Source organism: Artemia sp. Qi Xiang Cuo, chromosome 4 (genome assembly GCF_049724085.1).
Source record: "Artemia sp. Qi Xiang Cuo chromosome 4, ASM4972408v1, whole genome shotgun sequence".
In the NCBI taxonomy this organism is placed as follows: Eukaryota; Metazoa; Arthropoda; class Branchiopoda; order Anostraca; family Artemiidae; genus Artemia; species Artemia sp. Qi Xiang Cuo.
This window is the reverse complement of record NC_142797.1, coordinates 81104119-81166717: the sequence shown is the minus strand read 5'-3', so window position 1 is coordinate 81166717 and position 62599 is coordinate 81104119. Positions and strand designations below refer to the sequence as shown.

The window sequence follows — 62599 nt, the reverse complement described above, 5'->3', positions numbered from 1 at the left end:
CACACACTAGAGAAATAGACAATATAGTGCAATAAATCGACTTGTTTACAAAATTATCATAGATATATTTAGGGACTGGATATTGTACATGGTAAACGATAACCTACCATGTGGGAACTATACCATATCTTGCATTTAATTGAAAGAAATTCACACTGAACGATCACATATCTATTATAATTAACTATTACATTGTATACCGCGCGACAACACTACTGAAATATTCCAACTCTTGCATTTCAATGAAAGAAATTCAAAATGAACTTTGAAAAAATCAGACCTTTGGAGGGGGAGGGGGCGGGGGCAGGGGGTCGTTCTGTGTCTCAATGCACAAAAAAAGTATAAAAAATGGGGAGGGAATGGGGGGGGGGGAGGAGAGGGGGAGGAGGAGGAGGGAGGAGGTGGGAGGAGGAGGAGGAGGAGGGAGGAGGAGGAGGGAGGATGAGGAGGAGGGAGGAGGAGGAGGTGGGAGGAGGAGGGGGGCCGGGAGAGGGCCTTTGGGGCACAGGGAGGGCCTTTGGGGCACAGGGAGGGCCTTTGGGTGTCTGGGTGACATTTGGGGACCGGTGGATGGCCTTTGGGCCCCCGGTGGTCCTTGGGGAGCTCGATGGGCCTGGGGGGGGCCGGGGGAGGGCGGTTGCGGGGCGGGGGGTGGCCTGGGGGGGCGGGGGTACCCTGTGGGGGTCCGGGGGCCCTTTGCGGACTAGAGGAGGGTCGTGGAGGGTATGAGGTTGTTGTTTTGGGGTGTAGTGGCTCTAAGGGAGCTTGGGGGGGCCTGTTGGGCCAAGTGGCTTCCGTCGGGGGTGTGGTGGTGGATCGGAATCCTGTGGGGTTGTGGTAGAGGACCTCACAACACTGTTCAAATGGAACTTGTATATTATAACGACCACACTCAAAACCTCTTCTAAAACCATTTCTAAAATCTTCTTTCAAAATGTCTCTAACGGTTTCGCCGAAATAATCCCATAAAATGGATAAAACCGTTTCGCCCAAATAATCCCTAAACGTAATTTCAGCGTGTTCCTTTTGAATGGCATCTCTGCGCTAACTCATTTCAAATTTCTAGGAAACCCTTTCCTACGTTAATCTCTTCATCTCATAAATTTTCCTAGCTAAACTATTAGGGTTTTTTTAGAATATCAATTTACCTCTCCGACTTAAAGCTCCGTGAAGCCGTATTTAAAAATAGAATTTCTATCTCTTTAGACTCCCGAATAATTCCAAGAGAACAAGTGATGTCAATTATAAGTCCTGACACTAAATATCACTGAAGCCCTATTTGACAATAGACTATCAATGTTTCTCTCTTACCTAAAGAAAGTTTATCACTCAGACCTAAGATTAAATAATCCTGAATGTTTCTTAATTCTCATCTTCGTGAATCAATAATTTCCCCGCCGATTATGTAAATCAATTTCTCAGGTTAAGCTAACCAAACAACAGTGAAGCCATGTTTGTTTCATAATTCTCCCCTTCATGAATCAATAATTTCCCCTAGCGATTATGTAAATCAAAGATTAAAGAAGCCATGTTTGTTTCTTAATTTCCTCTTCATGAATCAACAATTTCCCCTTCGATTACACAATCAATTTCTCGGAAATTCACTTCCCCATCGATTATACAATCAATTTTTCGGAAATCCACTTCCCCCTCGAGTTCTAGATCAATAACATTGTTCCCGTTAGAATTCAATGCGCAGGTGCAACCTTCGTCCCGGAGCTATTACACATAGAAACATCAAATAAATCGACCTTGGAAAAAGAGGTCATTGACCCCATTACGCAATCTTACTCCCTAGGGAGGCTATGCCCGTATTTGGTGTACTGACATTATTCTATTCCCATATATGGTGTGGGTACGGGATCAATATGGTCACCTCTACTAACAGTGAACGATTTGCCTATATTATAGCCCTTAACCTGATGACTGTGGGGAGATTGACATCCACAAAGACGAATAGTTGCTGGACCTTTCAACAATGCTGAACAAAATATTTCTCTTAAAATTTTGATCGGATGTGTTTTGACGAATGATAGGCTTGTGGGGGAGGGGCTAGTTACACTCCATTTACTTTTGACTCTTAAAAAGGGCCTTAGATCTTCCGACTTTCGATCAAATGAGCTACATCCAATCCAAAGTTTATACAACCTTCTGTTACATAAAAATTTTTGCATACCCTGGGGCATAGCTTACAACCCTTGCCCCTTGGGTCTGGGGGTTGTGTTCACCCTGGAGGCATTGTTATATTCTCTTTGGACTATTGTGAACAAACGGCTATCTCACAATTTTGATCGGATGCGTTTGGAGAAAAGAGTTTCCTGATGGGGGGGGGCATAGTTGCCCTTAATCACTTTTGACTCTTAAGAGGGAACTAGAACTTTAAATTTTCAATCAAATAAGCTTCCTCCAAAGTTCGCAATACCACCCCTTCCATAAAAAGCTTATATGCCCCCAGGGCGTAACTTACAGCCCTTGCCCCAAGGCTCTGGGGGGTTGTGTTAACCCCTAAGGCCTTGTTATGTGATCTTTGGAGTGTTTTGAACTAATGACTATTTTAAAATTTCTATCGGATGCATTTGGGGAACATAGACTGCAGGGGGGGGGGTAGTTGCCCTCCGATCACTTTGACTGTCAAAAAGGGCACTAGAGCTTTTGATTTCCAATCCAATGAGCCTCCTCCGAAGTTTATAAAACCACGCTTTCCATAAAAACCTTTTATGCCCCTGGTATAACTTACATCCCTTGCCCTGAGGGATTGGGGGTTGTCTTCTTTAAAGACGTAATTACTGGACTTTTCAACTACCCTGAAAAAATGGCTGTCTCAAAATTTTGATTGGATGTATCTGGGGAAATGATGGGCGTAGGTGGGGGAAAGGGCAATATGTACAGCAAATTTCCAATAAAATGAGCCCCTTTCCAAGTTTTTAAGACAGCTCCTTCTGTACGAAGTGCCCTGGTCGAAAACCAAAAAAAGGAGGGGGCGAGGTAGCTGCCCTCCAATCACTTTGACTCTTAAAAAGGGCACTGGAACTTCTGATTACCAATCCAATAAGCCTCCTCCGAAGTTTATACAACCACCCTTTCTATAAAAACCTTATATGCCCCCAGGGCATAACTTACCCTTGCCCTGCGGGCTTAAGACATAATTTTTGGACCTCTCAACTATGCTGAACAAAATAGCTGTCTAAAAATTTTGTTTGGATGTGTTTGGGGAAATGATGGGTGTGGGGGGGACTGGTTGCCCTCCAGTCACTTGTGACTGTTAAAAGGGGAATTAGCCCTTTGAATTTTCAATTGAATGAACCCCTTTCGAAGTTTCTATAACAACTCCTTCTATACGAAGTGCCCTGGTCTAAAAAAAAAACCTATAAAAAAAAAAAAAAAATAATACATTGTGCCCACATCGCTCTTTTCTTAGGCAGCGCTATTGCGCTGCCTATGGTTCTAATCGAATTTTGAGTCTTACTCATCGAATCACCTTAATGTTATTTTAGTTTCCCTCTCCTGGAAAAATAACATTTTTAAGCATACAAGGTTTCCACTCGCTGACTGGGGTATGCAATATTTGAAGTAAAAGATAGTAAAAAGTACTGGTTTTCTTTTCTTTTGTATGGAATCACATTTTGACTCTCAAAAATTTATATTTCATATTGGAAGTGGATGGGCTCAACAAGTAAATTTCTTGGCATAGAATTGGAAATTATGACGGTTATAAATGTAGTTCTGGCAACTTTCGTAATTGTTATAGAAGTTTAACTTCTTCTTTTTTCTTAATTCTGGATTGACTAGTAGAATTTTTTTTTTTTTTATTTGATCATAGCATAAACGGATGATTTCTTTAAATGAGTATGAAGGGTTTATGTAGGCACTCTGTAAATGATCTTCCCCTTTTCTATGGTGTATCTAGTAGTGCACATAGGTAAAAAAAATACAGGGTCTGGTATATGTTAGAATTTTTTTTAGGAGGGATTAGAAACACGAAAAGTGATTTTTGACCCATAGTTTTCCAGTTATTCAAGGAGGTGAAATGTTTTGTATCAATCTTATAGGGACTTACCTCAGTTTCTCCTTCTATTGAGGTTTTTACAATGGCCATACTTTTGATGGCTGCTGTAAATAGTTTATTTTATTGCAACTCACCTAACTCTCCTTCTCAATTAAAATAAACCTTCGGTTAATCTAATAGTTTGTTCATTTATAGTGCCATGGACGAAACTACCAAATTTCATGACATCTGCCTCGTTTTTGAAGACATCAAAAATTCAGATGGTAAAAGGCGTTATCACAAGCTCAAAAGTTTCATAGAAGAATTACGGCAGAAGCTGATACAACTTGAAAAAGGATTAGAAAAAGAGATATCTTTATTTCCTATTTTGCGATTGATGTTGCCTTTGCTTGACCATAGTAGAGGAGTTTACGGCATTAAAGAGTCCAAGCTTGCTTTGCTTTATTTAAAAGTATTAAGTATTCCCAAAACAGCTCCTGACGCGAAAAAATTGCTTGAATACAGAACGCCAAAAAGCAGCAAAACAGCTGCCAAAGATTTTGCTGATTTTGCTTATCTAGTTCTTAGGGATCGTTTACCTAAAGGTAAAGATGTAACTGTGAAGTATGTCAATGAAGAGTTGGACAAACTTGCCTGTTATAATGCAATCAAACAAGGTGATACAAGTGAAGCAGTTTTAGAGAATCTTCTTCGTAATTTGTCTGCATTGGAGCAAAAGTGGCTTATCAGGATAATTTTGAAGAATTTAAAACTAGGAACTGGACAAAATGGTATTTTAGCAGCCTACCATCCTGATGCCAAGGATATGTACGACAAAGTTAACAGTCTCGAGAAAGTGTGCCAGAAGTTGAAAGATCCTAATGTCAGATTATTTCAGTTTGAAATTTCTCTTTTTACACCATTTAAACCTATGTTAGCAGAACGTGGAAATATAGAAAAAATTGAAACGTTTCTGGCAAAGACAGAGGCAATACTTGAAATGAAACTAGATGGAGAAAGGCAGCAATTGCACAAAAAAGGAAAAGAATATAAATACTTCAGCCGAAATTGTTTTGATTACTGTTCCTCTTTCGGCCCCTCTCCTTCCTCTGGCTCTCTAACACCTTATATACATGAAGCATTTAGTGAAAATGTTGATACTTGTATATTAGATGGTGAAATGATGGTGTATGACAAGAGGCTCGAGATGCCTCTACAGAAAGGCGAAAATTATGACGTAAAATCCTTGAAACCCAACTCTAGTTTAGTGCCTTCTTTCTACGTTTTTGATATACTTTTTTTAAATGGCGAAGTTCTCACAAGTAAACCACTTAAGGAACGTCTGAAATTGCTAGAAACTGTATTTTCGCCAGTTGAAGGAAGGATAATGCCAACTTATAGGAAGGCTTTAAATACTAAACAAATGCTAATCCAAGAGCTTAATTCTGCAATTGACAGGAGAGAAGAAGGGATTATAGTTAAAGATTCAAACTCAGTGTACGCACCGAATTCTCGAAAACAGGGTTGGATAAAAATAAAACCAGAATATAGTGGTGTTCTAGGGGATCACCTAGATCTTCTGATCATTGGTGGGTATTATGGCGAAGGTCGGAAACATGGAATTATAAGCTCATTTCTCCTTGGTGCTGCTGTGCCATCTTCTCAGCCAGGAGGTATCACTTATTTTCATTCTTTTAGTCGTGTAGGATCTGGGTATACTCTTGAAGAACTTCAGCTACTATTAAGTAAGCTGGAGAAATTTTGGAAACCTGTAAAAAAGGATAAACCAATGCCGAGTACAATTGTGTGGAGCCGGGAAAAGCCTGATATATGGATTGCTCCAGAAGATTCTCAAGTCTTAGAGGTAAAAGCATCTGAATTCACTGATAGTGATGCTTACAAGATTGGTTTTACTTTACGGTTCCCGAGGGTAGAACATGTTCGATACGATAAAAGCTATAGAGACTGCACGACCCTGAAAGAGTTGCTTGAAATTAGAGACAGAGGTGGAGGGAAGCTTTTTAGCAGGCCTTATGATGGGATCGATAGAACGCGCGAAAAAAGGAAAAAAAGGGTTTTGGAAAAAGAGGTTAGAGTCGCACCACAGTTTGCTGGTGCTGATCTGACTGATGTTTCTGTTGAGAAAGACATATTTCAAGGGAAAGAGTTTTGTGTGATGAATGGAAGCTCAATGAGTGACAAAGAAAATCTACAAAAATTAATAAGATCTTTAGGGGGCATTGTCGTACAGAACCCAGGCGCCACCACATCTTACGTTATTGCGCAGAACGAAAATATACGGGTGAAAAACCTTATAAAATCTGGAAAGTATGATATTATTAAGCCAGACTGGATTTTGAGGTGTAGTTTTGAAAAGAAGTTCTTACGATTCACACCTTCAGATGCGATATGTTTAACCGTACCATCTCAGAAGTTTTTGTCAGAATCGTTTGATATGTATGGTGACAGTTATACTGAACCCATTGGAAAAGCACAGTTGGAGAAAATATTCGGTAACATGAAAGGTGAATACTTGGCTTCTAAAAGAGAAATTGTTGATGTTGAAAGCGTGGAATTTCCGGTGTTACCCAAGTATAGTTTGTTTAGACCGTGTATGGTCTTTGTTGACAGCGAATCAAATGCATTGCGTCTAAAATTGAAATATTACGGTGCTTGTCTAGCACCAGAGGTTACAGAATATGTCACGCATGCAATTGCAGACAGTGCAAGTGGAATAAAAAGACTTAAAGATGTAAGGCACGAAAGCAGCGGGAAATTTTTTATCGTTAGATCGAATTGGGTATGTGATTCTGTCAGAGACAATAGATTGAAACCTGAAAGTGAATATTTACTGTAAAGCAATTATGTATTTTTATTTGTATTGTTGTTTTTTTTCTGTATTATGATCCATTTTATTTCCTAGGCATTTTGATCTAATAAATCTTGATCCGCATCAACAACCATATTTCGTTGTAGTAAACCCGTTGATTTTGAATTGAAAATCAAGTATTTTGCAGTAGGCAAGTTAGGTTAGTTCCCTAAAATTGATTTTTTTTTTTCTTTTTCTTTCATTCTATCTACCTGACGTCTCTAGTACGTTCGTTTTATTTATATATTGTCTCCAGACTTCTTTTTCTGTGAATTTGGCCTACTGAGCAAAGACACTTACCAACCATTACCCTAACAGACTCAGTTACGCCTACATCTTCTTATCATTTTTATGAGGCATTTTTTTTATGCTCATTCCTTCTACTATTGAACAGAGAGTATGGGGGACGGGTTTTGCACAAATTTAGGTAACCAATGTTCATAATAACTGATTGACACAAAGGAGTAAGTGGATGCTAAACTGATTTGCTCGGGACAACCTTCTACCACTGCTAAAACTGGTCATGTATTTGTTCAACGCGTGACCAGGAAGGTAAACGCTTGCTTTCCAATCCATTTTGTTTAAGCATCTCTTTGTCCAACTTCCAAATATTAATAATTAACATGACTAAATAATGACTAAGAGCATTAGTCAGTTATATGTCTCAGTGTCATAAAGCCTTCTGCTCATCTCTTCTCCATCTTACTTGCTATTGAATAAAACTTGGGTCTTGGTTTCTTGGCGACTAGACAGCATTTTCGAGGTAAGTCAACCATTCTTTAAGTTAAAATGAGCTTCTCAAAGAAGGGTGAATCTTATAGAGCTTAAAGCAAGCAGAAATTAGCTCATATAAGATGCTAAATGAAATAGCGGGCAGAAGTGACTGAAGAAAGAAGTGAAATTTAAAAAGAACACAAATTTTAAGAAACAACACCCCCCCCCCTCCCTTAAGAAGTGATGTCAATTTGGGGTCTGCGCCTCCCCTAGATTCCCTCCTTAGATTTTGAAAAATACCTTTCTGGGGGTACTTTCATTGAAAAACGATTTTTTTGCTGTTCCATTGAATAAATAATCTGTCCCACCGCTAGATATTGAAGTATATTCTCCCCCCCCCCCTAAATTCTCGTGAATTGACGCCACTGCCCTTTAAAGGATGGAGTGTCATTCGTACTTTAAGGAAACGTATTGTTTAAATTTTTTCATTGCAACACTAAAGGGTTAAATAATGTTGAATCTTTTGCAGGAATTCTTTTTTTTAGAATCGGTATTTATACTGAAATCAATTCAGTTTCATTTCTCTAATATAATAAATTTTTATCTACGGCTTGTTCCTTTAAATCCGTTCCTTTGAAACGTGTGGAGGATTTGGTGGCTATATTTGACTATAAGTTTATGCTCTTTGTTTAATTTTTGGCAAAGAGGAAATTGCACTCTAATCTCTTGTGGCTTTTAAGGCGGCGCAACATTCATGTTGCTTGGTGTATGGTTTTATGATAGAAAGTATGTGTGATATTTCATTCAGTTTTACTTTTCCGAAAAAAACTTTATTTTCTTCACTGTTTTCTTCCTTTCCTCTTAAATCCGTTTCTCTTAAATGTGTACACATAATAATTGGCTGACCAAATCTCAAATCAACCAATCTGTTTGATTTATGACACTGTAGCCCTTGGGAGATTTTGAAGGATGCTAACATCATCCTTATTCATAATTCCTGTTGCTTCAGATCTGTTAGTTTATTCATAGCAATTTCGGATCACTTTAGGACTGACATCTTATCTGTACAAGCTATTTTCTGCCCGTTTTAAGTTAAATCTTTACTTACCGTAGATTCAAAAAAAAAAAAAATTTATTAACAGAAAAGGGACATGTTTTAAATTTTTATGTCGTAAAAGGTCATTCAATCTGCATAACTGAAGAATTCAGAGTGAGGCCCTTGAAAATCTGTCCTCAACCCCCTAAAATTCTTTCTCTATCCTGAATTTCTGAATCGAACCATTTTTCATCCCTTTGATTTACGAAGATTTGGAGATCCTTTGATGGATATGGTGCGTATCCTTTGGTCAGCGGTGTTTTCTCCGTGTGAGAATTCCTTTGGTCAACAATTTATGCGCTCCATTTCCAATTCCCGTTGCTTAACAGTGCCTATTTTCCATCGAATACCTCATTTGGTAAACAGCGTGTTAGGTCTATCTGCAGCTCCCATTGGCAAATAGGGCATACACTGTCTCTGACTCTATGTAGCCAACTGTAAATACACTCCACCCCCTATCCCCTTGGTAAGTTGTACGCATGCGCGATCTCCGATGCTGAAAGTTGCACCTCCCTGAATACAACTCCCTTGGGTCAAAAGTGTGTACGCCCCAACTCTGGCCCTCTTTGGTCATAAATGCATGCGCCCCATCAATGACCTTTCTGTTAAACTGTGTATGCTCCGTCTCCGGTCCATACTCAATGTTTGAGCCCTTCTAATCAATAGTATGAACTTTCCATCTTTGACCCCCCTTTGGCCTGGATTGCAGTATGACTGTTTTGTATAAGAAAGAGCTAAGTATATATTTCACAAATGTCGCTTTATTTTACATGGCCGATGTCCAAACGCATTAAATAAAAATGTTGGTAAGTGTTGTGTATTTGGTTGCTGTATAGTAAATAGTTATTACGCTTTCCCCCATTGCACTTCCGGGCTAAAGGGCCATGAAACGGAGTTCAGCACCAGCGGTAGGGCCTATAAAGTCCAATACCACATTTCATTACCTTTTTTTTGTACCTCTTTCATTTCCTTTGATCAATAGTTCATGTGGCCCGCCTCTGATCTTCTGTCAAACAGTGCGCCCAGACTTTAAAGAACCTGACAAATTTCTTACAGATATTATTATTAATGATCGAATTCAGCAAACCGAGTTAAGGCTTAGACCCCAAATGCCCATTGGCTGCACACTAACCAAAGGAAAATTGTTAATAATTATGGTATAGGGACTACTATTTAGTTTCTACATCTTTGCCATATATTTTACCTGGTATCAGACATTACCTTCCATAACCGTGTCCTCCAGCTTAACATCCAAATTAATATCTCCAACCAGTATTTAATCCCGGTTGGACACTCTTCTATCAGTTGTCTTCTTGTTTCCTTGGTCATCTCACATTTTTAGTAGACTGGGAATCCAGAAATAGTTGGAAATTGACGATAGAGAATATGCACACTTTTTCGTGATCGTAAATCCTAGCCGTTTAATAGCTCCTAATCGATTTATTAAGTTTTTCTGAGTCTATTGTCTTGCACCGAAATCAAGTTAAGACAGGTTAGAAGACCATTCTAGTATTCTAGTATTTATAGTATTGTTCAACCAACGCATTACAATCAGTCGAGGCACTCGACGAACGCAAATCCGCCCTAGAATCATTATCATCATCGATTACCAATGCAGTACAGTATATTAACCGATTTTGATAAATTAATAAAAAACGCCCTGTTCATAATTTTTAAGAGAGTACAAACTTGCGACTTTTGGCTATGCTATTGTTTAAGGACATAGAGAGCTAGTCAACTATAGAGAATATCGTGGCCCATCCTGTGAAATTGAAGGTCCGAAGGAACACTTAGAAGACGCTTAGGTGTAGACAGTAGCGTAGGAAGGGGGTGCGGGGGGCCTCCCCGGGTGTCAGCCCTGGAGGGGTGACAAAAATGGGTCTAAAAGGACTAATGATTGATTAGGACCCGCCGTGCAAAAAGTGGGGTCGCAAAGTAGCAATGCTACCTGGCAGTTTTCAAATTTGTTGACAGATTTTGTCTGAGACTGTTAGATGCCACTTTGTTTTTAGCTGGTCAAAATCTCCAATTTCGCGGACACAGGGAAAATTTGCTATCAGAAAACGAGGGGCATTACTTGGAGCTGATTGAACTGTTATCAAAATATGATCCTGTACTCAGAGAATACTTGACCAAATTAGAACTTTCAAAGTAGTCAAACACACAAAAGGTATTGACGAGCTATTTGTCCGCAACTACTCAAAATGAGTTAATTATACTTCTTGGTGGTACGGTAAAGGAAAAGATCTTAACTGATATTAAAAAGGCAAAGTATTTTAGTATAATGTTTGACAGCAAACCCGACGCCTCGCACATTAGTCAGATGAGTGAAGTTAATTCATTACGTGCACATTGAGAGCAAGACAGTTGAAGTAAATGAGTCATTTATAGTCATTATCAGCTTACAGAAAAAGAGCCATGGACATTACTCAGGATATTTTAAATGCATTTGACGAAGATGGTCTGGATATAGGAGTGTGGAAGGCAGGGCTGCGAAAACGCTTCAACAATGACTGGAGTACATTCTGGGGTACAAGCTAGAACTCGTGAGCTTAATCCTAAAGCATTGTTTGTACCTTGTGCCAACCATTCACTAAATCTTTGCGGGTTGCACTCTTTTGCTACAGTTTCTTCTTGTGTGACTTTTTTTGGTACTTTTGGTTGTATGTTTTTTTCTCATGCTCAACACACAGATGGAATGTCCTCTTTACAAAAGATACGGTCAAAAGACTTGCAGAAACCAGGTGGAGTGCTCACTATGAAGCTGTTAAGCCAGTATTTAAATGCTTTAAGAAGATTGTCGATACCATTGATAAGCTTTGTAACGCTTCAGAAACTCTCGACACTCGAGGAACAGCTCAAACTTTGTTGATTTCGATGTGGGATTTCTCATTTTTGTACTTTTTAAGTTTATGGAATAGTGTCCTGGAAGAAGTCAACCACACCCGAAAATACCTGCAAACCTTTGAAATAAGTTTCAAAAAGTGCCTCATCAAAATGAGGAGTTTAAAGGCCTTTTTGAATGATAATAGAGACAGTCTTGTGGAAAAGGCAATGAAATTTGCAAAAGCTATTTGTAATGAGATGGACATTTCCCTAACCAAACGAAGAAATATTAGAAGAAAGAAACTGATGCCCGAAGAAAAAGCTGCCGACAAGCCTCCAAATTTGGAAGAAGAACTAAAAATATCGATGTTAGAGTGCATTGACACGTTTCAGCAAGAAATCAACACGCGTTGCAAAGGCATGGAAGCAATATCACTTCGGTTTGCTATCTTGGAGACCAGGAACTTGCTAAAGAGTTTAGAAATTGAAGTGCTAAAATTAGTAGGCTGTTTAGTTGAGAATTACAAAGAAATATCTCCAGCAGACATTTTAAATGAAATCCCACGTCTGAGGGGGTTTTTACAAGCGGCAAACGTTCCTGAAGAAGTGGATCTGAAGTGGAGTTTTTGTGATTACTGCAGTTTATAGTTCAATATGAGCTTCCAGACTCTATTCCTAATCTAACTTCAGCATTAAGGTTTTACCTGACATTATGTGTCTCTGCTGCTTCTTGCGAGACCAGTTTCTCTAAACTCAAGCTTATTAAAAGTTATTTCAGATCTACTATTAGCCAAGCTTGACTATCGAGCTTAGCCATGCTATCTATTGAAAACAGTGCAGCAAAAAAGATAGATTTCGATGAAGCTATTTCTAAGTTTGCAGGAAACAAAGTCACAAAGAAGAGGTTCTGAATGAAAACATGGGTTTTAAATACAGTACATTTTGTTAAATTCGTGCAGACAAAAAAATATAGCCTATATAGATATCACTCAATGACCTGGGTGTTTGAAGTGAGAGTACAAAAAAACATGGATAGGCCTATAGCAAAATACGAAAGCTAGAGCTATTCTTGTGTTTCTTCTTATAACGTTTATAATAGAGGCCCCTGTCCATTTTAGCCTTATTTAATAGCCGCGAATTAAAATGGTGTTGCTTGATATTATAATAATAATGTTAATATGTATAAAAATATTGTATTTTGCTTTAAGTTATTTACATCAAAATGTTTACATACCAACTTACTTTTTACGCAATTTACTTTTCTTTTCACTCCTTAATTCAAACGCTTCAAATGGCTTTTTTAAATTGTGTGTTTCCACCATAAACAAATATGACTCAACAATGTTTAACTGTTTGATGGGGGGTGATGACAAGTTGAAATTCCACCCCGGGTGTCACAAGACCATGCTACGCCACTGGGTGTAAATTAAATATGTAATATAAATAAGCAAATGGTAATTACGCTTGCTGATGCAGAAAAATTGGCAAATAAAAAATGTGAGAATTCATTAGAGAATAAACCAAAGTCGATAGGAAAATGCACTGTCTTAGACCAAGGTCATTTTACGGGCAGTCTGACGGGTATAGTCTATATCATGTACTGTTCGATTTAAAGAAGTAATTATATTTCATACACTATCGTATGGCACTAATCATATTTTGCTGGACTTTTCAAACCTTTGGATAGAGGAATCAAGTTTTTGCCCATTGCCAAAACTAACGGAAAATCTATGTCGCCAAAAAGTTTCATTGAAAAATGCAAATAATGGAAAATACTCAATTCATTTTTTTTACTCTTTCAATTTCCTGCCAAAATATTAGAAGCATTAGTTCAGACACAAAGAAGTGAAGACTAATAATTTTCCAATTTTAAGACAAAAACTACCTTCAGGTGACCAATTTTCACTATTTACATGGAGAGGGGGTTCCTCCTATTCGAACATAGACTCCTTTCAAATATCCGAGGAAAAAATTTACCAGAAAAGCAAGGTTTTTATAGTGATTTAAATCAAAAATAAAATTCAGATAAGAGCATAAATTTGCACACAATTTTTGACAAAATTTGATTTACAAAATTTATGGGACTATACTTCCTTATACCTTGTCTGAGACATTCTTACACTTGCTTATCAAATGTTCTTTTTTATGGAATTTAGCAGCACTATCCTGGAGTTCTACCAACTAGAGCTAAATTGTTGCTTGAACGTAAACATTGCTTGCTTACAGCATTATGCTCAAAATAATGTCACCACATAGCCATTTATGGAGGTGTTGTTTTTCATAATGCGACCCCAAAGATAATGACAATCCTAGTTACGGCCTTTCCTTTGACGGGTACGTTCGTACTATTGGGATGATTTAGTTTCTTTTCAAACAAATCGGGAGAGATATATAAAATCACGTTATTTGGATACTGATTCGCTTTTTGGAAAAATACAGACCAAAAATCTGGTAGGGGACTCGATCTAACCCTAAATTCGCCCCATAATGGGTTTTTAGACTGGGAGGAAGACAAGCATCCCCATCTAGTGAATAGTCAAAAAATAATCAGTTAGGAAGACTGAACAATAAACTTGGCAGCGACTATTTTACAGAACTTTTAATAGGAGGCCACAAATGCTAGTGGTATTAAAAGCAAGTGGACCTATAAAAAGAGCAGCCAAAAGGGTTAATGGATATTTAATTAAAAAAGATGTGGGGGGCCGAAAGATTTTGGGAGGACCCTAAAGAATATAGAGATGCATTTTCTTAGAATGGATATTATAAAAACAATCACTAATATGATTAAATCATAAATTGGTGTTGCTGATAAAGTCTATTCGATGAATGATGGTTTAAGCACCCTCCCTCTTGGAAACCCCTAAATAAAGGAAAGAAACATCTACATCTTAATCTGCATACTGTTTTTCATGTTTCTTATCCCAGTTCCCTAAAATGGCAATTTTAAGAACGGCAGATAAAAATAAGTTTATTCAGCTGAGCTTCTCCTACAATTTGATTTAAAAAAAAACACCTACATCTTAATATACATAGTTTATACTGTCAAGTTTCGTTTTTATAATTTCTGTCCATGTAATTTCATGCTTTTTCCATTTTCGTTCCAAAGTTTCTTCATTTTCATTTTTTTCCTAAGGTTTCGATATGTATCGAAATTGATTAAGTAATTTCGTGTTTTTTTTTCTATTTTTTTAGTAAAATTTTCGCTACCGTCATTTTCTTTGCTATATTTCTAATTTTGATTAAGTAATATCCTGTTTTTATTGAATTTTTCTTTTAAACTTTCAGCTACTTTCATTTTTTTTGTTCAAGTAATTTGGTGTTTTTTTTTTCCATTTTTGTTGTTAAGTTTTCAAAGTTTTAAAATTTTTGTTGACTTTTTTCGCCATTTTCATATTCTTGTTGTAAAGGTTTTTAAATGTATTCTTTTTAATTGGATTTGTCGGCATTTTCAGTTTTTGTTGAGTGTTTTCACCATTTTCATATTTTTGTTGGAAGATTCCATTATATTTCAAATTTTGTCCATGTGATTTTGCGTTTTTTCTATCTTTCCGGCAAAGTTTTCAAAAACTTTCAATTTTGTTGTAAAGTTTCACTATATTTCAAATTTTGGATTAAGCAATTTCGTATTTTTTTTTTTTTTCTCGCAAAGTTTTCGCTGCCTTCAATGTTTTGCCCATGTAATTTCGTGTTTTTCAAATTTTTGCCATAACGTTATTAGATCCTTTCTTTGTAGATGGGAACTGATCTCGTCATTTTCGATTTTTTTTATACCATTTTCATATTTTTATTGTAAAGTTTCGTTTTTTTCAAATTTCTATCTATGTACTTTCTGATTTTACACTGTTTTTGCACATGTAAGCTGTGTTGAAATTCGACTCGAGAGTGCTGCAATTCGCAAGAAACCGATAAATTTTGTTATAAAATGTTTTGTCTTGTATTTCCTGTTAGTTTGAAATCTGGAAGTGAGAATATTTTTCTTGTAAAGTTTCGTTTTTATCACATTTTATCCATGTAGTTTCTATTCATACTTTTTTCATACATGTAAGTTGTATTGAAATTCGACTCGATTGACTTGAGAGTGTTTAAAACTGCAAGAAACCGATAAATTTTGTTGTAAAATATTTTCTGTCTTGTGTTTCCTGTTAGCTTGGAACCTGGAAGTGAGGAGCGACCATGTTCCACATTTGTCTTCCGTGTTTGTGTACATTGGGAAGTTGGTCGTCTGAAAATTACGCGACCCCTTATAGAGTTGAAAGCAAGTTTTCTTGCGAAATCCATTTAAACCAAGTAAAGCACATCCAATTCAAGTAAAGATATGTAATTCCTGCTTTGATGAAGTTTGCACTCTACATGCTAGAATATTTTTATGCTCAAGTTGCCAGTATGCTGAATTTGAGAAATGGCAAGACGCCTATCCTGCCCTTATTATAAAAAAAAAAACCGCACAAAGTTTCAGTTTGCCCTTAAGAGAGTGGTTTCGGAGAGGGTTCATGTTGATATGGGAAGAACACCATGGTTTTAAGTTTCATTGCCGAAGAATAAAAGAATTTAGTTTCTACACCACCACTACTAAGACAATGGATAACTATATTATAAAGCTACAAGCTTTATTTTGCAGTCACTGAAAGTGAAAACTCATTGGTGTGATAAGGGTGTGACATTGCGTCAAATAATCAGGTTGAAACATGTGAATCCTATAATATGGATGAAAAAGTCTTATAGACAACGCAAAGAGACGTTATAAAAATGAATCAACGCTATACTGTAAGAACTATGAATCTGACTTGTCACTACAAGATGAGTGTGTTATAAACCAAAATTAGAATCCTACCAATTCTAATTCTTTACGATAAATTCTTCTACCTAGAAGACAAGTGACTTATAAAAAATATTATTGTTAAAAAAAAAAAAAATCTGTTTCTAAAAACAAATTAAGCATACACAATGCAATTTTTCTATTTTGTTCAGTTGTTCGGATATATTTGAGCAATAAATTTGGCAACCATACACACGGTGCCTTTTCATTTAGTTTTATATCAAGATTTAGTTTTAAAGCATAATAGGTAAATTACATACACTGTGGAGGGGGGGGGGGGGGATCAGGGATGGGTAGAAAAAATAGGCCCATCCCTGGTTAATGAAAACAGATTGTCCTCTTTATTATTGTTACTCACACGAGCATCACTCATCATCTGTCTTACAATTCTGAAAGACATAGTTTCTGAACCTTTCTGCTATGCTGAACAAAAAGGTTTTCTCAAAACTTTGATTGGATGTTTTTTTCGTTTAATTGAAACTCCCTCTAAACGTTCCCTAGAAGTTTCACCTTAATACCCTTAGTGTTATTAATTAGAGTAACTGTACTGGTAGTATTAATAGTATGCACATAATGCCTTCTGGCTAGTTCAAAATCTGTGACAACTTACCCTTAAAGGTCTAACTTAATAATGTAAGGCGTCTTTGAAATATTACTGTGTCACCTTTTTGAAAATTTACATACTCATAGTTCGTTTTGATTTAGTTTAACATTTGCCTAAATATTCCCTCAAAGCTTTCCCAGAATACCCTTAACTTGCGTAGTAGCAGTATGCGCATCGCGCCTTCGGTTTCTTCAACATCCCCTTCAACACACGCTGAAAGCTTCATTTTAATACCATTAACCGTTTCTGAAGCATTTCTGGTGCGTCCTCTTGACAACCTGTATGGGCATTGTGTGTTCCGATTTAGTTCAATACAGTTTCAATTTTCCCCAAAATTTTACCTTTTTTAGTAGCAGTAATAGTAATAGCAGTAGTAGTAGCTTCAGTAAAATTAATAGTAGTAGCCATAGTGGCAGTAGTAGTAGTAACAGTAGTAATAATAGTAGCAGTAGTATTAGCAGTAGTATGAGCAGAAGCAGTAGTAATAGGATGTAAATATTGTCTTTTGGTTTATTCAACATCCCCGCAACAAGCCAGTAAGTTTTAACTTCCCACACCAAACTTTTCCTAAGACATTGCTGATACGGCCTTTTGACAACTTGCAGACAGACTACCTGTTGTGATTCGGTTCACCTTCCCCGCTAATAATTCCCTGAAAATTTCACCATCATACCCTTAGACGTAGTTGTAATAGTAGTCACAGTAGTAGTAGTAGTATTAATAGCAATAGCACTAGTACTAGTAGCAGAATTAATATTAATGTTTTGCCTTTTGGTCAGTTGAACATCCCTCTCATCATATCCTGGAAGTTTCAACTTAATAGAATTAGCCGTGGCTATGACGTTTCTGATATGTTCCTTTGATAATTTATATATTCAAATAATTCTTGAAATTTTTGTCTTAATGCCCTTAGCCTTACAAGTAGTTGGAATAGTAGTAGCAGTAGACATAGCAGTGGCAGTGGCAATAATATTAGTAGTAGCATGCCCATATTGCTTTTGGGTCATTTGATCTTTGCGCTTTAAGCATTCTTTGAAAGTTCCAACTTAATACCCAAATCCATTCTTGAGATATGCTCTTTTGACATTGTGTATGCAAAAATGTCACTTGATTTAGCTCGAATTTCCCCTCAATATTTCAAATGTAGTAGTGTAGTAGTAGCAGTTGTAAAAGTGGTAGCAGTAGTAGTGGTGGTAGTTGTAGAAGCATTAATAGCATGCAAACATTATCTTTTTGGTCAATTGGTCATCTTCCTTATCATTTCCTGAAAGTTTCAAATTAATATACTCAGTATTTCCTGAATTAAGCCTTTTTGACAACCCGCATACACATAACGAGTTTTTATTTAGTTCAATGTTCCCTTCAACATTCTCTGAAACGCTCTTTGTCTTTTTGAAAAGTAATAATTATCTTTATGGAAAGGTAATAACATGTGCTATATGTAAACAATGAAAAAATTGCCTAATTTAAAGCCCTTCCCCTGAAGGCTCTGGGGGGTTAATATACCCAAAGGCATAATTTCTGGACCTTTCAATAATGCTGAAGAAGATAGATGTCCAAAAATTTTGATTGGATGTTTGTTTTGGGAAATGATGGGTTCAGGGGGGGGGGGACTTGTTGCCCTCAGATCATTTTGACTCTTAAAAAGGGCACTATAAGTTGTAACTTCCAATCAAATGTCCCACTCGAAGTTTATATGACCAGCCATCCAATCAAAACCTTATATGCCCCCAGGACATAACTTACAGCCTTTGCCTCAGGGCTCTGGTGGGTTGTGTCAACCCTGGAGGCATTGTTATATATCCTCACGACCATTTTGAACAAGATGGCCATCTCACAATTTTGATCAGATGCATTTGGCGAAAAGAGGGTGTCGGAGGGGGAAGGCTAATTGCCCCCCCCTCGCTTTTGACTTTTAAAAGTGAACTAGAACTTGTAATTTCCAATTAAAACAGCCTCCTCTAAAGTTTACGAAACCACCCTTCCATAAAAACCTTATATGGCCCAGGGGCATAACTTACAACCCTTGCCCTCAGGTTCTGAGGTTTTTTTTTTCAACCCTGAAGAACTTGTTATATGATTTGGAGACTATTTTGAATAAAATGGCTATCTAAAAATTTCTGTCAGATGCAATTGGGGGAAAGAGGACGTGAGGGGGGGATTAGAGCTGTGGTGGGGGGGGGGTTGTCATCCTCAAAGATATAATTACTGGACCTTTCAACTACGCTAAAAAAATGGCTATTTTCAAAATTTTTATTGGGAGTTTTTCGGAAAATGATAGGCGTGGGGGGGGGGGCTGGTTTCCCTCCGATAACTTTTGACTATTAAAAAGGGTACTAAGACTTTCAATTTCAAATCAAATGACCCCTTTCGAAGTTTATACGACCACCTTTTCTATAAAAAAAAACCTTATATGCCCCAGGGCATAACTTACAACCCTCACCATCAGGGTTATCTTCCTCAAAGACATACTACCTAGATCTTTCAAATACGCTGAACAAAATAGCTATCTTAAAATTTTGATTGGGTGTGTTCGGGGAAAAATGGGCCTGGAGGGGGGGGGGGGCTGATTGCCCTCCAGTCGCTTTCGACTATTAAAAAGGGCACAGTCCCTTCCAATTTCCAAGCGAATAAGCCCCTTTTGAAGTTTTTACAATAGCCCTTCTGTACGATGTGCCTTGGCCTAAAAAAAGAAGTACATTGTGCCCACATGGCTCTTTATTTTGGCAGCGCTAGTGCGCTGCATATGCGCTGCATATGATACCATTGCTATTGCGCTGCATATGATACCATTTTCCATGAGTCATCCAGTATTTGTAGCTTTTTTCGCAAAATACGTCGTCTTCGAGGTTCAGTGGCTGGGTGTTGACCGAAATTAGCAGTGGTAGGCTCCTATTTGTGGATAGGAGTTTTCAAGGCTTACTACCCTCTGGAGCACCACGTGAAGGCTGGCACCATTATCCGTTACAAACATTAAAGGGACGCAATTCTATTTAATTTGTTAGTAAAGCTTCTGTCAACCTTGACATGAGCAAATTTTGTTTCTTTATACATTATTATATTTTCAGGTAGTGGTGGTATATTCCAGGCTCACTGGATTTATGAATACGAATGCTGCGAGGGCTTTGGATACCGACTAAAAGGTAACATGTTAAGGAATTATGTAAACATGAGTTCCCTCAATCAGTGTCTATGGGGAAGATCTGTGGTTTTTCTTAGTGAGGGAGGCTATTGGTGTAAACGCAGAATAGACTTTAACGTTCTATTTCTGTTCTTTTTCCTTAGAAAAATCCTTACAGTGAAAGCATTGGGTGAACATCTTTTGTTCATTGAAAAGTTGGAAGTTCTTTTTGTTCATTTTTTATTATTATTAATTTTAAAAAGTTTTGTAGATTTTTCTTGGACATAAGTTCATTTAAAATTGAGAAATTCGGAGTAAAAAAAGAAATTTTAAGCATTTTGGGAAGTTAGAAAATAGCTCGATAATCTGACAAAGGTTCACCGATGCTTAGCTGGGCCTTCCAAAATAGACACTGCTGCGACCTCTACTGAGTTTCCTTTGTAACTTACATTAAATAGAGTGAGATTCTAGGCTTATTAGGTTTCTCATAGCTCAAAAAATTAAAAATTTCCTATGATCTAAAAATTCTAAAAGAAACGGTACAATAGTTAGAATCACAGTGGGGGCAAGTGGTTGAGTTGTGGCAGCTTTCTCAGTCTTAAATACTGATCCTATAGTGGCCTTTAGTATGGGGGGGGGGCGTATCCTTGATGCTTCCTTGAAAACCAGCAATGTCGGATCATATTTCCCAGTTCTTCTTTATCTGCTAAATATTGTTTAAACAGGTAGACCCCAGTATGTCTGCACTTGTTGTTAACATTTTTACTGCATGAATGTTTTGCGTTTGCGGTTAAAAGAAAATAATTATTAAACTCGCGTTTTTGGCTAATTAATCAAATGATTGGCTCATTAGGCTGTAACGGTGCGGGTTATAAATAACTTTCAATCTGCTTCAATTGGTTGAATTTAAGCGGAAGGGAGAGAATTTTTGCTCCTGTTACAGATTGGGAAAAGTTAGACATTAGCATGTCAATCAGTCACGTTGCATAGTGCATTTATAATACTTTGATTAGTCTTAAGTCAAGTGCTCATAAAAAAACACACACACACAAAAACGTATCCCATCAAAATGCCATGTTCGTATCACATTATCTTTTAATAAGGGTCGTATAACCGTATAAACTTCGATTTTTGCCAACCTCATATAATTGCATGTAATTTAAACCCTTGGTTCCAAATTTTTTGTTTTTAAAAACCAACTTGTGTACTTCAAAATTATGCCATTCACTTTTTGATTAATTTATGTGCCTCTAAATCCCGTCATTATCTCATGATAATTATCCAAAACTTTTCCCAAATGTTTTTGTGACCCATCCTCTCGAAACTAGATAATAAATCATTCACGGAAACCGAAAAGGCCGCTTCGGCGAAAAATTTTTGTAGGAGGAATTTACCAATCACAAGCTATTGTCCTAATTTTACTAGCGAAGCCATTGCCCCTTCCATATCAATAATTCCTAATACTACTTCACCTCCTATGTTGAGATTTTTTAAACGGTGCCATCTAGTCGAATTATGAAGAACATGGACCTAGTTTAGATCCATGAAAATTGTACATTATATGTTTTGATTTATAAACGGCCAGTCTCTCTGTATCTGGTTTATGAAATTTCTAAAAAAAACTAGAAAGAAGCATACCTTTAAAAGCAACAGCATAGTATACTGGCCATGAAATTATCAAAGAAAAAAAAAGCTTTTTTCACAATGAATAAAATACTGGGTATTTTGTGCCTGATGCTAAAGTTGAAGTTTGAATGAAGAATGACAATGCCTGAGCCCACCAAAGTTAGCTAGGCCGCCCAAAGTGTCCGCCGTGATATCCTGTACCTTTTTTTTTCTTATAACTTCTACTACACCGGGTAAGATTCTTGACTTTTTAGGGATTAAATAAAATATAAAACTTTCTAAAAAAGAAATTTATCAAAGAAAGGTAGAGCTACATTAGAGTAAAGACGTGCAGAAAAATGTCAAATAAACACACAAACTTATAACGAATAGAAATCACCATCAATAAATAAACAACACCCGAAACGAACTAAACTTATTGCAAACAGGACGAAGCCTAAGGCCTTCTAAAGACTCCCCCTAAGCCCTCTAAAGACCAGAGTGTTATTTACGCTTTACTTAAAACCATTTTTATTTTATTTCGAACAATGTGTTTTGTTTGTCATAGCGTCAACGAAAAAAGAAAGAAAATCAGCATACTAACCAAGATGAAGGAAAAGAACTAATGAAAGTAGACTGACTCTTTAGTATATATGATATTTATTCCTGGAAGTCTCAATAATTTTGAATTTGGTTATGAATGTGAATACATTTAAAATACATTTTGTTTTCAGTAAAGTGCAAATGACACTGAGGTCCAGCGTTGCCAACGCTTTGAGATAAATTGTACCAGTTTTCCGACCAAAGTAGTACCGCAAGAGATTAATTTGTATCATCTGGACAGTAGGCTAAAAATTTGCCGCTCGCGTCGCTTTGCGACGCTAGCCGGTCCGGTAGTTATGTTTAATTGATTTCGCTGAAAACTGAGAAAAGGTTATAGTGCAAGAGCAGGAAAAATAAATCCAAGGCAGTAGCTTGACATATGAAGAATGCTTCTATAGACTTTCTCAGCTTGACAAAATAGCAGTCCCAAACCGATAAAAGCATTTTAGAAGAAGGTTTCAGTAAAATGTTCTGAAAGCGTTCTCGAAGCTGATTTTTGGGGTTAATCCTTTTTTTTCGAAATTTTGGGCATTAAGGTGAATATTTGATAAAGTAAGAAAACTAATAACGTAGTATCAACAATTTATGATCCACCTTTAGTATGAGTAACGAACGCGCGAAGCTACAAACATAACATATCAGCAGTCAGGCTATGAAAGTGGTTAACACCACAAATTCCCATAGGTCCACAGACTAGGCTGCCCACCGGCGGATTACGCGTTGAAAACATACTTCACTGGTCACCCTACATAAGTTCTTGGTCGATTCTACTAATCAGAACTAAATTAATTTAACAGAAGTATTTCGACTATATTGCACAAGAAATCAGGTTAAACCATAAGAACGTAATAAAACTGTAACATTAAAAAAAAAAGAAGAGGCACATATTTGCTAGTTGGTAATTTTTTCTGCTGTTTCTTCTTGTAGCCCAGCTTTTTTACATCCTTTTACAAATTTTTCCACTTTGGGTGCATAACCATTTTCAAGGGTGGTTTACAATTCTTTGAGACTATCCGTTTTGCACTGAGAAGCCTGTTCAAGGTGGTGAAACCGAGACAATTTTTAATGCTGGTTTTGTTCAGACTGACAGCTGAGAAAGTTCGCTCAGCATCAGCGGAGGCGTGTGGGAGAACAAGCAGGCTTAAAGTGAAACGCCCGAGCAGAGGAAAACACTTTGATCCATTAACATCTTTTTGCCTGTAAACCCAAAAGTCGTGCCGTGTTTTGAGTCCAAAACACGGCTGGATCTGAGTCAATCGAAGTACCAAGCTCAGAGCAAAAGGGTAATCTCTTAGCGTTGCCAGGTTTGGCTGATTTTACTCTACTCCCATAGAATAGCGTGGATGAAGCCAATCGAAGTTTCTTACCAATGAATACCTGGAGTTGAAAAAGCGCTTTCTCATCTCATGACAGAGCACGATCAAAAATTTCCTACACTCTTTTTTTTAACTCAACTGCAGCAGATAGAGATACCTTTTCTTTGGCAAAGTTGGTGTCATGTGGGTTTATGAGGCGGGAATCACTATCTTTGGTATAACTAGGCAACACAAAGTGGGATGCTATTGTCCTGTACACTTCAGAGAAACGATTATAGAGAAGATGAATCTGGGTGTCTTCTGCGTGAAATTGCATGTTTAGATGTTTGATAAACTTCAAAATATACACCAGGAAGGGAAAGTAAGCCTTGAAAACCGCTGACAGCAGATTTTTTAGTATGGCAGAGGCCTTTCCTAGCTTGCTGGCCTCTTTAAGACTTACCGCTCAGAAGAATTATGTCAAGCAATCCCACTGATCCAAATATCAACCTACAACGGCTTGTCTAGACAAACATCGAGTTGCTATATATCTCAAAATTTGATGTTCTTTCAATTCCATTTACTTTTATAATTCTAAAATCTCACTGGCCCGTTTTGGGCTGCAACAAATACAGCCATATACATCCTGAAAAAAATCTTCAATTTCTTCTGGTAATTGTTTGCCGGCAGCACTAGCACATATTTGAATGGAATGGCATGAACAATCAAGCACAAATAAACCTTAGCAGTCTTCTGACAGCTTTGCCTAAACACCACCTTGCTCCCCCGTCATAACCGCCGCATTGTCTGTAGGGCGTTAGCCCTACTCCTGTTGTCGGTAATTTCTTTTTGTTTTAAGTTTGACTTAATTGCACATTGTAATTTCTGATCGTTTCAGGTCTAAACTATTGTTTGGATTTTTTTGTATTGATTTTTTTTCTGATCGTCTTTGGATATATGTAGATCTTTACTTTGAAAAATTCTTTCTGGAAAAAGTTTTTCTAATTAATTTCTGTTCAATTTCAATTAAGATTTCTTTTTGGTTGATATAAAGAATTTTTGCTAAGTTTTCTTTTTTGTTTTAGAATTGTGATTTTGGCTTAATAATTACAGTTTGGATAAAATTTTGCAGCAAATTGTAACAATACTTATACTAAAGAACTCTAGATGGATGGGTAGGGGAAATATTTTTTTTTAATAAATCAATTAAAAATCTGCATAATTTTTGGTCTTCTTTACGGCTGAGGCCATTCTGGCCCCCATAATCTTACAACCTTTAATATTTCAATATTCCTTCAAAATTTCAGGTGCGGCCCTTAAGCTGTCAAATTATACCCGTAGCTATACCTGCAATATCGCAGAGATGCCCTTTTTACAGTCTAGATGCAGGTAGTGTCTTTGGATTCCCTAAGAGTGACAACTTAATACTCTTAGCTGTTCTTGAGATATTACAGATACGACATTTTGATAGCCTGATCGCACACAGTGTCTTTCGATTTAGTTCAACATCCCCTTCAACCTTCCATTAAAGTTCCAACTATTGCCCGTAATCGTTCCTGAGATTTTACGAATGCCCTATTTTGACAACCTGTATGCACATAGTATGTTTTGATACAAAATAAGTTTTTTGCACTGCAAAAAACCTGTAGTGCAACTGTTATTTATACTTTTTATATGCTATTAAAGTGAACCAACTTCGCGAAATTTTTTGCTCAAAGATGAACTTTTACTCAAAGTTGCTTGGCCGGATTAACGTAATAGACATTGTATAATATTATCCATGAAGCCGATATTTTCTCCTTGTGGCGTAAACTGAGCATAGAGGATCAGTTGGTGCTGTTCTATTATCCAGCACTTCATTTCTTTCTTTGGATATTCTGGGATTAATGGGCTTCTGTAAGTTAAAGTATGATTATATGTTTGTCTAGAAAATTCACTACTGGCTGTTATTGTGTGTTTTTGGAACGTAAATCTAGAAAGGGTATATTTTATTTAATGGGTTATTTATTTCTCTGGGGTGAGGTTGAGAATGATTGAGTTCCAAATTAAAATGGGAATAACACTTCACGTTCCTACTAAACTGCAATCAGTATCATAATTTTTCTTTGGCATAAAAATGCTTTAATACGCATTCTTATGATTTTAGTCTGATTACAATTTGAACAATCACCATGTTCATACATAACCATACTGGCTTTTTCATAAGTACATTTAGATATTTTCCTCAATTGACCATCCGCTGTTTTAGAGTGTAGTGTAGCTTAGAGTATGCTGTAACTTCTGATTATATATATATATATATATATATATATATATATATATATATATATATATATATATATATATATATATATATATATATATATATATATATATATATATATATATATATATATATATACATAATTGCAGAACAATAAAAACCAGAGGATATTCAAACATGTTCGTTGCTTCTTATTATTTCAGTTCATTGAACGTCCGGTTGAGAGAATGTTGAAGGTTTTTGGGGTTGTTTGTGTTCTTTACTAAAGTGCGTACAATTGAGTGAATTATACGATGGGCTTAACTAAATTGGCCGTATGAAAACATGTTAAGTGTTTGATGGGAAACATATTCTTTATGGTTGTTTTTGCTGTGTTGATTGCTATATTTAAGAACCTGATAATTGGGAATCTACTAAGCTAAGAGTCAGTCAAATTCTTTGATGATATTTCCTCAGTACACGGAAATAGTTGACTTGGCCAGATTAGTTCTTGAATGCTCTTTCAAAATTAGTCAGCAGTGGACTAGATTGCACAATTCCCTATATCACACATAGATTTTTGGGCTAGGTACAAGAATAATTTGATTATCTTTTGGAATTTCAGAGATTAAGATTTCCATAGTGTTTATTGATTATTTGTTACAAGAGCTTTATGTTTCAGACTATGCAGGCTTTATGTGACTGCGCAACCACAAATAGTAATATCAGAAGATTGCGTTAAGAGGTTGAAAATAGTAGCGCCTGACCACAGATTTTTGAGGATCATCGTAGAGGGAGGAGGATGCTCTGGATTTCAATATAAATTTGAAATTGATGAGAGCTTGAATCCAGATGATAAGTAAGTCATTCTTTTTACAGCAATTCATATATATTAACTATAGCCTGAACCTTCTTAAGTTGATAAAAAATTATCTTTTTGGTGTTCAGTTTTCCTTTGAATTGCTGGAGCTGATAAAAAAAAACATCAAAGCCAATCATAAGTTGGCTCCTCGCATTCAGCCAATCAGAGTGTCAAGCTCCTCAAGCCAGTGCAATTAACGCTATCTGCATTTTTAGCTTATTCCAGATGACTGCTTATATCAATATTATTCAACAGTAATTATTTCATGATCTATGTTTAGTCATATTTATTCTAACTTAGTTTTATCCGCTTTACATTCTTTTGATCGGCATTGACTTTCCTACTATATAATGCGCAAACTTCCATAGAAAATTAGTGGCGGAATAGATGGCAGCTTATCGGTAAAAATCACATTTTAGTTCTAATTTTAAGTTGAAGTTGCGAACTGCCTCTAATTTTGAAGATCTGCCTCGTGGAATCCTTTTTCTTTAATACAAACATTGGCGTCGATTCGCGAAGACTTGGGAAGGGAGTAGGTTTTTTCAATATATAGGGGGACTTCCTTCTATTTGATTTTTTCCTAGTTTTTGGATAACCTGCTTTTCTTTACAAGGAAACGTTGTATCAGCTTTATAAGACATAGTAAATCAAGAACCTTTGGTTATCTTTAGCCTAGCAAAAAATTCATCAGAGAAGTTGCAACAATTGCTGGTGTATCTCTTAGAATTGGAGTATATTAGGGCTTGTTTTTAGGATTCTAATGAATGCTTCGTTTTATAGATGCTCCAAGTTTTGGTCGTAGGAGAAAAAAACTGGCTTTCAGACTTCATAACCGCGTTATTGGAGGTTAATAAGGCGGTTAAATCCCCTCCTCCAGAGGACCAAAATATTCTTTTCTTTTCTGTCATTGTTTGAAGGAGTTAATCTGCTAACAAATAATTATAAAGCATGAAAAAAAAATATCCCGTATTATAGTATAGCTCCTAAGACAAGGGATATATGCTTGATGGAGTTCCTCTATCAAACATCAATCAATATGCAGTATTGTAAAAACAAGGGAGAGAAAACAAAGAAAAAAGAAGGAGAAAATAAGATGCCAGATTTGAATAAGGAAGAAAATGTCACCCTAAATAAGAAAATAAGCAAAAAAAAAAAACCAATAGAATCTCATCAAGATTGTTTTCTTGCTTGGCCGGCTACAATAATTTGGAGTTTATTTCGTAAAAAAGCAGACACATATGGGGGAAATCATTTTCTTATATAATACTTCTGTGACGAAATAGATCAACAATCTAGATTTATCGTTTTGAATAGCTGGGAGTCTATAATAAGTAAATATACTAGGGAGTTTAATACTAGGTAGAATTTATAAAGAAATATATATTATAAAAACTAGCCAAAGAGCCTGTTGGATAACAGGAATAAAACTGGAAAAGAACCATTGTTTATATTCTTTTGTGATGACAGAAGAAAAAACATTTTGACCCATTCTTCTCAACACAAAATTTTAAGTCCCCGTACTCCTCCCTCTAAAAATGAAAACTTTTCCTAAAAATTTAATGTATATCCCCAGCTGCGATATAAAACAGGGTAGACCTTCAAAAATTACGTTGAAAACGCATTATAATTTTATTGAAACCTACTGACTAGAGGGCCGTATCCAGGATTTTCTTTTTTTTGGGGGGGGAGGGGTTACAAAATAGTATTTTTTGGGGGGGGACTACAATTTTTTTTTAAACGTATTAAAAAAATTTTATATTCATTTTTGTTTTTACGAGTCGGACAAACATTTCGGGGGGGGGGGGGGTTACCCCCCCCCCCCCTGGATACGGCCTTGACTGACAGCATAATGAAAAATAACCAATTAGATTCAGGCTGCAGGTGTCAGTTTTATAACGTCACACAATTGCATTTAGAGCTAAAGGCTAGGCATTGGTTGGGAATTACCGAGATAATCAATTCTATAGTTACATATTCCTTTGTCGACTGGTCTGCAGGGTTGTTACCTGCTATTTTAGCACTATTACAGTCAATTTTGTGACTGTAGCACTGAAAATCGCTGTGTAGCACACAAAATTGGGCAATTGTAGCACTTTAGGAACTGACCGTGCTGACAACCTTGCTGGTCTGCAAGATACAATTTTGTAACTTTCACTTCTCTTTCTGAAGCTTTATAAGGGTTATGTAACCTATAAAGATAATTTCAAATAAAGTATTTGACGACAATTTAAAAAAAGCCAATTTGTGACAGGTGTAGGGTTATGATTTTGTAAAATTTGGGAAGTTAATTTGGGCTTCAAATAATTAATACAATCGATATACTATACTAGTATAAGTCGTAATTGATTAATATAATGTCAAAAAGTAAAATGCTCATAAATAATAAAAAGTCGATCAATAGGCCAAAAATCTTTAACTCCGTTTAGCAAAATTTAGAACCAATGTATTAGGAGAAAACAGTCGTTTTCTCCGTTAAGAGAAACGATCGTTAGGAGAATACTCCTACTATTAACTTTCTTTATTGTGTTTATCCTAATTTACTATTTATCATACTATTACTATTAACATTCACTTTTAGATTCTCCAACAATTTGCGAATAATATTATAACACTATTGTCTTGTAAACAACCAGATAGATCATTTATAAACATCAAAAATAACACTAGACCCAGATTGAAGACCCTGTAGGAAATCAATAGTCTCAACATTCAAATTGAAAAAGCTCCGGTTGGGTCAACTATTATCTTTTGATCAAGAAGGTATAACTCCATAATATATAGATGTTCGGTTTCATCGAAAAGAAAAATTTAGCATATCTAAAGTGTTTTCCGTGTAATTAAAAAACTGAAGCAATATTATGATTGTTATGCAATAAATCCATAATATTTACTATTAAAGTTTTTTCTGTTGATTGTCCAAATTGAAATCTATAGAAATAAGATATCGTGGTTGCAGAGATAACTACAATCTAGTAAACAGCGAATCACAGCCCATAGTAACCAATAGTTCAAAAACGTATTTAAAAAAGACTGTTGTGTGAGAAAAAATTGCCTTTGTAGATGATTCAGGAATTGTAACTGTTATTTCGATTAACCTTAATAGTGAAAGTTTTATTTTCGAGAACAAAAGAGCCTGAAAACCCTTGAAAATCGCTTCAAATTGAAATGAAAAATGCACCATTGGAATCACCATAGTTGGATTCCGTATCTTCATACATGGCAACTATTAGACGAACTAGTTTCTCAGGACTCTTCACAGGGTTTGAAGATCGAGTGAATCAACCGCTTTCTGGAAGTCCACGAAAAGAATGTACAAGCGTTGTCTCCATTAATTAGATTCTCCAGCATCATAAACTGAGTAAAGATCAGGTGGGAGCTGGTTTGTTTTGGCCGGAATCCACGTCTGTTTTGCGCAAATAGGGATCAAGGGAAGTATGGAATCTTCCTAGCACTATAGTCGAGAAGAGCTTTGATGGGATCGACGAAGATTGATGCCTCTGTTGCCTCTGGACTTGGACGTGGTTATTTCCGCTGAAATGCAATCTGTACCACGGTCTTCCACTTTTCAGTTTGTTAGATACTGAGAATATCTTGTCGGCTTGTCGTCAGTGGTGCAGAGATTGAACAAAGACGTGTCTGGAATATCAAGCGAAACAACAGATGCATGGTGATTTAATAGAGTATCAAAATACCTAGCCCGTCGCTCCTTTTGTCTTCCACGTCTTTCAGGAGCTTCCCCCCTTCATACTCTACTGGGTACTCGTGCAGGCTTGACTTGCCAAATATTTCTTTGGTAAGAGTGTTTCCACAGCTTGCTGCTTCTTTGGCCTGCCTAGCCTTTTCGTTCATATATTGCCATTTGTTGGGCCTAGCACTTTTCTTTATATTTCTGTCAGCTTCTGTGTACCCCAAGCTTTTGTTTAATATTGATTGCCCATTTACCCCAAGAGAGTTCGGCTTCAGTTTTTTGCGATTTGCTATGAGATCTCAGGTCTTTGTGGATATCCACTGTTGCTGTCATCTCTGAAAATTCTTCTTCGTCGTCTGGAAAGGTCATCTAGGGCTTCAAATTATTGGACAGTTTTATACCAAATGAAGATTGGACGTCTTTGTCACTTAGCTTTTCTATGTCAAAACTTTAAGAGTATGTGCGACTTCTAATTCCGATTGTTTGAGTTCAGTTTCAATTCCAATGTAGTGACTACTACTTCGTGGTCTGAAACCATGTTGGCGCTTTTAAAATTTCGAGCATCTTTTAAGCTCGTCTGTCATCTCTGGCCTATCAGGAAATGGTCGATTTGATTTTTGGTGGTGTCATCCGGTGGTGTCTAAGTGTATTTATGGATGTTTTTATACTGAAAGGACGTGCTGCCGATCGGTATGTCGTTCCCCCTGGTGAAGTCTGCAAATCGATCACGGTCTTCGCTTATACTACTGATTCCGTGGTGTCCCATCGCTTCATGGCAATAGGATCATTCTTGGCCAACTTTTGCATTATGGTCACCTGTAGCATAGTTAACCTTCTGGAGGGGGACCGAGTCGACGACTGATTTAAGGCTATATGGAACTCATCTTTAATAGCGTCATCAGCATTATTTTTGGATGTGTAGGACACGATCAGCGAAAATTTGGCATCATTAGGATCAAATATTGCATACACTGTTCTTTTATTGACCAGTTTCCATGAGCATATGGAGCTTTTGAACCTAATATTGCCAAAACTCCAGCAAAGTGACTTTCAGTTTTTCTGCTGTATAAGACTTTAAACATCTTATGGTCACTGCTGCTTTTTTTTCTCGCCAAAGCCTTTCTGTCTTGCTTTTGAGACGGCGACTATGTCGAATTCAAATTTTTCACATTTCCAGAGGACCTGTTCTGTTTTTGACAGCGTTGAAATGGTTCTAACATCCCATAGGCCGATCTTAAGTTGCTTGTTTGCATTCAAAATTTTATGCAGGGGCTGACATTAGTAGTATCAGATTGGGAGGTTTAGACCCAAGGCTAATCATTGACATGTCTTTAGCTGGCATTATTTTACGGGGATAGCTTGCCAGGCCAACGCCCAACCGGTTTCTGTGGCTCGGCTAGGGGCAGTGACGCCGGTCCCTGACTGATCGGCTGGAACTTGACTGGCCAACCCAACGAAAAGCCGGTTACTTTTGGAATTTTCTGAAGCTAAGAGATCATGTCGTTTTCTTAGGTGTATTTTCTTCTTTTAATGAAGCGCTAGTTTTAGAATTCTACAGGTATTTGAAAATATAAAGAAACAATCTATTAAAACTAGTTTTATAGATATATATTAATCTGCGAAGCAATAATTATGTTCCTCTAAAGTTTCAACTTCGCTTTTTATTTCCGAAAGAAAAATTAGTTTTTTAATTAATCATAGGTAGCGCAATAGCGCTGCCTAAGTAAAGAACGATGTTGGCAAAATATATATTTTTTTCTGGTTTTGGCCAGGGCACTTCGTAGCGAAAGAGATGTCGTAGAAACTTCAAAAAGGGCTCATTCGATTGGACATTGGAATGGCTAGTGCCCTTTTTAATAGTATAAAGTAATTGGAAGGCAACTAACACCCCTTCCACGCCCACCATTTCCCCAAACACATCCAATCAAAATTTAGAGATAGCCATTTTGTTCAACGTTGTTGAAAGTTGTGGAAATTATATCTTTGAGGATGACACTCCCTCCACATCCCCCAGGGCTAGGGTTGTAAGTTATGCCCTGGGGGCATATAACGTTTTTATTGATTTGTCATAGGAACTTGAAAAAAGGCTCATTCGATTGGAAATTCAAAGGGCTAGTGCCTTTTTTAATAGTCAAAAGTGATTGGAGGGCAACTAACCCCCGTCTCACGTCCACCTTTTCCCCAAAGACATCTAATCAAAATTTTTAGATAGCCGTTTTGTTCAACGTAGTTAAAAGTTTTGAAAATTAGGTCTTTGAGGATGATAAATCCCTCAGAGCCCTCAGGGCAAGGGTTTTACATTATGCCCTAGGGGCATATAAGGTTTTTACAGAAAGAGTTGTCGTAGAAACTTCAAAAAGGGCTCACTCGATTGGAAATTGAAACGGCTAGTGCCCTTTTTAAAAGTCTTGGAAATTATGTTCCATTTTGTTCAACGTAGTTGAAAGTTCTGGAAATTTTGTCTTTGAGGATGACAAACCCCCACACCCCTCAGGGCAAGGGTTGTAAGTTATGCCCTGGATCCATATAAAGTTTTTATTGATAGCATTGTCGTAGAAACTTCAAAAAGGGCTCACTCAATTAGAAATTGAAAGGGCTAGTGCCCTTTTTAAAAGTCAAAAGTGATTGGAAGGCAACTAACCCCCCTCTCACACCCACCATTTCCCCAAACACATCCAATCAAAATTTTGAGATAGCCTTTTTTTTCAACGTTGTTGAAAGTTTTGGAAATTAGGTCTTTGAGGATGACACCCCCACAGCCCTCAGGGTAATGGTTGTAAGTTATGACCTGGGAGCATATAAGGTTTTTATAAAATAAATGTTGCTGTAGAAACTTCAAAAAAGGCTCATTTGATTTGAAATTGAAAGGACTAGTACCATTTTTAATAGTCGAAAATAATTGAAGGGCAGCTAACCCCCCTCTCAAACCCACCATTTCCCCAAATGCATTTAATCAAAATTTTGAGATGACCCTTTTGTTTAACGTATTTTAAAGTTCTGGAAATTAGGTCTTTGTGGATGAACCCCCCCCCCCCCCACAACCCTCAGGGTAAGGGTTATAAGTTATGCCGGGAGGGGGGGCATATAAGGTTTTTAAATAGTTGAAAATAATCAGAAACTATTAGGCGGATGATTTAAGACTTATTTGTTCTTTTGTGTTTTTTAAGGAAAAATTTGAAAAGAACGCTAGTAGTCCTATGTCGTAGCCAATGTGTATGCATGGAGGATCCTTCTGTTTTTTTTTTCCTTGAATCTTCTGTTTCTACCTCTATAGCTCTCTTTTCTTCTAAAGGGGATGCTACTGCTGTCATAGCCAATGTGTATGCATGGAGGATCCCTCTGTTTTTTGTTGTTCACGCCCACCATTTCCCCAAACACATGCAATGAAAATTTTGAGATATTCATTTTGTTCAACGTAGTTAAAAGTTCTGGAAATTAGGTCTTTTAGGATGATATCACCCTCAGAGCCCTCAGGGCAAGGGTTATAAGTTATACCCTGGGGGCATTTAAGGTTGTTATAGAAAATGTTGTCGTAGAAACTTCAAAAAAAGCCCATTTGATTGGAAATTGAAAGGGCTAGTGCCCTTTTAATAGTTGAAAGTGATTGGAGAGCAACTAACCCCCCTCTCATGCCCACCATTTCCCCAAACACATCCAATTTAAACTTTGAGATCGGAATTTTCTTTAACGTCGTTGAAAGTTCTGGACATTATGATTTTGAGGAGGACAAACCCCCCAAACCCCTCAGGGCAAGGGTTGTAAGTTATGCCCTGGGAGCATATAAGGTTTTTATAGAAAGCGTTTTCGTAGAGACTTCAAAAAGGGCTCCTTCGATTGGAAATTGAAAGGGCTAGTTTCCTTTTTAATAGTCGAAAGTGATTGGAGGGCAACTAACCCCCCTCTCACGCCCACCACTTCCCCAAAGACATCCAATCAAAATTTTGAGATAGACATTTTGTTCAAAGTAGTTGAAAGTTCTGGGAATTAGGTCTTTGCCAGCAGTAGTATAGATATAAAAGTTCCGAGCAGACAGGTAGCCAGTATAGATATAACAGTTCCGAGCAGACAGGTAGCCAGTATAGATATAACACTTCCGAGCAGACAGGTAGCCAGTATAGCTATAACAGTTTCAGGAGGGCAGGTACCCAGTATAGATATAACAGTTCCGAGCAGACAGGTAGCCAGTATAGATATAACAGTTCCGAGCAGACAGGTAGCCAGTATAGCTATAACAGTTTCAGGAGGGCAGGTAGCCAGTATAGTTATAACAGTTTCAGGATGGCAGGTAGCCAGTGTAGATATAATAGTTTCAGGAGGGCAGGTAGCCAGTATAGCTATAACAGTTTCAGGAGGGCAGGTAGCCAATGTAGCTATAACACTTTCAAGCGCACAGTCCCACCATATATCTATAATGCTTTCAAGCGCACAGTATTAATGATGATACTTTTCTTTTCCAATGATACGATTTTTTACATTCTAAGTATCTTCCCATTGATTTTTATGTAATTTGTGTTTGATGTAGGAATCGAACGTGAGACCCGTGATTTCCTAAGGTAAAAGAACGAGACGTTAATCGACTGAACCAACAAGCCATTGAACATATTTTGATTTTAGAAATACATCCAATGTATTGTTTCTGGGACATTGCCCAACTGATGTTAAGCGTCACAATATCGTAACAAGTTCATTCCATTTAACTGGAACAAGTTAAAGCACATTCGATTTATCAATTGGATTTTTAATAGGTGTTAAAAGTGACCTGTTTCGGGACATTTTTATGGCATCATCGTGAGAATATGCATACCACGATGATTTTGAGATGCAGACAATATCTTCTGATGCTTGGGCCCCAAGTCCTACCCCTATCCCTCAACCCTATCCCTCCATCCTCCCTCCAACCCTTCCCCCTCCCCTCCCACCAACTCCCCCCCCTATTTTTTGTTTGACAGTTTTTTTTACGGTTTTTTTTTAACTTTTTTTTACATCTCTTAGAATGTCATGAAACATACTTAAAACATAATAAAATACCATTTGATATTTTTCAACTTCAAAATGGGAATGATATAGATATGTGTGTCTTGACTTTTACCATTAGAAAAATAATGTTTGTAGTGACCATTTTTTTTTACTTTTTTTCTGAGTTTTTTTTTAAATAAACACAAACACACACACACACACACACACACACAAACAAACACAAACAAACACACCACACACAAACAAAAACACTCACAAACACACACACACACACAAAAAAACACACACACAAACATACACAAACACACACACACAAACACACATACACACAAACAAAATCACACAAACACTCACACACACACAAAAACACACAAACACACACACACACACACAAACGAACATAAACACACACACACAAACACACCACACACAAACACAAACACAAACAAAAAAAAACACAATAAATAAAAAAAAAACAAAAAACCAAAAAAACACAAACACACACACAACCACACACAAAAATAAAAAAATAAACCCACAAACAAACAGAAAAAGAAAAACAAACACAAAAACATACACAAACACACACAAACACACACACACACACACACATACACAAACACACACAAAAACACAAAAAAACAAAAACAAAAACACACACAAACACACAAAAACAAACACAAACAAACACACAAACACACAAACACAAACACACACAAACAAAAAAACACACACAAAAAAACACACAAACACACACACAAAAGCACACACAAACACACACACACACAAGAACACACTCGCACACACACAAACACACACACACAAACACACACACACTAACACACCCAAATATACAGACACATACTCACAAAAATAAAATCAGACACAGACAAAAACACACAAAAACAAAAACAAACACGCACACACAAACACACAAACACACACAAAAACACACACAAACACAAACACAAACACGCACACACAAAAACACACACACACATTCAAACACATACACACAAACAAAAACACACACTCACAAAAACACATACACAAACAAACACACACACGCAAACACACACACACACAAATACACACACAAACACACACACAAACACACACAAACAGAAACACACACACAAACACAAACACAAACACACACATACAATCACACACACACAAGCACAAACACACACACACACACAAACAGACACACAAAAGCGCAAGAACACACACACAAACAAACACAAAAACACACAAAAAAACACAAAAACACAAAAACAGACAAAAACACACCCAAACACACACACACACACACACAAACACCCACACAAACAACAAAAAACAAACACAAACAGACACACACAAGCACACAAACATACACACACAAACACACACACACAAAAACACACACACAAACACAAACAAAAACAAACAAAAACAAACACACACACAAACACACACACACAGGTAAAGAGAGTGAGACTATAGATTCAGACATACAAACCAACAAAGACAGGCACTGGGAGAAGCAAACATCCACCCAGACACATGGGCAAAGAGTGAGATAAAAACACATGCAAATACGTAGATTAAGACATCCAAACGGAAAAAGACATGCATTGTAATAAGAAAACCCCCGCCCAAAAACATAGGCAAAAGAGTGAGAGAAACAAAAACACATACAAATACGTAAATTCAGACCCACGAACCGAGAACTCACAGGCAAAACGAGTGAGAGAAACAAAAACACATACAAATACGTAGATTCAGACACACAAACCGAGAAAGACATGCATATGAAATAAGCAAACACGCGCCTAGACACACAGGCATAAAGAGTGAAAGATACAAAAAAAACATACAAATACGTAGATTCAGACCCGCAAACCGAGAAAGACATGAATTAGAATAAGCAACACACACACACAAAAACAAACACACAAACGAACACTCACACACACACAAACACACACACACACACACACACAAAAACAGAAACACAAACACACACACACAAACGCACACACACAAAAACACACACAAACAAACACACACACACAAACACACACAGGCAAAGAGAGTGAGACTATACATTAAGACATACAAACCAACAAAGAAATGCAATGGGAGAAGCAAATACCCGCTCAGATATAGAGGCAAAGAGAGAGATAAAAACACATGCAAATACATAGATTCAGACACACAAACCGAGAAAGACATGCATTGAAATAAGCAAACACCTGCCCAGACATACCGGCAAAAGGAGTGAGAGAGACAAAAACACATACAAATACGTAGATTCAGACACACAAACCGAGGACTCACAGGCAAAACGAGTGAGAGAAATAAAAACACATACAAATACGTAGATTCAGACACACAAACCGAGAAAGACATGCATATGGAATAAGCAAACACCTGCCCAGACACACAGGCAAAAAAAGTGAAAGATACAAAAAAACATACAAATACGTAGATTCAGACCCAAAAACCGAGAAAGAAATGCATTAGAATAAGCAAACACCCGCCCAAACACACAGGCAAAAAGAGTGAGAGAGACAAAAACACATACAAACATGTGTACTTAGACACACAGGCCGAGGAAGGCATGAATTGGAATAAGCAAATAGCTGCCCAGACACTTGGCAAAAAGAGTTAGATAAGCAAAAAAAACATAGAAATAAGTAGATTCAGAAACACAAACCGAGAAAGACATGCATTGGAATAAGCGAACACCCGCCCAGACTCACAGGCAAAAAGAGTGAGAGAGACTAAAACACATACAAATACGTAGATTTAGACACACAATCTGAGAAAGACATGCATTGGAATAAGCGAACACCCTCCCAAACTCACAGGCAAAAAGAGTGAGAGAGAGAAAAACACAGCCAAATACTTAGATTCAGACACATACACCGAGAAAGACATGCACTAAGATAAACAAACGACTGCCATGACGTAAGCCAAGAAGAGTGACCGAGATCAAAACATATTCAAATACATGGATTTAATCACAAAAACAAAGAAAGGCATGCATTAGAATAAGCAAACACCCGCCCAGACTCACAGGCGAAAAGATTGAGAGAGAGAAAAACACATACAAATATATAGATTCAGACACACAAACCGAGAAAGACATGCATTTGGAATAAGCAAACACCTGCCAAGACAAAGAGGCAAAAAGAGTGAGAGATACAAAGAGTGGCGCGCCACTCTAAGTGAACTTTGATTAACCCAGGTCTTTCTCGGTTTGTGGGCCTGAATCTACGTATTTGTATGTGTTTTTTTCTCTCTCACTCTTTTTGCCTGTTTGTCCGGGTGGGTTAGTACCTATCCCAATGCACGTAATCCTCGGATTTTAGGATTATATCTGTGCCTTTGTATGTGCTGTTGTCGCTCTATTACTTTTTGCCTGTGTGTTTGGGCGGGTGTTTGATTACTTACATACCTTTATTTCTAGGTTTTTGTTTCTGAATCTAAGTATTTGTATTTGTTTTTTTTCTCTATCACTCTTCTTGCCTGTGTGTCTGGGCGGGTGTTTTCTTTTTCTAATGCATGTCTTTCTCGGTTTGCGTGTCTGAATAAACGTATTTGTATGTTTTTTTGTATCTCTCACTCTTTTTGCCTGTTTGTCTGGGCGGGTGTTTGCTTATTCAAAATGCAGTGTCGCGCCACTCTAAATGAACCTTGATTAACCCAGGTCTTTCTCGGTTTGTGTGTCTGAATCTCCGTATCTGTATGTGTTTGTGTCTCTCACTCTCTTTTTCCCATTTTGTCCGGGCAGGTGTTTGCTTATTCCAATGTTAGACATCCGAGGTACTTGTGTCTGAATCTACACAGTTTTCTTCGTTTTTTGTCCCTCTCACTCTTTTCGTCTGTTTGTCGGGGCGGGTGTTTGCTAATTGCAATGCATGTCTTTCTTGGTTTGTTTGTCTGAATCTACGTATTTGTATGTGTTTTTTGTCTCTCTTACTCTTTTTGCCTGTGTGACTGGGCGGGTGTTTGCTTATTCTAATGCATGTCTTTCTCGGTTTGTGGGTCTGAATCTATGTATTTGTATGTGTTTTTGTCTCTCTCACTCTTTTCGCCTGTGAGTTTGGGCGGGTGTTTGCTTATTCCAATGCATGCCTTTCTCGGTTTGTGTGTCTGAATCTATGTATTTGTATGTGTTTTTGTCTCTCTCACTCTTTTTGCCTGTGTGTCTGGGCGGGTGTTTGTTTATTCAAATGCATGCCTTTCTCGGTTTGTGCGTTTGAATCTACGTATTTGTATGTGTTTTTGTCTCTCTCACTCTTTTTGCCTGTGTGTCTTGGCGGGTGTTTTCTTATTCCAATGCATGCCTTTCTCGGTTTGTGTGTCTGAATCTACGTATTTGTATGTGTTTTTGTCTCTCTCATTCTTTTTGCCTGTGAGTTTGGGTGGGTGTTTGCTTATTCCAATGCATGTCTTTCTCGGTTTGTGCGTCTAAATCTACGTATTTGTATGTGTTTTTGTCTCTCTCACTCTTTTTACCTGTGAGTCTGGGCGGGTGTTCGCTTATTCCAACGCATGTCTTTCTCGGTTTGTATGTCTCATTCTTTTTGTCTTTCTCACTCTTTTTGCCTGTGTGTCTGGGCGGATGTTTGCTTATTCTAATGCATGTCTTTCTCGGCTTGTGTGTCTGAATCTACGTATTTGTATGTTTTTTTTGTCTCTCTCACTCTTTTTGCCTGTGTGTCTGGGCGGATGTTTGCTTATTCTAATGCATGTCTTTCTCGGTTTGCGGGTCTGAATCTACGTATTTGTATTTTTTTTTTTGTATCTTTCACTCTTTTTGCCTGTGTGTCTGGGCGGGTGTTTGCTTATTTCACATGCATGTCTTTCTCGGTTTGTTTGTCTGAATCTACGTATTTTTATGTGTTTTTGTGTCTCTCACTCTTTTTGCCTGCGAGTTTGGGCGGGTGTTCGCTTATTCCAATGCATGTCTTTCTCAGATTGTGTGTCTAAATCTACATATTTTTATGTGTTTTTGTCTCTCTCACTCTTTTTGCCTGTGAGTCTGGGCGGGTGTTCGCTTATTCCAATGCATGTCTTTCTCGGTTTGTGTTTCTGAATCTAAGTATTTGTATGTGTTTTTTGTCTATCTCAATCTTTTTGCAACGTGTCTGGGCGGGTGGTTGCTTATTCCAATGCATGTCTTTCTCTGTCTGTGTGACTTAATCTACTTGTTTTTATGTGTTTTTGTCTCTCTCACTCTTTTTGCCTGTGTGTCTGGGCGGGTGTTTGCTTATTCTAATGCATGTCTTTCTCGGTTTGCGGGTCTGAATCTACGTATTTGTATGTTTTTTTTGTATCTTTCACTCTTTTTGCCTCTGTGTCTGGGTGGGTGTTTGCTTATTTCAAATACATGTCTTTTCGGTTTGTGTGTCTGAATCTACGTATTTGTATGTTTTTATTTCTCTCACTCTTTTTGCCTGTGAATCCTCGGTTTGTGTGTCTGAATATACGTATTTGTATGAGTTTTTGTCTCTCTCACTCTTTTTGACTGTGTGTCTTGGCGGGTGTTGGCTTATTCCAATGCATGTCTTTCTCGGTTTGTGTGTCTGAATCTATATATTTGCATGTGTTTTTATCTCACTCTTTGCCTATGTGTCTGGGCGGATGTTTGCTTCTCCCAGTGCCTGTCTTTGTTGGTTTGTATGTCTGAATCTATAGTCTCACTCTCTTTACCTGTGTGTTTTTGTGTGTGTGTGTTTGTTTGTGTGTGTTTTTGTGTGTGTGCGTTAGTTTGTGTGTTTGTGTGTTTGTGTTTGTGTGTTGGTGTGTTGGTGTGTTTGTGTGTTTGTGTGTGTGTGTTTGTGTTTTTGTGTGTTTGTGTGTGTGTGTTTGTGTGTTTTTGTTTTTGTGTGTGTGTTTGTTTGTTGTTGTGTTTTGTCTTGATTTAGTTTGTGTGTGTGTGTGTGTGTTTTTGTGTTTGTGTGTGTTTTTTTTTGTGATTTTGTTTTTGTGTTTGTTTGCGTGTTTGTTTGTTTATGTGTGTTTTTGTGTCTTTTTGTGTTTGTGGGTGTGTGTGTTTCTGTGTTTTTTGTGTGTTTGTGTGTGTGTGTATGTGTGTGTGTATCTGTGTTTGTGTGTGTTTGTGTGTGTGTGTGTTTGTGTGCGTGTGTTTGTATTTGTGTGTTTGTGTGTGTTTGTTTGTGTATTTGTTTGTTTTTATTTGTTTTTCTTTGTTTTTTTTTTTGTTTGTGTGTGCGTTTGTATGTGTGTGTTTGTGTGTGTGTGTGTTAGTGTGTGTGTGTGTGAGTGTGTTTGTTTTTGTTTGTGTGTGTGTGTGTGTGTGTGTATGTGTTTTTGTGTTTGTGTTTATGTGTATTTGTTTGTGTGTGTTTGTGTATGTGTGTCTGTGTGTTTGTTTGCGTGTTTTTGTGTGAGTTTGTTTTTGTTTGTGTGTGTGTGTGTTTGTGTGTGTGTGTTTGTGTGTGTTTTGTGTGTGTGTGTGTGTGTGTTTGTGTGTGTGTGTTTGTGTGTGTGTTTTTGTTTGTGTTTTTGTGTTTGTTTGTATGTGTTTTTGTGATTGTATTTGTGTGTATTTTACTGTTTTTTTTTGTATGTGCTTTTGTGTGTTTTTATGTGTTTGTGTGTGTGTTTGTGTTTGTGTTTGTTTTTTTGTGTGTGTGTATTTGTTTTTGACTTTGTGTGTTCTTTCTTTTGTGTGTTTTTTTGTGTTTGTTTGTGTGTGTTTGTGTGTGTGTGTGTGTGTGTGTTTTTGTGTGTTTTTTTTTGTGTGTGTGTGTGTTCGTGTGTTTTTGTTTGTTTTTTTGTTTGTGTGTGTGTGTGTTTGTGTGTGTGTGTGTGTGTTTGTGTGTGTGTTTGTGTGTTTGTTTGTGTTTGTGTGTATGTTTTTGTGTGTGTTTGTGTATGTGTTTTGTGTTTGTGTGTGTGTGTTTGTGTGTGTGTGTGTTTGCGTGTGTGTTTGCGTGTGTGTGTTTGTGTGTGTGTCTTTGTTTTTGTCTGTTTGTTTTGGTGTGTGTGTTTGGTTTTTTTTTTTTTTTGGTTTTTTTTTTTTTTTGTGTGTGTGTGTGTGTTTGTGTGTGTGTCTGTGTTTGTGTGTGTTTGTGTTTGTGTGTGTGTGTTTGTGTGTGTGTGTGTTTGTTTGTGTGTGTGTGTGAGATTTTTTTAGTATGGTTGAGTGTTTGTTTGTTTGTTTGTTTGTTTCTGTGTGTGTTTGTGTGTGTGTGTGTGTTTATGTGTGTGTGTTTGCGTGTGTGTTTTTGTGTTTGTGTCTTTGTGTGTGTGTGTTTGTTTGTGTGTTTTTTTGTGAGTGTTTGTGTGTGCGTGTGTTTTTGTGTGTTTGTGTGTGTGTGTGTTTGTGTGTGTGTGTGTGTTTGTGTGTGTGTGTGTAATTTTGTTTTTTTGTTTGGTTTTATTTGTGTTTGTGTGTTTTTTTGTGTGTGTGTTTGTATGTTTGTTTGTGTATGTGTTTGTGTGTGTTTGTGTGTGTGTTTGTGTGTTTGTGTGTTTGTGTGTGTTTCTGTGTGTTTGTGAGTTTTTTATTGTTTGTGTGTTTGCGTTTGTTTCTGTATTTTTTTGTGTTTGTGTCTGTTTGTGTGTGTGTTTGTTTTTTTGTGTGTGTATATGTGTGTGTGTATGTGGGTATGTGTGTGTGTGTTTGTATGTGTTAGTGTATGTGTGTGTGTTTGTGTGTGTGTGTTTTTTTGTTTATTTATTTTTTTGTATGTGTGTGTGTATTTTTGTGTGTGTCTGTGTATGCTTGTGTGTATGTTTGTTTGTGTTTGTTTGTATTTTTGTGTGTTTGTGTGTGTTTTGGTTTTTTAGTATGTTTGTGTCTTTGTTTTTGTGTTTGTGTGTGTGTGTTCGTTTGTGTGTTTGTGTGTTTATCTTTTTGTTTTTTTGTTTGTGTGTGTGTGTGTGTTCTTTTTTTTGTGTGTTTGTTTGTGTGTGTTTGTTTGTTTGTTTTTGTGTGTGATTTTTTTATAGATAGTGTTTGTGTGTTTGTGTTTTTTTTTTTGTTTATTTGGTGTGTTTGTGTGTTTGTGTGTGTGTTTGTGTGTTTGTGTGTGTGTGTTTGTTTGTTTGTTTGTGTTTGTGTTTTTGTGTTTGTATGTGTGTGTGTGTTTGTGTTTGTGTGTGTGTTTGTGTTTGTGTGTGTTTGTGTGTGTGTGTGTTTGTGTGTGTCTTTGTGTGGGTGTCTTTGTATGGGTGTGTGTGTGTTTGTGTGTGTGTTTGTGTGTTTGTATGTGTGTGTGTTTTTGTGTGTTTTTGTTTGTGTGTGTGTGTGTTTGTGTTTGTTAAAAAAAAACTCAGAAAAAAAAAGTAAAAAAAAATGGTCACTACAAACATTATTTTTCTAATAGTAAAAGTCACGACACACATCTATATCATTCCCATTTTGAAGTTGGAAAATATTAAATGTGATTTTATTAGGTTTAAGTATGTTTCATGTCATTCTAAGAGATGTAAAAAAAAGTTTAAAAAAAAACAAAAAACAAAAAGTTGGGGGGGGGGGGGTATTTGGTGGGAGGGAGGAGAGGGAGGGGTTGGAGGGAGGGTGGAGGGATAGGGTTGAGGGATAGGGGTAGGACTTGGGGCCCAAGCATCAAAAGATATTGTCTGTCTAGTATGCATCTCAAAATCATCGTGGTATGCATATTCTCACGATGATGCCATAAAAATGCCCCGAAACATGTCACTTTTAACACCTATCAAAAATCCAATTGATAAATCGAATGTGCCTGAACTTGTTCCAGTTCAATGGAATGAACTTGTTACGATATTGTGACGCTTAACATCAGCTGGGCAATGTCCCAGAAACAATACATTGGATGTATTTCTAAAATCATACTATGTTCAATGGCTTGTTGGTTTAGTCGATTAACGTGTCCTTTATTTACCTTTGGAAATCACGGGTCTCACGTTCGATTCCTACATCAAACACAAATTACATAAAAATCAATGGGAAGATACTTAGAATGTAAAAAATCGTATCATTGGAAAAGAAAAGTATCATCATTAATACTGTGCGCTTGAAAGCATTATAGATATATGGTGGGACTGTGCGCTTGAAACTGTTATAGCTACACTGGCTACCTGCCCTCCTGAAACTGTTATAGCTACACTGGCTACCTGCCCTCCTGAAACTGTTATAGCTACACTGGCTACCTGACCTCCTGAAACTGTTATAGTTATACTGGCTACCTGCCCTCCTGAAACTGTTATAGCTACACTGGCTACCTGTCTGCTCATAACTGTTATATCAATACTGGCTAACTGTCCGCTCGGAACTGTTATAGCTAGACTGGCTACCTGCCCTCCTGAAACTGTTATAGCTATACTGGCTACCTGTCTGCTCGGAAGTGTTATATCTATACTGGCTATCTGTCTGCTCGGAACTGTTATATCTATACTGGCTACCTGTCTGCTCGGAACTGTTATATCTATACTACTGCCAGCGTTGTCGTAGAAGCTTCAAAAAGGACTCATTCAATTGTGAATTGAGAGGGCTATTAACCTTATGCCCTGGGGGTATATAATGTCATATAGAAAGTGTTGTCATAAAAACTTCAAAAAGGGCTCTTTCGATTTGAAATTGAGAGGGATATTGCCCTTTTTAATAGTCGAAAGTAATCAGAGGGAGAATCGCCCCCCCCACGCCCATCATTTCCCCAAGCATTTCCGATCAGCATTTTGATATGGCCATTTTGTTCAACGTAGTTAAAAGGTATGGAAATTATGTCTTTGAAGATGACTACCCTCCCCCTATAGCCCTCAGGACACGGGTCATAAGTTATGCCCCTGGGACATATAACGTTTTTATAGAAATTTTTGTCGTCGAAGCTTCAAAAAGGGATCATCCGATTGGAAATTGAGAGGACTAGTGCCTTTTTTATTAGTCGAAAGTGATCAGAGGGCAAATGTCTCCCTCCTCGCCTATCATTTCCACAAACACTTTGACACTTTGACAACAAAATTTTGATATAGCCATTTTGTTAAGCCTATCAGAAAGGTCTGGAAATTATGTCTTTGAGGACGACAAATCCCCCCAGCCCTCAGGGCAATTGTTTTAAGTTATTCCATGGGTAAATAGGGCCTTTATAGAAAGTGTGGTCATGAATACTTTAAAGGGGGCTCACTGGAATTGTAATTTTAAACTTTATCGACCTCCTTAAGAGTCAAAGTGATCAGAGTCGAGCTACCATCTCCCCCTAGATAGATGTCATATTGTCCTGAAACGTTTCCATTAAAATTTCTAGATATTCATTCTATTCAAAATAGTCTAAATATCATATAACAAGGCTTTTGGGGTTGAAACAAACCCCAGAGATTAGGGGCAAGGGTTGTAAGTTATGCCCCGGGGCTATTAAACGTTTTTATGGATGGGATGGTTGTTTAACTTCATAAGAGGCTCAGTCTTTCTCCCTGGAAAAGACTGTCAATATGAAATGAACAGAAATTAACCAAAAAAAACTTTTTGCACAAAACAAATTTTAAAAATAAGTAAAGAACTCCATTAAACTAAAAATGAACAAAAATAGAATCAAATAATCTACCAAGCTTACAACTACCACACATCAGGATCAATAAACAAATGAAACCAAAAACAAACAGAAATTAAAATAAGTCAAACTCAAAACGAGCAGAAATTGATCAGAGTAGGGTTCTAAGCCATATGCTTTCTAAAAGCCAGAATATAATTTGTACTTTACTGAAAAAAGTCTTTTAAATGTTTTCAATTTCTGAACATAAAGAAATCAAAAATTAATCAATATTTTAAGGAATAAATATCAGCATATGTATATTAAACTTAGAATGCACTTTTTTTCAGTAAATTCATTTGAGTTTTTTCAGTAAAGTACAAATTATATTTTGGCTTTTAGAAAGCATAGGGCTTAGAACCCTACTCAAATTAATTTCTGCTCGTTTTGAGTTTGACTTATTTTAATTTCTGTTTGTTTTGGGTTTCATTTATTTATTGATACTGATATGTGGTAGTTGTATGCTTGGTAGATTATTTGATTCTATTTTTGTTCATTTTTGGTTTAATGGAGTTCTTTACTTTTTTTTGAAAAACTTATTTTGTGCAAAAATTTTTATTTGATTAATTTTCCTAAAAAGGATAATAAATGTTTTTTTTCCAAATCCTTCTCTAAAATTTTTGATATTGTCAGTAGCAATGAAATTGGAAGATAATCATTAATTTAAGCTACAACTGCCTTTTTATGGAGTGTTCGATGTAATCTGCGAAGCAATAACTTCTGTTTGTTTTAGGTTTCAACTTCTCTTTTTACTTCCGTAAGAAAACTTTGTTTTTTTCATTAATTTTCCTTAAAAATGAGAAGATTTTTTTTTTTTTTTTAATCCTTCTCTAAAATTTTAGATATTGGCAGTAGCAATGAAATTGGAAGATAATTATTTGTTTATGTCACGACTGCCTTTCTTATGAAGTGCTCTTTGAGGCCATTATTATTTTTATTACGAAAACCTGTCTTCATACAAAAAGAGAATGACACAGCACTACAAAAAAAAAGCAAAAACAATAACAAAAAGCAAAAGAGCACTGTACAACTATGACAATGTAACTACTGTCGAAGAAGTTGGTTCCAAGCATGTTTTGAAATATTTCGGTTGTTTTTCTGCATAAATTTAGCAACGGCTAAAGAAGAATCTGCTATATGGAGATTGTTGATGGGCTTTGAACTGCGTGTCCAAATTGGACATCTCAGTAACTTAGGTATTTTGCGAAACGGAAGACATTGGAGCGGATTTTTAATTTAGCAGCATTTGTAAGAATCTTCCAGAAGGGTGCAATGTAGAGGACGTGGGGAGAGCAACTGTACTGTGTAGCGTTGCCGGATAACGGTGATTGAAACGAAACTTAGCAGAGACTATGGAAGCATGTGAAGCTGATATGCAGCGTTTGATGCCTTCACTTTAGAGATGATGAGTGTGAGAAATTTTACTTCCAATGGGAATATCGAGATAAGTAATTTGGTCAGACGGGTGGATTTTTAATTTCAGAGTACAATTTCATCAGGAAGCGGGCCTTTCCAGTTAAAAAGCACTACGTTGGACTTCTCACCATTAAATTCAAGACCAGATTTTAAGTATTCTGTTTGCGGTTTTTGGAAAGTTTCAGAGATTTTGTCCAAAGTTTGTCTGATGTTAAAAATGTCATCAGCATAAGGGATCAAGGAGATATTGAGGCCAGAGAGAACGCAAGACATCTCACACTGTTCCTGAGCTTTGAGGACATAATTATTGAAATAACAAGCTGGGGCTAACCTTGCCATATTGTGATCTATATTTTGATCTATGTTGACGAGGGGCATCTAAAAAACATGGAGGAGGGGGCTGGTTGTCTTCCAACGACGTTTCAATGCCCCCCTCAACATGCCCTGGGAGTTTCAACTTAATTCCTTCTGCTATTCCTGAGATGTTGCTGATACGCCCTTTAGACAGCCAGCATGTCCATAGTGTGTTTTGATTTTTCTCAACAACCCCCTCAACATTTCCTGAAAGTTTCACATTAATACCCTAAGGCTTTTTGGAGACCCAGGATCAAGTATGCCCCCTTTTCCCAAAAGCAAACTCTATATGCAAACAATGGGTAACTTGCATTACTTACAGCCCTCACCCAAGGGGCTTTGGGGGGGGGGGGTCACCGATTTTTACCTCATCTCAATAGCTAAAATTTGTTATTTGAAATGAATACTTTTTACATTCTCTCTATCCATGATTAAAGTCCATTTATTCATTGGCTTATTGGCTTATTGGCATTTATTCATTGGCTGCTCTTCGTCATTTACAATATTCATTCTAATTTTTCTAACATAAGGAGCCAGTTTGTTGGTAATATTTCATATTTGAATTGAAGAAACAAGCGAATTTGAGAAAGTACAATTTTAGTTGCATTGTAAGTTTGCAACTATTAATCGGATCATTTAAGACTTATTCGTTATTTTGTGTTTTTTATGGAAAAATTTGAAAAGAACGCTAGTAGTCTTATGTCGTAGCCAATGTGTATGCATGGAGGATCCCTGTTTTTTTTTTTTTTTTTTTTTTTTTTTTTTTTTTTTTTTGAATCTTCTGTTTCTACCTCTATGTTGTTTTTTTCTTTGGATCTTATGTTTCTACCTCTATAGCTCTCTGTTCTTCTGAAGGGGATACTACTGCTGTCATAGCTAATGTGTATGCATGGAGGATCCCTCTGTGTTTTTTTTGTCGTTTTTTTCTTTAGATCTTCTGTTTCTACCTCTATAGCTCTCTTTTCTTCTGAAGGGGATACTACTGCTGTCATAGCTAATGTGTATGCATGGAGGATCCCTCTGTTTTTTTGTTTTTTTTTTTTTTTTTTTTTTTTTTTTTTAGATCTTCTGTTTCTACCTATATAGCTCCCTTTTCTTCTGAATGGGATACTACTGCTTTAGGTTTATTTATTTTGTGTGATATTTGAAAAAGATGTTTTTTCTGCCCAAATATCGGCATTATGTGTGCTTTCCAACATTTTCCTGGGGCAATCAAAATTATTGAATGAATGCTTTGCTGGGGAGAGGGGGGGGGGGATATTTCATATGTGCAGTTAAAATAGAATGATCTTTTACATATTCTAAATCCTTGGTTTTGGGTCTCACGCCGATGCATCTTGGAACTACGTGTGCTTTGTGGCTGGTTTTCTGTCCCGTTTTCGTAAAATGTGTTCATCTAGTTCTCTAGCCGTGACTTAGCTAGGTTTTTCGGAGTCTAAATTTGATCTCTGTACATTTTTAAACTATCTATTTATGGTCAGTTATTCCCATAAACCTGATTTAGCTAATCTTTTTCTTCACTATTTTATGTAAATTTAAATTGTCTAAAGCTAGAACCCGAAATTTCCAAAACAATGTATCATTTTGACTTGAGTAATGTTCTGATTGCAGCCTCGGTTTGGGGGCTTGCACTGTATGCCTCCTTGTATACAAGAGCAAAAGTACTACAGTAACTGCGAGCTTTTTCAAGACTACGACACGTCAACGAATATGTACGAACATTTTGTTTGCACGACCAATAGACATCCTCAGTAAAATAGAAGTGAAAGTAAATAAAAACAAACAAAATAGCTTATAATTCATTAATCCTTTATAAAAAAAATCAGAAAGTCAAAATTAAAAGGGCCTTTGCGTCTTACTCGCAAATATTTGTTTAGTTGTCAGTGCCCTGAAAAAGTCCTCATTTAGTGAAATTATTTTGTGGTCTTCGTAGTTACTCCTGCCTCTTTTGCTGGAAGTATGTATACCCATTCCATTCTGACGAGCTTGAAGCCCTTGGAAATCCCTATTTTATGTCGGTCTCTCAATAGCTTAGCCTAATAAGTTATTTATATAAATTCGAAATTAGATCTTTACGAATGTCTCACTATCTTAATGTTACAGGATTTTTGAAAAATCTGGAGCAAAAGTTGTGGTGGATGAAACTTCGCTGGAATATATAGATGGGGCAACGATTGACTACCAGGAGGAGTTGATAAGATCTGCTTTTCGTGTTTTAAAGAACCCTAAGGCTGAAGGAGGATGCTCCTGTGGTGTTTCATTTTCTATTAAAATTGACTAGTCTTGTTAGTTCATCGCTATAAATGAGTTAGAATTAGATTGTCGTTAAAATTCTACTTTATATATATATAAGAGTACAGGCTATCCCAGGGTATGCAGTTCAACATTTTTGTTTCAAGGCATACACGAGCTGTAGAATGGACCAAAACAACCCAAGATAATCTTCGAGCACTGAGGAAAAAGATTCAAACAGAAGAAATTTGCAAATCCTAAGTTTGGTCTAAATGCTGGGTTCTCAATGAAATCATGCTTCAGTACCCACACTAGTGCTCTTTGGGATCTAAAACGTGGTAGTAGATAATCAGTAAAATATTCGTTCTTTATTATAATAATAAACAACGACCTCTTGCCTATACTAAATTTTATACGCCACTTAATTATAGTATAGGTTAGTAATTCCACAGATAGATTGGCACTGGAACATCGTAGAGAGTTTTTTAATGGCTCATTTTAAAGGAAATTAATGGGGTTAAAAACCTTTTGTAATTATAAACAAATTATTTTTAAAATAGAATAATTTTTCTTACGAAATAACATTAAAAGAAGATCATTACAACAACAAACCATTGCATACATTGGATCATACATTAAAGAGCGAACTTTAGTCCATAGTAACTAAAGTATTATAAGGAATCATTATGTAGATGATGAATTTTCCTTAAGAATTGGGGAATGCTTTCTATTGTATTGTATAAAGGATCAGTCAAGTTAATCTTAGGCAGTGCTTTTTCTTTTCCTGCTCAGATAGGCTTGCACTGGAACAACATAGAGAGCTGTTTAATAACTAATTTTAAAGGAAATTGAAGTGGCTAAAAACGTTTTGTAGTTAAAAAAATTAATTTTCAAGATTTAATCAATTTTTTATGAAATTTTTATTAGGGACAGTTATCGTTTCTTACTAGGCTTTTAGCTACCGCTTCAACCCGAATTTTGTCAATTAAAAAAACACTTGGATAAGACAAATTCCTGATGTTAAAATAATATAGGATACAGCAGTGTTAAAGAAATATGCAGTTTTTCTTAAAAATTTTATTAGATTTTTAATTTTTTTTTTTAAATTTTAAAAGGCACTAGATGTGGCAGTTTCCTCTAAAATGAGCCATTAAACAGCTCTCTACGGTGTTCCAGTGCCCCGCTATCTGAGGAAAAGAAAAAAGAAAAGAAGATACTATGTATGCAGACTTTCGTAGTTGCAGCCACTTTTCTTGATTTTTACATATAAGATTGATATAATTCATCATAATTGGGATAACTCAATCCCATATAAAAGTTATTTTAAAGTGTAGGCAATGAATACATTTTTCAAATCGAAGTTCAGTACTTATGGCTTTCTGCCCCACCACGACCAAATCCCCCTGGCCCAAAGAGTGAAGCATAACATGGAACATGACAGTAAGGCTTCCCTTCTCCTTGAGCATGGCTTCCAGGAGTTAGCACTTTATTGCATTTTTCACATCTCAAACACTGCCTATGCCATTCTTTATTAAGCGAAACTTTCCTTTCAGCAAAATACACAGGTTTATTACAACGCGGACAATTTGGCATCTTCAATATTATATATTTATTGCTCAACAATGACGAGTTAATGTCACGCGTCGAGTAGCAAGAACTTAACAAAAAACAGAACTAATTCTTAAATTTTAGGGAATGTTTCTAGTTTGAAATAAAAATTAAAAATTATGTCTCGGACATCATAAATATTTTTGCAGTTTATATCATGAACTTAAAACAAAGATAAAATAAAAAATTGAATTTCTTTTCTACGGAAATATAGCAAAAAAGATACGCGCTTTAGAAGTTCATCCAAAAAAAGTTTGTTTACAAATTTTTTAATCCAAACTAGAATAATACCTGACAATTTTTTAATTAGTTTTGTTTTTGTCTCCTAGAAACAAAATTTTCTTTGTTGGCTTAATCGCTAAAGTTATTATGTAAACTGCAAAAATATTTATGATGTCTAACCAATACTATTAATTTCTTTAATTTAAACTACAAAAATACATGAACATTTTAAAATTAGTTTTGCTTTTTGTCTCCTGGAACCAAAATTTTTTTCATCTCAGTTCAAAGTTATTATTGTATCCTGGAACCAAACTTTTTTTGGTTTGTAAAACGTAAAGTACGTATCTCCATATTATTGTCTTATAATTCCAATTATTTTAGTTTTCAGTTCAGAATCGCTAAACTTATTATGTAAACTGCAAAAATATTTATGGTGTCAAACCAATAATACTAATTTTGTAATTCAAACAAGATAAATACCTGAAAATTTTAAAATTAGTTTTTTTTTATGTTTTTTTTTTTTTGGCTGTCTCAATTTTCCCTTCTCGATACCCCTGATCCGTTACATACCTCTGTCTTGCTCTTTCATGTTTCATTTTCTTAAATCCTGGATCACATGGCATGTTAGTAGCAATCCTTACGCGTGCTCGAGCTTTATTGCGTTCGGTGGCATTTTTATCTCTTTTAAATAAACTTTTCTTATATTTCAGGATGTTAGCTTTATTTTTTGTGTAGTAAAGTTTTTTATTAGTAGAAATTTGGATTGCTCTATTTTGATATTTTTTTTGGTTATTCTTTCTTTTTTTCCATTCGCGTGAGACCATATTTTTTCAATTTTTAAAATTATTAAATATTATTGCAGTTCAACATTTTTGTTTCAAGGCATACACGAGCTGTAGAATGGACCAAAACAACCCGAGATAATCTTCGAGCACTGAGGAAAAAGATTCAAACAGAAGAAATTTGCAAATCCTAAGTTTCGTCTAAACGCTGGGTTCTCAATGAAATCATGCTTCAGTACCCACACTAGTGCTCTTTGGGATCTAAAACGTGGATACCAGCCTGCTAATTTTGGTAACCAATGACATTAAAGGCTGGAATAGCAGCTTGATAATTCCGATATCTAAGAAAACCGTTAAATAAAATAGATAGCATTATAGGATCCCCCTGTAATTATGAATACAGCTGTAGCTGCAACCTGGTAAAGGACGAACCACTTCCCATAGCAACGAAAAATTAAAAAGTCGTTAAAAATAACTAGTATTTGAGAAAAATTTCTCATTTCTAGCTGATTCAGAAATGTCTTAATAGTAAAATGTTATTTTGAGTGTGATAATATAGAGGAACCATGGATGATTTTTATAGACGACTTTACAATTCTGGTTCTGTGAAGGAGAACCGGAGGTAACAGATCAATGAAAGTTTGTTTCTAGTTCTCCTCCACTCCTGTTGTAACGGGTTTAGCAAGTGCTGATCTCATTTGCATCCTGTGCAAATGGAGGTACTATCATCCCATCGATATTATTTTTTTAGTTTTCTTAAGCATCCAAGTTATCTGCCTTTATTTTATTGGTAATATCATGCTATCTATACTACTTTAAATATTTTTCCGAGCATTGAAATTAGCGAAGGGCATCTCCCAGTTTAGATACCTTTAAGCATATTGGGTACCAAAATTAGTAATATGCTGCATCGACTTTAGATCCAAAGAGACTCAATTCGGGTTCCGAAGAACCCACTTCAACAATGTCAAAATATTTTACACCCTCTCCCAATTTTTATATTGGTTTCCCAAATTAAGTTCATTTAGTCTAAATAATTAAATTGTCTCTTCAGTGTGGTGCCTAAGATTCTTATTATCCTTCCTTTTTAAATGGAGTTACTATATTTTGTGGTACAATTCGAAATTCTTCATTTTCATTACTTAAATAGCTTCAAATGCTCAACATAATCTTACAAATTTATTGAGTTGAGGCCCATGACTTTTTTCCAGATGATTTACTTATATTATATATATATAATTGAGCAGGAAATTTGTTCTCCATTCTGGACAGGAGGGGAGGCTGAAGTAGAAGCGTTAAATAGGGTGAGTTCACACAAGTTACACAATCAGACATTTTCATGCTGCAACGAGTTTGTAGTAGAGATAATTTATTTTAATTTGGATGACCGATATAAAAGAAAATAGACAAGAAATATAAATATATTTCCTAGGTTTTAGTATTTGAGCAACATTTTCATTCATAGATGATGCTCCAGGGGTTTTGTGTAACATTATTATGTGGTAATAACCACTAGTTATGTGCAAATAGCGACGAAAACCACACTGCCTTTCCATCATAAAAAAAAATAAGTAGAACAACAGGGAAATTTTTATACAAGACAGTGGAACGCAACTTTAAATGAATATTTCGACCCTATATCCAAGGGCCGTCCTCATCAAAACAGACGAAGAGAATAAAAACACTATAAAAGAAACTTGCATTAAAATTCAATCATTAAAACTGTTTAAAAATGTTTTAAAACAGCCCTAATATCATTACTTCAAGCAAGTAATGATAGGACAGTAAAGGACATTCAACCATGTCCTGGTTGAACTTCCTTGAAGTAATGATATTAGGGCTGTTTTAAAACATTTTTAAACAGTTTTAATGATTGAATTTTAATGTAAGTTTCTTTTATAGTGTTTTTATTCTCTTCGTCTGTTTTGATGAGGACGGCCCTTGGATATAGGGTCAAAATATTCATTTAAAGTTGCGTTCCACTGTCTTGTATAAAAATTTCCCTGTTGTTCTACTTATTTTTTTATACTAGTTATGTGGTAAGGAAAGCTGTTTATTTGTTGTGTCTCCTGTGCAAGGATTACATAAAACACTAAAAGGATTACTGTGATAAACAGTGCGAGTATGTTTGTCACAATGAGACCTGCTTTGCTGTGTATTCGTCCCCCCTTTTTTTATCCTAGGATCTATATAAAGTTATGTTCGTTGTTATGAAGATAATGAGCCTATTAGCATATGATAGGTATTCAATTTGTTACCATTACATTTTTTTCCTTGCAATATGAATTGCATTAATGTCAGCCATATTTTGTCATTTCCTAATAATTCCCATTCATTTATAAAGTAAGATAAAGTAGGCCTAGCATTTTAAGGTTCCAATACGCTCATCTGAAGGCTTGAAAAATGAAATTTTTTTCCTAGATGGGGTTGTTCTGTTCAATTACTTATTAGAAATCAAGTTGATGGCAAATGAGACATTTATTTCCAAAGGATAATCTATTATCAAGAAGTTAAGCGAAATCCAAGAGATTAATTCTAATTTAACTTTCATTAATCTTACTATAAAAATCTTTTGGGCTATTGGATATATCAGAAAAATCCAGTCCCGCGTACCAAGACGAGCTGGAAAACCTCTAAAATACAGTTCTATCCACACCCTTCTCTTCGTGCCCTGGCTTTAACTGACTTTACATTGTTTTTGCTGATAAAAAAATAAATGACAGCTGGCCAGTGTTGCCAACGCTTTGAAACAAACTGTACCAGTTTTCCGATTAAAACTGTACCGCAAGAAAATGATTTGTACCTTAGGAACAATAGGTTAAAAATTTGCCATTACAATATGAAAATTTTCAATAAACTAAAACCTGGAACAGATATTTGAGTCAAAAAGAAGTCAAGTAAAACCTAAATGTACCAGGACATCTGATTGTACCAAAAAATTTCCAAATGTACTGCTCTCTACCAGGACCTCTAAATTGTACCAAAAACGGTACAATTGTACCGCGTTGGCAACGCTGCAGCTGGCCCTCCGAATGGCAGAAGAGAGGAATGTTAAAAATATAGGACGATATTGTCTTCATTTTATTTGGTTTATTCTTTCACTACCTCTATCTTACTATTATTGTTACGTACTACAAATCCTATTACACCATAAATACTGCACATATCAGAAAAGAAAGAACAAAAAGAGAGAAGAGAACGTACTGACTTTATATAAAATAAATAGAAACTGCAATTGCGCAAATAACAAATAATATCAAGCTGTATTTACATTGTATACAAAGTCTCAACCATGCACGGCGCTAAGGCAGAAGCTAGATAGGAAGGTCCACCATCGTTCTGTTATTTTTTTCATTTAGTGAAGTTACAGCTTTCACAGGGTTGGCTACTCTGAAGCTCCAAACTAAGCTCCGTTTTCAGGCTACCCACATCCGACACAGTGTTCGACACGGGTGCTGCAGATTATCGTTTAAAGTGCCATGCTCAACACATCAAACTCGTAAGATGAAAACGCTTTAAAGTTTGGCTGGGTTAAACACGGAGAACCTAAAAACGTTTTTTGTCGAATCTACTCAAAATATGCTTCAAACCCGGTGCCAGAAAACACAGTTATATTCTTTAACATCAGGCCCTTTGAACAGGGTTGAAAAAAATCCTGTCTTTTTTGCAGGATTTCAAAGTAGGTGGTAAGTTGACAGTAAGTGGTCAAAATACGATACGATTTGATCATTTTGACTGGTTTTCTGTCTTATTTGAATCCATGAGTGTCTTCTATTTAAAACCTCGTGTCGAATTAAAGCAATTGTTAAATCAGTTGTTCCAGTTAGTAACGTTCGTTAGCGGCTTCGAAATAGCTTTTTAAGTTTTAATAACTTTGTAGGCGAAATAAATTTAAATTCTGTAACGGAGTCTTAATTTTCACAAGTTTTGACCTCCGCATCCACTACGAAAGCTATTTTCTAGAAGCAAAGTATCGTTAAGAATAATTGATCATTTGCTCTTATTTTCTTCCCAAAAACATAAAATAAAATGAGTTGATTGGTTTCATTTTGGTTTATAGCTCTTGTAGCTCGTTCTAGGTTTATTTTCGTTGTCCGTATTTTTTCCCCCGCTACTGAAGAGAAGGCTTTGGTTTTGCGAAGTTTTTCCTTCGTAATCGTCATCTGGATGTGAGTGTTGATAGGTATTTTGATTTGTACTCCCCTATTTATTTTTTTTTATGTATAATTTACTATGTAAGAGGTATAATACTAATACATTGATTTAGGGTTTTCTTTCTGAGTTTTTTTTCCTGGTACTGAAGCGAAGAATTTCCTTTGCAGTCGTTCTTCATTAATGAGTATTGATGATGTGTGTCAAGCATAAAAAACAGTTGGGTATGGTGTTCCGCAAGGTCTGTGCAGTCGTATATTATAATATGTATAATTATCAAATATTCACGTTAGGTTTTATTAATCGATGTTAGTTTAATATTAATATTTATCCAAGACTTGTGTGGAGCTTTCGATGGTTTGTCTTTTCAAGTGCCAAATTATTTTTTTTTTTTTAAGATTATGCAATATTTAATATTAATGTAATGTTTATGCTTATATAATATAATATTCATTTGGTTAAGAATTAATTTATAATCTCCCTTCATTTGAACTTAACCGAAATAAGGGCTTTGTGGGGTGATTTGTTTTGCTTCCCCTTTTGCAGCATAGATAGATAGATTTATTCACACAAAAGCCCTATTGGGCCATGGTGACACACAACAAATAAGCAAAAAAATACAACAACAAAAATTAAACTGAAGTTTTAATGTAAGTTTTATTCATATTGGTGTAATATAAGTTATTCATATTAGTATTAATATAAGTATTATTCATATAAGTTTGTATTCATATTCTTACCGACACAAAATATGGAGAGGTAGAAGGAGTGGCTGGGACAATTTCTGAGCTAAGTAAAAAAATCAACAAAGAAGGGGGAGGGGCAAGCGACACCAAAGAAAGACAAAAGGAACGAAACACGAAATAAGGACTTTGTAAATTTAAAACCATATGGAATTTAAAATACAACGAGAAGTTAAAAACAATAAGAAGTGACAAGGAGCTAAAAGAAATTGTAACTGTTAGTAAGAAGCAACCTGGCTCAAAAGTAACCGAAACTCTAAAAAACGGAATTTTGATACCAATGATGCATCATATTAATTGGCTTGTTATGCTGATTCCAAATATATAAGTTTCATTAAGTTTAGTCTTGCCCATCAAAAACTACGAGCCTGAAAAAATGTGCCTGATTTTCGAAAAAAGGGGGAAATACACACTAAAAGTCAAGGAATCTTAATGAAAATCTCACCATCAGATTCAGCATGTCAAAGGAGTCTACTGTGGAGGTTTCAAGCTCCTGTATGAAAAAACGTGGAATTTTGTGTTTTTTGCCAGTAGAAGGATCACGGAGCAGTGTTTATTTGTTTGTTTGTTTGTTGTTTTTTTTTTCAGGGGTGATCGTATTAATCCAGTGGTCGAACGGAAATTAAAAGTTTTAGTTGCCTTTTTAAGTGACCAAAAAGTTTGGAGGGCAACTAGGCCCCCTCCCCCACCTCTATTTTTCGCAAAATTGCCCGATGAAAATTTCTAGATGACCATTTTGTTCAGCATAGTTGAAAGGCCGAATAATTACGTTCGGGGGGATACTTTGCCAAAATTAAAATGCTAATTTCGTTTTAATTTTTCATGTACGGTGAGCCAAATTCGAACCTGCATTAGTTGAAAAACTGAAAGTAAAGAGCGACATTAAAGCTTAAAACGAACAGAAATTATTCCGTATATGAAAGACGTTTTCCCCTCCTCAACGCCCCGTTCTTTACACTAATGTTGTTTATTACTTTAAAAAGTAGATTAGTGACAAAGAATCAAACTTTAACGTAAAGAGTGGGCCGTTGATGAGGGGACAGCGCCTTTCATGTATGGAATAATTTCTGTTCGTTTTAAGTTTTAATGTCTCCCCTCACTTTCCGTTAAAAAATGTTTTATTTTATTTTATGTACAATAGAGTTACTCCATAAAAAGAATAGTGATGTCTATTTTTGTCTTCAATGTGTATTATATTCTCTTATGAAGCTAACTGTAGATTGTCTCCTAAATAGAAATGAGTTATCCTGTAAGCTCGACATCCATGTATATTAGTAACAAAATTGTTCTTGTTTGCAGTTATTTTTGTTGATTGGGTTGTTTTACAAGCCTTAAAAGAAAAACCTATTGAAAACGATTCTTTCAAAAGCTTAAGGAAAATGTTCTAGAATATTGTTATTCCACTTTTTACTGGAACGGTTCTTTGGGAAATAGTGAACAGTAATGGTGTTGCTGATCAAGATAACTCTCCTCAACTTCCAAATTAGTTATTGCCAATCCATTCTTGGAGTCCTTAGTAATTCATGACTTATTAACGTTATAAAAGAGAAACTGTTTAAAATGTTTTTTTTAGGAAAGCCCTTAATGACGTTCTAGCTTCTCCGTCGTGCGATGCTGTGATCTCAAAATAAAGGAAATTTAATGAAAATCTCCCCTGCGGAAAAATCACATTCCGTGATAAATTCTCTCCCGCCAAAATCCCCCCCCCCCAAAATTAATAACGATCGTGTTCTTAGAATTAAAAGTATTTTAAACAATCCCCCTCCCGGAGAGTTCCTCCAGCCGATAATTCTCCCCTCTGAAAGTCTGTTAGAAAATTCTCCCCCCGCCCTCGGTAAAAAATTCTCCCCAGGAAAATTTTCCCCTGACAATTCTGCTTCATAGTGGAATCGAGTCTATATATCAAAAAACACGATAATAAACATAAGCGATAAACCCGAGCATCGTTTTTTCGAAACATCGTGCTTTCAAACAGTTAGTGGCACCGAACTGTAAGTAAGCAGTGGCTCGACTCAATAGTTTAATGTATTAAGTTTAATGTTTCCGATAAAATCTACGAGCGTTAGAAAATTTGCCTGGTTTTTGGAAAATGAGAGAGACACCTCCAAAAGTCAAACAATCGGCAGGAAAATGCCACCATCACATTCAGCATATCAGAGAACCCTACTGTAGAGGTTCTAAGTTCCTATCTAAAAAACGTGAAATTTTGTATTTTTGCCACAAGAAAGATCCGGATGAGTTTTTGCTTATTTTTATTCTATTTTATTTTTTTTACCCTGTGGGTGATCGTATCGAACCAATAATCCTAGAAGATCGAGAGAGGCTTCATTCGAACCAAAATTAAATGTTCTAGTGTCTTTTTTAAGTTTACCAAAAGATGGTAGGCCAACTAGCCCCCCTCCCAACCTCCTATTTTCCCCAAAGATCTCTTATCAGAATTTTGAGATAGCCATTTTGTTCAGAATAGTCTAACAGTCTAGTAATTATGACTCTGGGGATAACCCCCTTCCCCTAGCGAAAGGTCTGTAAATTTTGCAATTTCTTCATTGTTTACATATGTTATTGTTATTGGGAAACATACGGAAATTACTTGGGGAAGAATTTTCTGAGGGGGGGGATTCACGATGGGGATAATGTTCCTTGTAATAATCATATGATAGGCTTGTGTGGAGCTTTCGATGGTTTGTCTTTTCAAGTGTCAAAATAATTTGTTTGTAATATTACATAATATTTAATATTAGTGTAATGTTTATACTTATGTAATATAATACTCATTTAGTTAAGAATTAAGCTATAATCTCACTTTATTTGAACTTAGCCGAAATAAGGGTCTTGTGGGGTGATTTAGTTCGCTTTCCTTTTTCTTTTGTGTCATAGATTGATAGATTTATACGAAAGCCCTATTGGGCCATGGTGACACACAACAAATAAGCAAAAAAATGCATCAACAAAACGTAAACTGACAAAATTTTAATGAAGCTTTTATTCATATTGGTTTAAATTTATTTATATTAGTATTGATATAAGTATTATTCATATAAGTTTGTATTCATATTCTTCCCGACACAAAAGATGGAGAGGTAGAAGGAAGGGCTGGGGCAATTTTTGAGCAAAGTCAAAAGAGCAACCAAGAAGGGGGTGGGGGGGGGCAGGCGATACCAAAGAAATACAAAAGGATAGAAAAACGAAAGAAGGATATTGTAAATTTAAAATCACATGGAATTAAAAAAAAAACGAGATGTTAAATATAAAAAGAAATGACAAGAATCTAAAAGAAACTGCGAAATCTGAATCTGAATATACAATAGAATTGCTCCATAAAAAGAATAACGATGTGTATCTTCAATGTGTATTATCTTCACTTATGTAGAAATACAAATGAGTGTGCATTGTCATTTTAATATACAGTTGCTCATATTTATTTTTTGAAATCTTGATAATTTTTTATTTATAAAGTTATAAAAGTGAAAACATTAAAAAGAAATTCAGTAAAGTGCAAATTATGTTCTGGCCTTGAGAAGGCAGAGGGGTTTCCAGCCATAATCACATTAATTTCTGCCCGTTTTGAGTTTGACTCGGTTATATGCCCTTTGAGTTTGATATTGTTTTGTGTCATTTCAATACCGGCATGCACATGATTTTTTTGTTTAATCGAAACTCCCCCTAAACGTTCCCTAAAAGTTTCAACTTATTGCCCTTAGTGTCATTAGTTATAGTAACCATATCAAGGGCATTAATGTGAGTTTCTTAAGGAATGTTGAGGGGAGTGTTGAACTAAATCAAAATATTTTATGTTTATATGGGCGTATATAATGGACGTATATAAAGGGCGTAAATAAGGAATGACTGAGTTTATTAATTTGGAGCTTTCAGGAAATAATAAGGGAGATGATCAATTGACCAAAAAGGTAATATTTACACGCTACTACTACTACTACAACTACCGTTGCTTCTGCTACTACAACAACTAGTACTACAACTACCACTGCTATCACTAAAACTGCGACTTGTGTAGCGAGTACTGCTAAGGCTGAGGATATTGAAATAAACATCTGAGGAAACATGGAGGAGAAACGTTGAAAAAAAATCAAAGCATATTATATGCATACAGATTGCTCATACGGGCGTATCAGCATTATTTTTAGGACAGATTATCGTGCCAAGAGGAAACTTCAGGAATATCTTGAGTGGGATATTCAGTTAACCAAAAGGCAAAATGTACCTGCTGCTACTTCTATTAATACTGCTGCTACTACTGTTACTACTACTTATAATAATACAATGTTACTGCTACTACTGTTCCTGGTACTACTACTACGATAATAGTACAACTAAGGCTAAGCGTGTGAAGTTGAAAAGTTCAGTGAATATTGGGAGGAGGTTTGATATAAATTAGAGCGCTCAGTACACATACCGAATATCAAAAGGGCGTATTTTAAGAATGGATCTGTTTTTTACTATGGAACATCCAGAGAATACTTAAAGGTGAAGATCAATTGTCAAAAAGATAATATATGTCACTACTAACACTACTACCACTGCTACTTTTACCAATACTACTACTGCTACTAAACTACTCCAACTACTACATAAATTGCAACAACTTGTAAGGCTTAGAGTATTAAGATGAAAAGGAGGTCAAAAGACACTATGTACTTTTAGATTGTCAAAAGAGCGTATTTTAAGAATTGATTTGTGTATTGAGATGGAACATCGGGTGTTGAAAGGGATGTTTAAAAAAAACAAAAAAACAACGGTGATATTCGCATACTGCTACTAATGCTACTACAACTATTGCTACTACACAAACAAAATGGATTAAGGTGAAGTTTTCAAGGAATATTTAGGCAGATGTTGAACTAAATAAAAGCTAAATGAACTAAGTCAAAAGGGTGACAAAGCAATCTAACCCATTCTTGAAGACTCACCATATGAGGTGTTCAATAAACTGTAGCTACACTTAGAAACAACAGAAGGTAAATTGTCTTTATTTTTTTTTAGCTTAGTTGAATGAATCTTAAAGTTACCAACATTCGCACAGACCAACGCAGATTTTTAGATGGGGGAGATCCATCGTAAAAATTAAAAAAAAATTAAAAACAGCCCTAGCATCATTACTTCAAGGAAGTTCAACCAGGACTGGGACATCAAGTCAAACGAAAAAAGACATTTCATTCAAATGGAATAAGAAACAACTTACAGACAAGCTCTTAAAGTTAATCTTGCATTTTTGGCAGCCAGCCTCCATCCTGAAC

At 36.2% G+C, this 62599-nt stretch overlaps 2 protein-coding genes and 1 pseudogene across 2 annotated transcripts; 2 read left to right on the top strand and 1 right to left on the bottom strand.

Annotated features, from left to right (window-relative positions):
* Window positions 1-4199: 4199 nt before the first annotated feature.
* LOC148953496 (DNA ligase 4-like) lies at window positions 4200-6939 on the top strand. Its single transcript, XM_089087714.1, has one exon. It carries the CDS (start codon window positions 4206-4208, stop codon window positions 6840-6842), a length of 2637 nt encoding a protein of 878 aa, XP_088943840.1. The 5' UTR covers window positions 4200-4205; the 3' UTR covers window positions 6843-6939.
* A 13029-nt stretch (window positions 6940-19968) lies between these two features.
* LOC148953495 (iron-sulfur cluster assembly 2 homolog, mitochondrial-like) lies at window positions 19969-49976 on the top strand. The gene is made up of 3 exons (XM_089087713.1): window positions 19969-20053; window positions 26459-26635; window positions 49709-49976. Exons 1-3 carry the CDS (start codon window positions 20022-20024, stop codon window positions 49884-49886), a joined length of 387 nt encoding a protein of 128 aa, XP_088943839.1. The 5' UTR covers window positions 19969-20021; the 3' UTR covers window positions 49887-49976.
* A 1099-nt stretch (window positions 49977-51075) lies between these two features.
* Window positions 51076-51430, bottom strand: LOC148953494 (cysteine-rich protein 1 pseudogene; annotated as a pseudogene).
* Between the last annotated feature and the right edge of the window lie 11169 nt (window positions 51431-62599).

What these genes read in the sequence shown, in the direction of transcription:
- LOC148953496 (XM_089087714.1), top strand. Translation starts at nt 4,206, where the DNA reads ATGGACGAAACTACCAAATTTCATGACATCTGCCTCGTTTTTGAAGAC.
- LOC148953495 (XM_089087713.1), top strand. Translation starts at nt 20,022, where the DNA reads ATGCTGCGAGGGCTTTGGATACCGACTAAAAG. An exon ending in CTTTGGATACCGACTAAAAG is followed by an intron (nt 20,054 to 26,458) that starts GTAACATGTTAA and finishes TTTATGTTTCAG; the next exon opens with ACTATGCAGGCTTTATGTGA. An exon ending in AGCTTGAATCCAGATGATAA is followed by an intron (nt 26,636 to 49,708) that starts GTAAGTCATTCT and finishes TTAATGTTACAG; the next exon opens with GATTTTTGAAAAATCTGGAG.